The 72,089-nt window shown below is 35.0% G+C and overlaps 3 protein-coding genes across 4 annotated transcripts in view; 2 read left to right on the top strand and 1 right to left on the bottom strand.

Annotated features, from left to right (window-relative positions):
* Window positions 1-16,081: 16,081 nt before the first annotated feature.
* LOC110113310 lies at window positions 16,082-21,056 on the top strand. The gene is made up of 4 exons (XM_020845835.2): window positions 16,082-16,194; window positions 16,409-16,470; window positions 18,496-18,718; window positions 20,624-21,056. The coding sequence occupies exons 1-4, from the start codon at window positions 16,122-16,124 to the stop codon at window positions 20,686-20,688; spliced, it is 423 nt and encodes a 140-aa protein (XP_020701494.1). The 5' UTR covers window positions 16,082-16,121; the 3' UTR covers window positions 20,689-21,056.
* Window positions 21,057-22,706: 1,650 nt separating this feature from the next.
* On the bottom strand, window positions 22,707-41,991 carry LOC110113307 (protein SHORT ROOT IN SALT MEDIUM 1). Of its 2 annotated transcripts, none has more exons than XM_020845828.2 (23): window positions 41,854-41,991; window positions 41,379-41,486; window positions 41,003-41,206; window positions 40,152-40,454; window positions 40,004-40,030; window positions 39,830-39,894; window positions 38,893-39,564; window positions 38,746-38,791; window positions 38,050-38,142; window positions 37,893-37,948; window positions 37,654-37,753; window positions 35,233-35,447; window positions 35,049-35,112; window positions 30,801-30,977; window positions 30,685-30,712; window positions 29,293-30,584; window positions 29,124-29,198; window positions 28,949-29,023; window positions 28,525-28,869; window positions 23,836-24,048; window positions 23,278-23,319; window positions 23,136-23,198; window positions 22,707-23,034 (listed from the first exon to the last, which is right to left on the bottom strand). In XM_020845828.2, the coding sequence occupies exons 2-23, from the start codon at window positions 41,454-41,456 to the stop codon at window positions 22,945-22,947; spliced, it is 4,323 nt and encodes a 1,440-aa protein (XP_020701487.1). In that variant the 5' UTR covers window positions 41,457-41,486; window positions 41,854-41,991; the 3' UTR covers window positions 22,707-22,944. The 2 variants fall into 2 exon arrangements, with proteins under 2 accessions (XP_020701487.1, XP_028554266.1); XM_028698433.1 differs by lacking the exon at window positions 41,854-41,991 and adding an exon at window positions 41,657-41,782.
* A 21,231-nt stretch (window positions 41,992-63,222) lies between these two features.
* LOC110113306 (bifunctional 3-dehydroquinate dehydratase/shikimate dehydrogenase, chloroplastic-like) overlaps window positions 63,223-72,089 on the top strand; it is a 51,797-nt gene continuing 42,930 nt past the window's right edge. Inside the window, exon 1 of the mRNA XM_028698431.1 lies at window positions 63,223-63,504. Within this exon, the coding sequence (XP_028554264.1) occupies window positions 63,308-63,504 (197 nt within the window). The 5' untranslated portion in view covers window positions 63,223-63,307. The remainder of the gene's footprint in view (window positions 63,505-72,089) is intronic.

Below are 72,089 nucleotides of genomic sequence, written 5' to 3'. Positions count from 1 at the left end.
AACAAATAGAAAGGTGAAAAACATAGGGTGAGCATAGACACTATTCATAAAGAGATGTAATTAGATAAGAATTAATCTAACACAACTAAAATCTACAACTTTAAAATTCAACTCGAACATGAGGAAAGAATACATAAAAGGAAACAGTATTTGTAAGCAAAATAAATAATTAAGCAAGTGTAAATAGCCATTAAGATAAAGACATGCATGATGTCGTTTTGAGCTAAATATGAATGTGATGGTCATATGTCGTTTGACTTGAACCTATGCATGCTTGTAATTAACACATAAAACTCATGAGATCATATAACACGCTACAAATCACATAGCATGGTTACAAAATACTCAAAAGATACTCACAAAGTACTCAAAAAATACTCACAAAGTGCTCACAAAGTGCTCACAAAATACTAACAAGATACGCACAAAATGCATAGTAAATACGTGTGGGTCTCCGAAAGGATTCTGCTCATGGAGTTCGAATGCAAAGAGTACGACCACACTATCTTGTTGGACAAAACGATCGTAGACCTTTACACTTGACACAAGCAGGCCAATGGGAGGGCAGATGAGATTATACATACGATTAACCGTGGAGGATAGCAGATTTCTCCTACACAGCTCGATGGGTAATAATATGTATAACCTAATCAAAGTCATGAGATTTTTCCCATTCGATACGTCAGCTCGAATGGGGTTTATTTGATTGTGGGGATCGATTTCCTACGGGCGCAAGCCCCCGTAGTTAATTACATCTTAGACCTTGGTCTAAGAAGACTCTCGATTAAGGATGTTATATTATCTTCTCGAATGGGTTTAGCACAAGGGATTTCTAGGCTTTCATAATCAAAGGGGAAGAGAGGCCCAATATTTGGTTCAATCAATCACACGTGGTTCAGTCATCATCCAGTTGGCTCGAAGAAGTGGAAACTGAAGAAAAAGAGGAGAAAGCAAGCGTGAGAGAAAGAAGGAGGTGGCGTCATATGTGTGACGCAGATGGATATGATTTATAGCTTTCAAAAGAAAGAAAAGCTTACCCACCAATAAGGTGTATAGTGGTTCACTCGTACCACTCACCTTTAAACCCTAAATCTATAAAATATGTAGTGTCATACGCACGACACTAACATCTACGACCTAACTAATGTAGTCCTGGACTTATTCCTTGACTGAAAAAAGAAGCCAGCTAAAACCCCCTAATCGTATTAAATCTATGTTATCCAGTCCATATGAAAGATGGGTGGGTAGTTAGACATTGAAATTTGGGATCGATAGCTAGAGAAATTCCTAAGTGATCCTACAGTTATGAATGGTACTATGCATCTAAAACTAATGCAATTAAATTTTAGATTTTAATTCGTTACTAATGCAAATTATGCTAGTCAAAGTCTCCAAATCATGAATGTATGAAATTTTAAAAAGGCTTATAAAAAAAGTTTTTTAGAATGACTAAACTTCCCCAGGTCCGGCACTTCATCCTCATAGGCCAGATTATCCGGACTCTACCCGCAGGCGGTGAAGTTTGTCTAAAAGGAGAGAGAATGCATGTATGCAACCCCGGACGATTCCGGCTATTCCCTAGAATCGTTATATTTCTATGTGAGTTAATCTTAAATTTTTATTATATTATGAGTAGAAGAATTTTTATTCCTAAAAGAGCCTAGCGAATCAGGCACAAGCACATGCAAGAAAGAAACCTATGAAAAGCATGCTGGTTCTACTGCGCAATCAAAGTAAACAAAACACAATAGAAACAACAAAATCCCATAAAAAAGAGTGTCCATGGCAAGTTCCATACAATATTACATCATAGGATACATAAAAGTAATGGTGGCCGGGCTCCACCGACAACGACCCGGGAACGACACAAATCTTAAAATAAGGCATTTTTATCTTTGATCTTTGTCTTCCCTTGATTCGTCTTTGGATCATCTTCAGTCCTTCGGGCTCCTTGTAGTACGTCTTCCAAAAGACTGTCCAAATGAAAAAGGAAACTCCCTGTAAGAGTTTTCTTTTCTCTTTGGACCCCCTCTAAATTTAAAATGCCTTATTTTAATTATTTTCACAATATTTACAATCAAATACATTACATCAGAAAGAAAAGAAAATCTAGACTCTCCTGCAGGGGTTATCCTAAGCAGTTATAATAAAAACTCATCCAAGCAGTTATATATATATTAAATAAAAAATTGCTCAAAATAAATCACACTTGGCCATGCTCTAATCATTGGGGGCTAAGCAGCTGAAGCAAGTACCTAAAGCAGTTATATATTTTTTTTATTATTAATTTTAGCCCCCTTTAGCACTGTGTGAGCACGGCCACCTGCAGGAAGACAATATCAGTATAAAAAGAGCATGCCTAACATATGAGTATTCTAACGCTCACAACAACATTGCAGAAAAAAAGCTAAAAAACGTCACAGAAAAAGCATCACAGAAAAGCTAAAACAAGTAGTAAAGCAACCAGCACACAGGTCACATGCAGAGCGCCACAACACAGAGACAGAAAAGAAAAGCAACGGCCTAACGTAAGACTAGTAGTCGTGTCCTAGCAAACCAGTCTAAGTGTGTGTAGGCCGTGTGGTTTTGGTAGGTCCTGTATAGGGAAGTTTAGTCAGAGTTACTTGCATTTTTTTGTTTGTTGAAAGGGCAAGTGAGATTTTGGTTAAAGTTCAAATCTTAGTATTTTAAAATTGATTTTAAAATTTTATTTTTAGTATTTGATTAATTATCACCTTTGTTTCACACCGAGGCCGTGAGGTTTATTTCACCTTCCTTGGGGCTAACCTAATAGTCTTGTAGGCCTGAGTTACACAGTGATAATTACCTTTGTTAGGTTATTTTAATTAGTTATAAATTAGAAAAGAAAGATATATTGGGTGTTTTATTAAAAGAAGATTTGTTGATTGATTTTAAAGATTATTCTAAGGTTCGATATTTAGAAGTATTTTAATCCTAATGAATTTTAACTTAAGATTTGATCTCCTAATTAAATATACTTCTTTTAAATTTTAAATTGGTTAGGAGTTAATTATTAGATTAGTTGAAATTGATTTAAGTTTATGTTTTAAATTTATAATTTAATAATTATAAATGTTAATTATAAGTTGATTAAGAATTAAGTGTTTTAATATATTTTAAGAGTTAAATTAAGGTTGATTAGTTGATTATTAGTGGATTAAGAAAAAGAAAATAAATCTAAAAAAGCGTGTCACTAAGTTTTTGTTTTAATATTTCTATCCTATAGGGAGCATGCACCCTAAGTCTATGTTTTCTAAGACCCGGTCCTTAATTTTTATCCTTAGATGTCACTAAAGTTGTTGGACTAAAAGCAGTGTTGTTTTCTAACCCTAAAGACTTCTATACGTATGTTAAAAAGGTTTTAGGGATCTAATAAAATAAAAGCAATCCTAATTATAAATGAAGTTTCTACAAGGCCCTAAGGGTGGGAGGCGTGTAATCATCTAGGCCCCTAAAAGTTTTCTAAGTTTTTAAGAAAGCTTACAGCACCGGGGGCTATGACCCGGTGGTTCCGCCCGTAGCGCCCCTACCGGAATGAATAGGGGCGACTGATGCTCAGATCCAGTTGTCCTTGCTCCCTCTCCAAGTGCTCCAGTGCTCTTTATCCATTGCTTTCCAAAAGGTGCCTCGCAAAACATAGAAGAAATATGTATTAGAGCACATTTTATAAGCAAATAATAATATGAATAAGTGAAAATGCAATAAGAAAAAGAACGTACCTTTATTACTTGTGCATCCGGTGGGCCACTTTTGTTTTGGGTTTTCCTCATTTCGCAAGTGTTTAGTATCAAAGCACAAAAGAAGCGACAAAGAAAACTAAAGGTAAAGCAAAAGAAAACTAGATGCAAAAGAAAGAAAATGAATAAAAATCAAATATAAAATGAATGTAGGCATTGTTGTTTTGGACACACTTCTTTGAAGTCAAGTGCACCCTAAAGCAACATTTCAATGCCCTTTGTTATTCCCACAATCCAAATAAGGCACTTGATACAAACCCGAAATGACTACACAAACTATTCCCTACCAAACTCAAAGCAACAAGGGAAACTCAAGTTCCAAAAAAAAAATTGACCTAAAACAAAATATATTTCTATCCACTACACTCTTCCAACCTCATATCTTAAAAGCAAACATTAACAAAAGAGACACAATTTAGACAAGATATATCATTTCATCCCAAAAAAGAGAGGTCTAAAGAACTTACAAATACAAATCTACTCTACAAAACTTATTAAATCCAAATCTAACTTATGAAATTTTCTTTGGTTTTGTTTGAATTAAAAGCTACATGAAATTCTACAAAAATCATCTTTTTTTTTTTTTTTTTTTTGACACAAAACTCTACAAAAATGACCTACAATCAAGTGCCTTTTTTAAATTTGGTGTGGGGTAGAAAACCACAAAGCTTTCCAACAAGAAAGTTGTATAAAACCTCTCGTTGTAAAGCCTTCATCATAAAACATTCACAAAAATCCATCGCAAAACCTCTCGACACAAATCGACTCACAAAACTTTCATAAAGCTTTTCAACCATAAAACCATTCATAAATGTTCCCAAAGACATTTTATAAGATGACTAAGAATGCCCATCATTAAGAGAAAAGACATATAAATACTCTTAAGCATGCCACAAATCATTCCAAAATAAGATTAAGAAACCTTTCAATATAAACCAAACCATCTCGTATTCGAACAATTCGTTTTCAACAATTGAAATTGTCATAAAACAAAATAGCATCTGAATCTACAAGCAAGCAAACCCAACTTTGAAACTCATGAAAGCTCTCTAACACGTCCCTAAATATTACTTTACAAAAGGCCTATGAATAGTCACCGATGCTTTTTTTTTTTAAATCACAATGCACAACAACCTTTGCTAACAAAAAGTGTAGGAAAGTTATTCAAATTTTCTCATGTAGGAATATAGCATGCAACAAGGTATGAGAAAACCTTCAATTGAGACTCACAGCAATTTGGGACTTAAAATAACTAAAAAAAACTGCATATAGTTTGCTTCCAAAATAGTTTGGAAACTGAAAACAGTGAAAATCTGCATGTATTTCATTCCCACAATAATTCGGAAGCTCAAAATAGTGAAAAAAACTGCAACTAGCATTGTTCCCAAATGGTTTGGAACCTCAAAACAGTGAAAAAATTGCAGGTGATTCTTTCCCAAATCAATTTGAAAACCTTACATCCTATGCCATAAAACATGTGAACAAGCTCTCCTACTACAAGTCTATGAATTTCATTAAATATAAGGTCTCGATGCAATCACCATAACTTTCTAAACAAGCTCAAAAGTGAATTAAATATAAGGTAGTTTGCACAAGATATTCTATAGTCCATATCAGAGAAGACACATATGCATCTATATTATAGGGAGAGAACTAAAAGAACTTCAATTTCTTTTTTTTTTGGATTTTGTAAAGGACTCAAGCACAAAATGACTCAACCAATGCTCATAAAGTACAAAAGAAAAATCATATCCATATACATGATTAAGCGAAGACATATATCCAAGCTCATGATTCTCTTGAAGACATATGAATGATGGAATGCAAATATATTTCCTTAGTGCCCTCATTTGATCAAAGTTCATATATGTGAATCTCTAATGAGCATTACTACAAATACCTTGTGTGTGTGCTTTGACAATGAGTTAATCATAGCTTCTCATGATTTGTCACCACTTACTCCTAAAATTTCTAAAGCATGTGATATAAAGCAAATGTAAACTTACATGCTAATTATCCATCTCAAACAAAGCGAATCAACAAATTAGATAGAGGTATAGAACAACCAAAAATATGATGAAATCAACTACCATCATCACAAATCATTGTAGAACTTTGGCATAGTTAATGAATGCATTCCACAGCTAATAGTTAATGAATACATTCACATATACACCTTAAAACTTGCATAAACTTTGCATTGAAATGAGCCTCTACCAATTAACACAACCACAAGACCTTAGTTTAAAGTGAGAAGCAAATGGAGCTAAGGATGAAGAAGAAGGTTGAGAAGAAATAAGAGGAAGGAGAAGACAAAAATGGGAAGAAACAACAAGAAAAAGAAGAAGAAGAAGGAGAAGAAGTAAGGGAAAAGACTTACCTTGCAAGGGAGAGAAGTTTAGACCGGTCCAGGCGTTGATTGGGGCTCAAGAACGGAGGGCGTCGGGCTGGGGTTTCGCGAACGAGGAGAGGCCGGCGTCGAGCTGGGGTTTCGCGAACGGGGAGACCGGCGTCGAGCTGGGGTTTCGCAAACAGGGAGAGGGAGAAGGCTCGTCGGAGGGAGATCGGGCGGCTACCGTCGAGCTCGGTCCTGACTGGGGTCGGACGAGAGCGGGAGGCTCCCCGGTTTCGGTCTGAACAGAGGAGAGACGGAGGGAGGGGGGCTCATGGCGCCTGCGAACAGAGAACACCGAGAGAGGGAGAGCGAGCTGAGCGAACAAACAGAGATAGAGGGAGAGATCGGGCGTGAGAGAGTGAGAAGGAGAGAGTCTGGACCGAATGCCCAGCCGAGAGCCTTTGTTCTCTGGTAAATGTACGTTGATGCCGAGAAGAGAATCCCGCCTTAGTCCATCCGTCGTCGCAGTAGTTCAAACACGCGAATGGAGTCTGCTCTCTGAAGCAGATCGCTGCTTTGCCTGTGGAGGATCACAGAAATCATGCTGAAACCTCGAACAAACCGTTGATTCGATTAGAGCCATCCGATCTATTTCCTGATTTAGAAGATGAATTCAAAAATTATTTAAAAGGGCAGATGGATTTTAGTAGCATTATGTTGAGCTGAATCAAGTCAAAATTTTGCCAAGATCAGATCAAACTCGAGTCCAAATTCGACTCGATTCGAGTCAATTCGGGTTCGAGCTGGCACAACGAATTCGATCGCATGAAATTAAGTCCAAATAAAAATCAATTTTAATCGAAATAACGTACGACGCGACAAGAATGGGATGATCGAGTCTAATTGAACATAGTCGGGTCTAATCCGGCTCGAGTCGGGTCATTTCGAGCTCAAATTAAACTCGACAATGCTCAATTAAATTGATCGAAGTTGCTCGAGCATATTCGAGCCAAAATCGAGGTCAACAATACGCCCAAAATACACATAAGATATGCACAAAATACGGACAAAATACTCAATACTCATAAAAATACACAATGCTCACAGAATATGCACAAAATACTCAATACTCACAGAATATGCACAAAATATGTAATACTCATAAAATATGCATAAAATAAGCACAGAATACACAATACTCACAGAATATGCAAAAAATAAGCACAAAATATGCACAAAATACGCACATAATATGCAATACTCAAAGAATATGCACATAATACACACATAATACGCAATACTCACATAATACCCCCAGAATTCCCACAGCATATGCAATACCCACATAATATGCACAAAATATGGAAAGAAGATTATAGTGAAGATTCAAAATGTGAAGAAGGTTCTTGAGATAAATCTTACGAGGCGGCGTAGGCAAGATGCCTTCACCGTAGTTAGCAATAGACACGGATCGACCATCACCCACCGTTACTGTATTGGATCCTTGGTAGGGGCTAGCGATGGATAACCTGTCAAGTGCATTTGTCATATGGGGCGTTTCCCCTGAGTCCAAGAACCACTCATTTCCAGATGGATTAGAGGTTGCAGCGAGAGCCCTGTTGGGACGACTTTGGGGAATGTATTGAAGATTTGTTCTGTGCCAGCAGTCGGAGGCCGAGTGGCCTTTCTTGGTGCAAATCTGGCATACGACCGCAGCAGAGGAGGATAGTTTGGATTGGTTTTGGACAGTAGATGGAGCACGGCCATGATTCTTGCGGCCACAACCTCTTGATGCGTAGAGCGCAAGATTAGGATCGAAAGCGGTAGTGCTGCGCGACGCATCCATAGCAATATTAATTTCTTTGCTAAGGAGTAAAGCATACAGGTTATCAAGGCTTATAGGATTAATCATGGTGCGAATGGAAGTTTTGAAAGATTGGTAAGATGAGGGTAAGCCATTCAAGATGTAGAGAATTATATCTTTGGTGTCAACCACTGATCCAGCGGCAGCAATTTGGTCTACGATAGTTTTGATTTCGGTCAGATATTGAGTCATCATGGAGTTGCGCGTGGAGACATTGTGGAGCTCGTTCTTGAGTTGAATTACACAGGATCGATTTGTGGATTGAAATCGGATTTCAAGGGCATTCCAAATGGCTTTAGTGGAATCAAGATGGAGGATGTAAGGAAGAACGGGAGGAGAGATAGTCGAGCAGATGGCTGCAGCTAAATGTTGATCAGTGAGCAGCCATTGATGATATTCGCTGTTAGAAATAGTGAAACCATCTCTTTGCGTAGGAAGGCTAGGCGGAGGATTTGAGTTTGATTCAAGAAACTTTTCAAAGCTATTGGCACGAAAGAGTTTGATGATTTGAGATTTCCAAATGGAGTAATTATCGGTAGAGAGATGTGTGGGGCCTGTGGGTACCATATTTTTTAGATTAGAAACGAGAAATTTGAGTGAGGAAGAGATAAGAGGTTCTTCGGGAGCTGCATTGTCGGATCTGGCTTCATCTTGCAATGCTTCTGACGTCGTCATGGTTGGAGAGAAGGATAGGGATCAATCCCGCTCTGATACCACGAAGAATCACAGCACTCAAGCAAATCTTGAACAGGCTTTTCTGTTCTTGATGGAAGAAGACGAAGAGGTAAAACAGAACTAAAACAGTAACTTTCTTATTATCAGAAACAATGAGTACAGGCATTTAAATAGAGTTTAAGCCAGTTGAGTACACGTGTAAAGATACAATAGGATAACAAGAACCTGCCCTAAGGGCTACACGTGTAAATGAATAAATGTAATATTTATTTATGCTCTAATAAATTTGTCTGACGAAATTAGGCCCAAATCGTCATAAATTTGAGGCAAATTAAGCTCGGCAAAGCCTAATAAACTCGATTGAACACGCCCGACGGAAAAAAAATGATAAAAACAAGGTCAAAAGGAGCTTTTACATGATGCAATACAGCAATATTTCCTTTTCTTTACTCTCTAGCTAAGTTCTGCTTTCAAGTTTCTCCACTATGTTTAACCCTTAGTGCTAGCAACCAATTCAGAAACCAAGGCTTGGGAAGTCAGCTTTTCTGAAAAATTGTAAAAGAAGCTTTCGAAATTTAAAGGAAACTATTTCATCTTAAAACTCCTTCGAAAATCTTCATTGATTAACAATGTATGCTCGTCCAAACCAATAGAACTGGATTTCGAAGTGGGAAGACGATGCTAGCTCTAGGAGAATTAAAAAGACTTTAATTGTAAGAACTAATGCAGACAAAAAAATTGGAAAAAAAAGGTACCAATGAAACACTCGAAGATTTGCTATCAAAAGATTTGCTAAAAGAAACTTTTCTGAGAGTGAGGAGAAACTCTTGAAGTTTTCAGCTTACAGAATTTTGATTTGAGAGTTTAATCGACTGTGCAGTTGCAATTACAGTGGAAATGGAAAGTGAAGTTCTTAAATGGAAGTAGCTTCAAGTTTTAACCGCACAGCCCCGCTCGCCCCGCTCGCCGCACAGCCCCGCTCGCTGGACTTCGCGTGACCCTAAACCCTAAACGGGTCGGGTCGGGTTGACCCGAACCCGAAGCGGGTCGGGTTTGGGTTTCGAAAACCGACCCGTTTATAAAACCGGGTCGGGTTGACCCGAACCCGAATAAAGCCGGGTCAGTTACGGGTCGGGTTCGACCCATAACCCGAAATTGACAGGTCTAGTTTTAGGCTTCGTTTGCGACTATTTTCTTATTTATTCTTAAAACAACTTTATAGAAAAAAAAAATTAATTTTTTACTAAAAAATTGCTTTAAGAAGCAATTAGAAAATCTTTTCAAATGAAGCCTAAGAGTTATTTTCCAAGAAATGAAAACTAATTATTTGGAATGAAGAAATGGATTTCAAAATAGGCTTTGTGAAGAAACAGCTAGAGGTTTTTTGGAATGTTGTGGAAATATCTTTTGGTTTTATATTCAAATACACTTAAATTGAACCCTTTTGTAAATCTATGTAGCTATTGAAAATAGCTTGCAGGACTTAACAAACATAATTGACTAGGGTTATAATCAGCAAGGGAGGAGGCTATCTAGTTTGATGTCGGATGTCGGACTGCGGCTCGATTGATAAAGAGTAGTTGGCTGCAGATGTTATTTGAGGTGCGAGCTAGTACACGGGAGAAAGAGGCCAGCCTGAGAGACGGTGTGAGTCTAGAGATAGACACGGGATAAGTTCGGGAGCTAGGGCACGTTAGGGGAGGGACGCGATCCTAGAGACAGAAGCGGGATCAGTTTGGAGCTAGGGCATGGGAGGGGAGGCGAGGGAGATTATTTAATGCAGGAGGTTAGTAATTGAGGAACGTGGATATTATTATAAACCACGGTTTATACTTCTTCTAAAAATACTTTTTAGCAACGGTTATAAAATGTTGATGCCGCTAAAAATATAAATTTTTTTAGTAGTATGGGTATATTATGGATTGGATTTGGCGAGATTTCACATATATGTTCATAATTGACTAGTTTAAATTCGTCACTAATCAAATTTGAAATCTACTCATCAAAATTAATCGAAAAAGTACTTGTACTAAAGAATAAATAAGTTAAATTTTTTAATGAGTACTCAACTTGTGTATTAACAAATATTTTATATGTCTAAATGAACAAGCAATTCAATAAATTTAGTATTAATGTCTAAGTACTTAACTACAATTAAATAAGATAATAAATAAGTCATAGATAAACTTTCTTATAATCATATAATATAAATAAGTATCATAAGATTTTTCCAATGAAATAAAATAAGAATAATAAAGCAATTGCATTAAATTTATATAAACCTTTATATAAATTTTATCTAGTTGGCAAAAATTTCTTCTTGATAGTAAGTTGAGAGGGCAAGCATGAAAGATGTTAAGGATAATTTAGGTTTATTATGGAAGCAAATAATTAATTAGGATTTTGTACACTAATCAAAAAGCATTTAAACATGTTTAGCTATAATATTTAATTGAGATTTAGGATAAATAATCTATATCATGATCACAATTAGGAGTAGAAGCATTACTAATAAATCATTTAGGTTAGCAAATAATATAAGAAAATCATAGAATTTCTATTAAAATAAATCAATGAAAGTATCACAAGAATCTTTGACTCTTAGATTATTAAATCTCATAATCATGATCGATTGAATTAAGAAAAATTATTAGGAATTGGTATTGAACAGAAATGAGACTCACAAAGATTATTAAGCTCTGATATCAATTAATAGATAAAGGCACACCTCTTTTTTTTTTTTCAAATTCCAAAAACTATATACGCAAGTATGAGATTAAGGGTCTGACGGCTCCAGTTTTTTATAAATATGGTTGTAAACTTATTGCGGAGAAAATAACTTTATTGAAAGCTGAAGTAAAAAAGTAGTTTCCTAACATAAAATTTTATTAAAAGCAGCGAGAAATCATCACGATGCGTATAAACTTATACAAAGAGTTTTCAAGTATTTTTCATAATATAATTTATTACATTCAAGAATATTATGTGATGTAAGCTTGCAACCAATTAATTAAATCTTATGAGTGACACCACACAAGCCTTATTAAAATGTAATCTAAATGATTAAGTTATGCAAGTGAGCATATGTCAAATTGTCAATTAAGCACAATATAAAGAATTTTTCGTGCTTCATTTGGGACAGCTTTTTTACTGCTTTCTAAAACAAATTTTTAGTACAAAAATTTTTAATTCAAAAAAATATTATACTAAAAAACTACTTTAGAACGCAGTACACAAGTTATTCCAAACAAAGCCTCAACTTCACAAGCTTAATAGAAGCGTCCAAACACAATGTATGGTGATGACAAATGAGCATGCTACAAGTAAGAGTAATAGTAAATTGAGCCTAATAGAATATATTTACTACACATAGTAGCACAAGAGATCATATGAATTAGATAATCAACAAGCCTCAATACAATTCCAATCAATTTATTAAATAAAACAAAGTGCAAGAAAATAAAATTTTGTTTTATAGAGCAATTGAGATACAAAGAAAAATTTTTACATGATTTGGCCACCAAACCAAACCTAAAATATGTATAAGCCCTCCGCCGACAAAATTCTAACTATCCAGATTTTTCATCGCAAATCCAACTTTTTTCTCGCCTCTAGTTGGTGGTGAATACTTATGTCTTAAGTGCAACTTAGGCATCATTTGGGATAACTTTATTACTGATTTATAAAACTAATATAGAGAAAACAACTTTTTAAAGTTATGGAAAATAACTTTTTAGTATATATTTTTTAAAATTGATAAAAAAACAATAATCAAATAGAAATTATGATTCGATCTAAAAAGTAAAGCAGTAAGAAAGCTGTCTCAAATGAAATCTTAGGCTTCATTTGGGACAATTGGAAAGCTATCTAAACAAAGTCTTAGGCTTCATCATTTGAAACAGCGTTCTTACTACTTTCTACAGCAACTTTATAGTGCAAAATTTTATCAAAAGCAACGAAAACATACGTAATAGTCAAAAGCTATCACAAACAAAATCTTAGTCATCTAATTATCTCTATGGGCTAGGCTACCAACTCACTAAATATCAGAGAAATTTACCTAGTCAAATTTCTCTCGAAATGTGGCATAATGGCTATCATCTAAATTTATAAATCAATATTTACACATAAAATAGAAAGGTATAAAATAAAAACTACTCTTTCATAAAGCCTATGATATTGAATTAAAAATAATGTTACCAAAATAAACTTCTTATGGGCATGCTTGTGATTGATAAATACAACAATATTATATATCAAAATGAAAGTAAATAACTTAAAGAACTCAAGAAAATCAAATTAGAGTTAAATTCATGAACCTAAGATTAATTTCTATCAAATATAATTAACATTAAATTAAATTAATTAAGAAATTTATCATAATGGATAAAATATTTAGAACTAATTAAATATTCCAAAATATTAAATGCTTAATTAAGAAATATTATTGATATTCAAATTAAGCTTAATTTCCTAATTAGTTTATTGATAAAGCAATTAGCATACAAAGCCTAATTAAGGAAATTTAAGATATATAATGCAAAAGTAAGAATAAATTAAACTTGATACCAAACAAATGTGATCAATATCATAATTAATTGTCAACTAAGTATATAATTACAAATAACATATTAATTAAAAATTTATCATATACTAGAAAACTATTATTAAATAAAATAAAAAATACCCCCAAATAAAATCATGGAGGCCTTGAATCTTCACTTGAGTCTTCATTCTTGAACACTTTTAGCTCTCCTCCAAATGAATAATCCTCCTAGTTGGCCTAGTGAATTACCTCTTCATCTATTTGGTTACATGAAATAAATTAATATAAATACGCAAACACTTAGGGTCTTTTTGGGACGATTGTGAATTTTTGTAAATGTGGCTATAAAGATTTTGTGGGAAAAGTAACTTTTTTAAAAGTAGAATAGCTTGGATGGGGAATGAAAATAGCTTCTTAAGCCAAGCCACCAAAGACCTTCTAGAAACATAAAAAAGCCAACCAAAAAAAAAAAAAAAATTCGCATATGGCTCTCACTCTTCTTCTTTTTTATACATTGATCATAATATTACATGAAGAACTTACAACAATATGAAAAAAATTAGCTTTCAAAATGGATATTAAGGCTACATTTGGGATTACTTTCTTACTACTTCTTAAAGCTGCTTTCTAGTACAAAAATTAAAATTTAGCTTGGATGTAATTAATATGATATAATCAAATGACTCATATTGAATTTGGTGGGAAGGACATTAGTCACTTGGATGTTCCTACGTTCTTCATTAGGAAGTTTGTGTAACAACTTTAATACTCGTATTCTTATTAGAGGATTATTCATACATATTTTGATGACATTGATGGCCCCGTCAGTGCTAACTCGTGCTTTTACTCAATGAATAAAATCAACATAGAAGCAAACAACTTCTCTTATCAATGAGTAGTAAAAAGCTCTAGGATGAAAACCTCCAAAAAAAAAACAAAGACAACTTATAGTAAATCCGAAAAAGATATGTGGAATCCTTGATAATTCTCTAGTAAGTTGTGATCATTGACACATGTTGGGTAGGCAATATTATCTGGGCAAAGGTGATCATGTGATGATGTCAGGCAACAATTATTAGTTGTGATCAACGACACATGTTGAATGTTGGGTTTAGCTCTATTGTTCTTCAGTTTTTTAATCACTCTCCAGCTTCAAGTTTAGGTCCCAACACCCTTCATATGAAGAATATGGTCTATTTATCATTTTAATCCTCCAACTAATATTATTAAGTTTCCAAAAATGCTTTAAATAATTAATTTGGGACATTTTTTTAGTTGAATCAGAACAAGTTTGGTGTCCTTAGATCTATCTCATCGGCATTCAGTTCAACTATAAGTCTGTTAAAATTAGAGTTTAGATGATCCCAAATTTAATTTAAAGTTTCTCATTTAAATATTGCATCGAGATTCATTCCAAATTAAGTGAATTTTCTAATGACGTACCATAAGTAGATGTTTCAACATTGGACTAAGGGTCAAATGCTTAATCACAAGAGCCTACTTAACAACTACTTTTAGTAGAAATTAAGCAATGTGTGGTACTTCAAAGACCAGATTATCAAGCAACAGGACCTTAAAAGAGACATAAAAATCTTTAAAATCCAAATGTACAATCTAAGTGTAATTTACCTCTTAAAGACACTCTTTCCAATCAATTAAACTAATAAACAATAGATCATCTTAATGGGTTCAGCTCTCCTAACATTCATATAGATAGGCCAAAACTCTACCCAGAATATGATAAGGAGAGCCTCTCTTTTCAAACTATTTCCTGTAACAGTGTGGGAAACAATAAGAAATAGAGAGAAAAAGAGCTCATGTGTCAACCAAGGACTTAATTAAGCAAGTCTGGTGTGGTAGTTGTCATAAAGAGTCAAGATAGAAGAGCTCTACAACCACACTAAACCTTACACCTAATCCCCTTATCTTATGCTTTCAACTACACATTAATTAATTAATTGACCAAGTAATTGTGTTCCATACAAAACTACATATATGAGAGATTTCAAATTTTTCACTGTGATATAGAAATTTAACACTTTTGAACTCCAATTAATCATAATGTGATTTAACTTTATCCATTTATCTCAACAAAAGGCTATTATGTGCTCATTTTCCATATCTTGCAGACAAATTTATTCAAGATAAAGTGTACTCTAATGTTAATGTATCACTGCAGAAAGGGTGATTTTCCGGCAACAATTAGGTTTTTCAGTGATTTCCAGACATATTTTTTACTGTCGGTAAAAACTGCATAGAAAATTGAAACCAGTGGTTTATTTCCGGCGGCAATCTTTATCGGCTGATCTAGCCGCTGGAAATTACCAGTGCGTACATCGCAGGAGAACATTTACCGTCACTTTTTTCGGCGGTCAGACCGCGGAAATTACCGGCGGTTTATGCTGTATTCTAGCGGCATATATAAAATATTGTCCCATATCGACATTTCCGACATGTAATATCAAGTTCGAATTTCAAGAACATGAAATCTTCCATTGGATGAAGGTAGCTTCCAAACATAGTAAACCTTTTTAATTATAAAGACTCACCAAAATTCTCTAGTGCTTGAAAAAAAGCTTCCAAGATATAAAAAGTTGGTGATTGTTGTACACCAAACTGGGCAACTAAAACCTATGAAAATAACAACCATAACTATCTCGCTACCTTTATTTCAACAGCCAAATGCCTCAAGATACAATCTTCTCCACGTTACTTCAGAATAAGAGAGTTTCTATGTTTCTTTTTACTTAAACTTCTTCTCTTTCTACTGAAAATGATTTGTTTTCAGTGTAATTGGTTGGCATTTCGCTATCAGCTTCAAACTACTTATAACTACTGAGCTCTTCACTATAAATTCAAGCTGCTTCTACGAAGAGATAGAGTGTTAACTTCTAACAGAAGAGCTTAATTTAGAAGGACTTTTGAAGTTATTTTATTAGTATAATGGATCTTTATCTCTCTCCCAAGCACTTGCTTGTCATTTGTCTGCTCTCATTAGCAACCTTCTGCTGCAAAGGTCTGTTGTAATCTTCTTCTGCAACTTTTTTTTAGCCTCGTCTTGTTGCTTTTGGATAAAAAACTTGTTTTGTGTTTGATAATGAGTTCATCTCAGTTAGTCTGGTTGATATATGAGAGCTTTAATGGGAATTTTTGGAGGGCTTAATTACTTAAAATTGAATTAGTTACTTAACGTTTTTTTCTTAAGAAGCTTGTGATGTGTAATGATGCAGCTCAACAGGCAGATTCAGTCCAGATTGTTGCCAGAGCTGCACTTTGTTTCGACAATCAGACTGTTAGTAACATAACTCTCTCTCTCTCTCTCTCTCTCTCTCTCTCTCTCTCTCTCTCTCTCTCTCTCTCACGAGAAATTATTATGTGCAGATACTGGGGCGTTCTGAGGTAAATCAGAACTTGTCACATCACCCAGTATACAGCAATGGTACACAGCAAACGGATGACGTTGCGTGTTCTGATTCACCTCTAGACGGCATCCATATCCACATAGAATAATTTCACCTCTCACACACACAGAAATATATACTATTGTGCATAGGGGTGTCAATTCGGGTCAACGGGTCGGGTTCAGGTCGAACCCAGAATTGACCCGGCACTATTCGGGTCAACCAGAACCTGACACGTTTTTAAAAACGGGTCAGGTTTCTAGACCCAAACCCGACCCGATTCGAGTCCGGGTCAACCCGACCCGACACTAATGACCCAAAGTTGACCTGAAATTGCTAGTTTTTCGGGTCAAAATTTGGTCAATCTTTGATTTTCAGGTAAAAAACGGGTCAATCTCGGGTTTTCGGGTCAAATAGGAGTTTTCGTGTCAATTTCGGGTCATTTTCGGGTTGCTGGGTCAACCCAAACCCAACCCGATTTTTAAAACGGTTTGATTTCTTGAACCCGAACCCGACCGGTTTCGGGTTCGGGTTGACCCTAACCCGGATTTTTCCGGGTTGTGTCAAAAATTGACACCCCTAATTGTACATAAACAAATTATAAAATAAAGAAAAAAAATTAGAGACTAATCAGATTGAAATTCAAACCAACTCAAGATCTAATCAAATAATACCAGCAAGAACAAATTTCAAACAAACATTTAAGTATCTAAGCTGTTTTATAATAGGGATTAAATCAATTAGAAAATTTAAAGTAAGATCATCAGCATCTCTCTATAGATAAAGAATATAAGAAACTAGGGGGGTCCACCAAACACATAATTTGAAATGGAACTGATTAAAAATAATCGGGTTCAGGTATGACCTGATTAATTTTAAGTCAAATTTGTTTGATTCAAAACCTAAAACTGACTAAAAATTGATATGATTATCATCAAATTGAAGTTAAACAAATTGAGTTCAAGTTAAACCCATCGTATTTAGGTTAAAAAGCAGGTATTCTAATTAAACAAGCATGTTGATTCAAAAAAAATTACATAATTCATATAATAAATAGGTTAAACAGGTTAGATTCATGATTAGGACGGTTCTCGGCTCAAATATTTTCACCCTATAAACAAATACATCAGATTTGGATCAAGTATATTCGGGTCAGACCAATCTCAAATTAAATTAAAACACCCTCCGACACCCCCATATAAAATGGTGAAAACTTACTAAATTAATCATAACGAAAAAAAAAAGTACCAAGCCGAATTTTAATGATGTTAGACTTCAAATTTTTACAATCAGCTAAGGGTGTCAATAATTACTTGACTCATTGACCCGTTTAATAAATGGGTTGCGTTTAGTTCGATTTTTCCAACCCGTTTATTAAATGAGTCGATTTCAAATTGGCCCGCAAATCGATTTTTGATCCGAAAATAACCCATTTAATTTTTTTTTAAACATATGAGTAAAATCTTCTTATTTTTTTATCAAATATATATTAATAATTAATAAGTTTTACAAAAATTAAAACTAAAGCTGTTTAACGGGTCATTCGGGTTATTAGCTTCTCGGGTCGTCGTTCTAACCCGTTTATCAAATGGTTAGATTCGAATACATGATTCAGGTTTACTAAATTCAGGTCGTATCAGAATCTGATCCATTAACCCACTTTAACACCCCCTACATCTAACATTTTATCACATTCAAACGTCATAACAACACATCATTCAAATTCACACAATCAAAAACTAATGATGATAGTTGCTATGAAATACAACCCTAAACCCTAAACATCAAACATGCAATTAGAAAAGCAAAAAAAAAAAACATAATAAAATGAACACCCACCAATTCTTGTTATGATCATCATCATTAACATACAAATAACATACTGACATACAAACACCAAAAAAACTTCATTGCAGGTGACAAATGGTTGCATGAGATGGATGAGGCGCATTTCCAATAGAACTGCAACAACAAATCGCTTCTGCAACACCCCCTGCTTTGGCCAAATGATGTTGATGCTTAACTGTGTGGATGGAATATTAACCAATTTCCAGTTCTACAGTCCAGGGCTGATGCAGGGAGTTCAATCTATTTTCCAGATGTCTTGTGGAGGAAGAACTAGCAATAATATTAATACCAGTAAGTATTATGCACTGCTAATTTGGAGCAGAAATTACAGCATTATCTAGCAAGGATACAGCTTTTTGATTGCTTTTAAAACGGCTTTTTAGTTCGAAAACTTGTAGTTTAAGAATTTTTTTTACTGAAAAGCTGGTTTAGAAAGCAATGACAAAGCTATGACAAATGAAACCTAAGTAATAGTAGTAGTTAAAACTGCTCATGATAGCGAGAATCTTATGTGCGCTGATTTCGATGTTAATATATTAATTCATGTTTGGCCTCATGCCCTAGCCCCAATTCCTGTCGCCATTGTTAGGTCCTGCAAGAGCTCGAGCGCATAGTCCTGCTGCTTTGCTGATGGCCAATGAGAAGCCGGCCCATAGTTTTAGACTTCGTTTGGGACGGCTTTATTACTGATTCTTAAAATAGTTTTTTAGCTAAAAATTATTAATTTTTGCATACACACAAAACTGCGGCCTTATGATGACCCGGTTAGAAAAGTAGATGTATTAGATTTGGCTTATGTTAAGAAAGGTAGAGGTAGACCTAAAAAGACTTGGTTAGAAAATATTACAAATAACCTTTCTTTATTAGATTTAGATGAGAATTTGATTCTTAATAGAGAACAATCGAGAAAAAGGATTCATGTAGCTGACTCCACATAGTGGGATAAAGGCATGCTGTTGTATTAAAAAAATGCTTTGAGAAGTAAGAAAGCCGCCCCAAACGAAACCCAAGTCACCATAATATATTTTTCTTTATTTTTTTATTTTATTTAAATGAGATATTTTATTTTTAATTTATTTAAATTGGAAAATATTTAAATGAGTGTTGTTATACTCCAACAAAGGTAAAAAATATTTTTAAAAAAAAAATATTAAGGGGGTTCACTAATCATTTGCTTAAGCGGATTACTTAAAATGAGGAGAGTGTCATGTGATTTTGCTTGGTTAAAAGATAATATTGTTTGAAATTAAATATAGGGTTTTTGGAGGAGTTTGGTGTTTCTCTATTAAAAAAATAATTATCATATTATATGCTGTTTAAAAAAAAATTATCATATTATAATATCAATATTTTTTTTAAAAAATTGGATATGATATATAAATATTTTTAATTTTGAAATAATTGCTTGAATAAATATTTAATTATCGCATCTTGATTTTAATTATTTTGAATATAATTCAATATGTTTAATTTAATTTACTAATCTTTATTATTTTAATTCAAATAATACTATAATTTTATTTTTATAAGTTTTATTAGAATAATTAAACGTTAATCAGTCCAATTATATAATAAGAAGGCACCTGCCCTTAATTATCTTCCTAATACTTGATTATTTGGCAACTATACAGTTTTATTAATGTTTCCATAAGTTTGATTAGCCCTTAATTATTATATTAAATACTAATCACCCTAATTTAATCTTGTCCATCTTGAGCTAGAGTTAACATTCTAGTAAATATAAATTTCATTAATAGTTCTTACTAGAAAAGTATTATACTCTGATAAAAAGGATGATTAACATCCTAATCATTAACTAATTACTATCACTTGACTTAATTAGCACTTACAAAATAATTAACTCATATTACGCAATCACCATTTGCATAATTAAGAATAATTAACAAAAATAAACTCCCTAATTATCTCAATTAATTTTAACAAATTTGCCAGGCAATATGACTCTAATTCTCTTACTTCAAACCAAGAATCTAAACGAGTCGAGCCGAGCTCAAGCTCGCCTCGCTAGCCAACTTGCGAGTTCAAATTCCGACAAGCTCCAAGGACGAGCTCAAACTCGACTTGTCACAACGAAAGCAACCTCGCGAGCCAGCTCGTGAGGTTGCAATCAAATAATTTTCAGAATTTACTAAACTTAAAAGTTGAAAACTTTACTAAAGCCAGATTTATCTATAGGTACATCTGGAAACATGGTGGCTGAGACAATTGAAGCTGAAGCCAATCAGATATTTAAGCCATAGCGCCTAAGTTCTTTGCTGTTGTAGCTGCTCTAATTCTTTACAGAAATTCTGGGTTTTGTCATAAAACTGAAGAGAGATGAGCTAATTCTCTCTATATGTAGTTTCTGTAATAGTCCTATTTTATGTAAGAATCTTACTTATTTATTTTTTGAAATCTCTCATTGTTGCTTTGTTGAATTTGGTTATTGGGCATGGCTTGGATTAGCCATATAATGTAATGGCTGCCATTTATTATATATAAAATGTTAATTATCTGCAACTTTTGGGGTTTATAATGGCATAAACATAGTTCAGTTGTGTACGTTATTTAAAAAATGTTGATCTGCAGATGTTTTTAAGGGGAGAATAATGGGTCACTGGAGTTCACAAAACATATGACTCAATTAGGAGTTTAAATGAGTTAAGTTGAGCTCAAGTTATGTCAACTTAGAGCTTGGCTCATCGGTCAAATCTGAGCTCGAATCTTATTCGAGCTTGAAAGGCAAGCTCAGCGCGTTGCAACGGAATTGAGCTGCGAGCTCATGAAATGGCTGCAAGTTACGATGTTGATTTAACACCGATTTGTTAAACCCGGAAAGAAAAAGAAGCCGTTTTGTTTTTATGAGGGGGGCAAGACTAGGGGTGCAAAGCAGTCAAGTCGAGCTCGAATTAGGGGGTGCTCCAGCTCAACTCGCGAGTCCAATATTGAGCTCGACTCGTGACAGTGTAACGAGCTCATTTAGCCACTCAATTTCCTATTTTTCCAATTTCACGCCTGGATTTTCAGGTTTCCCGCTCAGTTTTTTTTTCCGATTTTTTTTTCCCACTGTTTCCTCAAACTCAAACTCGAGCACGAGCTGAGTCTCATCAAGCTCAAACGATCAAACTTAACTCATGAGCTCGATAAACTGTGCTCGCGAGCCCGCTCAACTCACACCTCTAGCCTAGACCGATAGTAGCTTGTTTCTTCTTGGAAAATAGAACAGTGTAGACATTTCATTTTTTTTTATTAATATAAGGGGCAGCTTTTAGTTTTTGAGGCTATAGTGGCTTCTAGTAGCAGCTTTTATTTAAAAAACAAAAACAAACAAAAGGCTTAGCTGATTATCAAGGAAAGAAAGAAAAATCTTAATAGCTACATTACTTACAAGTCAATTTTCATACTCACGAGCTAAACCTCATCGAGCTCAAATTCCATGCATGAGCTCGTTATCAAATCGAGCTCGAGCCAACTCATGAGTCATCATGACTCGACCCCACGACACAAGTGGGCTGAAATGTTACTAGAAAACTCATCTTATTGAGCATGAATTTTAAAGCAATTTTGATTTTGATAATATCAAGAGAATCATGATCTAAAATACTAACTTATGCATACATTTAGTCAAAATAAAGATCATAGTGAGATGAATCCAACAAATCTAAAATCACTTAATTTTGAATTCTTGACATTTAAATACCTAAAAAAAGCAATTAAAAGGAGTTTTTTTATAGTGTGACATGGTTATGACAAAACTGGTGTGAATGACCTTAAAAAGAAATATAACTAAGCTTGGGAGGCCGATTCGAGGTGAGAACATTAAGACAAAGGCTTCATTTGGGATAATTTTTTTTAACTTTTTAAAATAAATTTATGTTATACTTAGAACATATTTTGCCAAGCAGTAAAAAAATCATCCAAAACAAAACCAAAATTAAAAAAAGTCATCAACAAAACCCCACATCACACAAGACCACCGCTCTATCAAAGAGATTATTCTGTGCGGAGTCCGAACGAGAAGAACCGTCCAAACTGTGAGTGTATACACTGTACAAACAATATTTACACTGATTTAATGCACACTATATACATAATGTGTACACTCACATATCCGAACAATTCTTCTAAACAATAAGCAAATGATTGTTCCCCAAATATCCGAAGTTCCTCAAAAAAGTCTTATTAAAGATGCAAACAGAAATACAGTGTGTCTTCCTAAACAATAAGCAAATGATTGTTCAATATGCTTTGCCAGTTTAACCTCTCACAGCTGAACCCCTTAGGCAAATAAAGCAGTAATTGCATAGATGAATCATGCGTTTGAACACATCATAATAATAAGAATGAAATAAATGTTTAGCCCTAAAATGTGTTTCAAGCAGTTTTTATGGCAGATTGTAGACTTCTATGTGCCAAAACATTATCATTATGTAGTAAATTCTGAAGAGAAAATATGCAAAGATGTGAGAATATCTAATAACAAGAGACTTCTTTTGTAGAACTAATCCTTACACGGTTCATAGATCCCTAATCCTCACAAGCTTCTTATAGAAAATCCGGTCATCTCTAGCAGAACTGCTTTCATACAGGGCACTCTGTACCAACTCCTGTAGTTCAACAGAAAATTAATGGAGTTATGGGCAAACAATGAGCCTGGTTTAACTAATTTCTGAAGAAAGTGAGTAGGAGATGGAGGCAATAATCTAACCTTGACGTCTCGGTGAGAAAGAAACTTGCCAAGGTCATGAAGTAAGCATCTCAAATCATCCATCTACAAACAGATCCAGCATTAACAAGCCAAGTAAAAATATATATTAAATAATAAACTAAGAAAGATTGAGATACAGTACCTTGATGTACCCAACTTTGTTATAATCGAAGAATCTGAAAGCCTGTTTCAAACAAAAATAATAAAAATAAATAAATAAAAATAAAAACTAGCAACACAATACAACAACAACAATAACATCAAGCCTTTATCCTACTACATGGGGTCGGCTACATGAATCTTTTTTCGTCATTGTGTCCTGTTAAAATTCAATTTCTCATTTAAATCTAATAAAGAAAGGTCATTTTTAATATTTTCTAACCAAGTCTTTTTAGGTCTACCTCTACCTTTCTTAACATAAGACAAATCTAAAATCTCTACTTTTCTAACCGGATCATTGGAAGGCCTCCATTTAATGTGACCAAACCATCTAAGGCGACTCTCTAATCTTATCTTCCACTGAAGCTACTCCAACCTCTTCACATATATGGTCATTTCGTATCCTATCTCTAAGGGTAAAGCCACTCATCCACCTAAGCATCCTCATCTCTGCAACACTTAACTTAGTAAAAACCAGCAACACGATATAAAATGCAAATCCTGTATCCAGGAATGAACATGCAGGACAAAAATATTTTACCTGTAGAAGTTCCTTGTCAACAACCTCATCCACCAAATCAGACTTTTCGGATGAAGGCTTTTTCTCATCCTTGCTCCCATTGCTGCTTTGTTCTTCCTTGGATTCAGTTTCTTTGGCGTTCTTTCGGCTAGAATCTTCCTTGCCTTGGTCATCCTTAGTTGGAACCTCAGATTTTGATTTGTTGTCAACTTCTTCAATCAAAACCTCCTCCACCTTCAAGAAATTTTGCAAATCTTGTCATTTCAAAAGATTGATTAGGTTTCACGGAGATGCGGATTCATAATCTCATACATTCTTGTAAACCAATGCAGATGACTAATAAAAAAATCAAATTAGCATTTCTAGAACTGAAAATGGATGGTGTGAAGCAGATTCAAGCTAAAACCTAATACAGTTTATATTCCGCATAATTTTTTTAGTTTTATATAGGAAATAGGAAATATACCAGGACAAGTGCACAGTCTTAGGCTTCGTTTGAGACTGCTTTTTGACTGTTTTTTAAAACTGCTTTTTAGTATAAAATTTTAAATTTTTGTATTAGAAAGTTGCTTTAAAAAGCAATAAGAAAGTAGTCCCAAACGAAACATTAACCTGATCTATCATGCATAAAAATACGCAACCTAAAGCCCCAGGGTAATTCTCTCTAACATAATATATTTCTATCGGTCTCATACTATTACTCCATACAAGAATCAAGTGTGGCAGCTAGATGACTTATTCCCACGGCTGGCCTAAAGGCATCCCCCCCCCCCCCCCCCACCAAATTCCTCTGTATAAATATTCAGTTTTATATATGAAATATATCTGGAATCGTACACATTATTATCAGATGGGTACAAGTCCAACGATTATCTATTATACATGCAAATACCCAACATCAAACCCTAGAAAGCACTCTATTCTCATTTTCTATTCCTATCCATCTAATTTAGTAAAGAATTGCAAGTTAAAACTCATTGTCCCCACGCAGTTGGTACAGCCAACACAAGTAATCCCAGTTATCCCAACCTTTTCTGCATAAAATCTTTTGCCAAAATAACATCACTATTGGGTGATCCAATACATGTGATTCCCACTCCACATAGACAGCCACCTCTTGGCTATCTTTTCCCTTTAATTGCTAAGGCCATTGTCCCTACTATTGGCTCCCTCGCTCTCTCTTACCCAAACATCTTATTGCAAACACCTTTTATGCATGATTTGATATAGGGAGGGTTTGTTTAGTAATTGGTATCTATTTGTTTTTTTTTCTTTTATTTTTGGATCATATTTGTTTTTTTTTTCATATTTGTATGCTTTTAATAGATGAGATTGTTTAGGGTTAGGGTTATCTGGATATTTGCTGAATTTTAGAGAGTTACTAAAGTTTGCTTGGGCTCTAGCCGCCAGGCGCCAGCTAAAGATTGGGAGAAACAGATCCTCCTCTCCAACTGAGAATCCACTATATCTAGTTCGTTTTATTTCATATTTTATCAATAAAAAGGACTATTTCTGATTATTTCTTCAAAATTCTTATCTAATCTGTCAACAAGGGGAATTCTTATGCCTATGAGTGTTTCATATCAATTTAGTATCAGAGCAGTGTTTAAGGCAATTTTGGGGCTGTTTGGGCCGATTCCAACAGCAATTTTTCTCCTTCAAACCGCTGTTTTTGATGTTTTTGGGGTGGAAATAACGATTTTTTAGTCCAACAAAAATCCAAGGACCTATGGTGGGCAGAAAGATGGAAGTATTGGAATGGGAGATCGAACAAATGAAATCTGAAATTTCAGATCTCCAAGCTCATGTTTCAGATTAAAAAAGTGAAATCTCAATCTCCATGAGAAGATCGACATAAAATTTTCGATCCATGAGGACATGTTGAAGAAATTACTTGAGGGACAAATCAAAACATCGCCATTGGAGGGGAGGGAAGCTGCCGACAGCAATGGAGGGGAGGGAAGCTGCCGACAACAAAGGAAGTGAGAACAATCCTAAGCCAATCTGACAAATGGAAGATCAAGAGATGGAGATTTTGGATGAAGCAAAAAAATGCCTCCCCTAGAGCCTATTCCTAGGGAGGAGTTAGGTAGAGGGTATGAAGAGAGGCGCGAGGGGATTGGGCATGGTGGAGGGGTGTTAATTTGAAAGGAGAGTGGCTGAGGCTGAATTTGAAAAGTGAGGACTTGATTATGATCGAAGGAGTCGAATTTGAAAGAAAGGTTGAATTTGAAGGCAAGGGCTTGATTATGATCGAAGAGGTGTTCAATTTGAAAGGAGATGTGCTGAATATGATAGAAGGGGTGTTGAATTTGATGGGAGAAGGTGGGCTTGTGATGAAAGGTTTGGGTGCGAGTGTAGAATGGATGATTGGCACAATTGGAGGGAACTATGCCCTTGAGTAATGGGAAACTTTGGAGGAAGCAAGGGTGACGGAGGAGATTTGAGAGAGAAAAATGAAGATGCATATTTTTTAGGGAGATGATGCACATGGGTGGATCTACAAGGTGGAGAAATGCTTTACTATCAATCTATTGACATAGGAGGAGAGATTGACGGCAACCAGGATGTGCTTGGAGAGGAAAGCGTTGGTATCATACCAGTGGAGGGATACCAGGCGACCCATACAAACTTATAGGGAGTTTTAAGGATTTCTTATTGGAATGTTTCTGAACCAGTCGAAGAGGGGACTTCTATGAGCAGTTCTTCGTCCGGATGCAAAAGGGGACAGTGGTGGAATACCATGAACAGTTTGAGCACCTATCTAGCAAACTGGACCAACTCCCAGAGATTGTACTAAAAGGGAACTTTATGAAATGGCTTAAACCAGATATTCAAAGAGAAATTGAGTGATGAGGTCTCGTAATTTGGGAGGGATATGGATCTAGCTTGGTTGAGGAACTGAGGCACCTAGATAGAGAGACGGAAGGCACATGCAGGATGACCACCACCTTTTTGGCACCCAAGGAGCCAACACCGAATACTCTTCGGGAGACCCAACGGAGAATTGTAGGTGAAAGACTTGGAGACAACTTCAAGAAGCTCACAGAAACAGAGTTATAAGAGAAAAGGGCTAAGGGATCTGTTTCAGATGTGAGGAGAGATATACACCAAGGCACAAATATAAGGACCGAGCTCTTCAAGTTCTCACCATTTTTTATAATGAGGAAGTTGAAGAATGAGACAACTTTCCACCTAGCAGACAATGTGGGTCTTTGGAAAGGGGTATTGGTAGACCAAAACCGGCCCAAGGAGGGCCGCCGGAACCAGACCTAGTGATAGTTTACTCTAAACGGCCAAGCCAGGAGCCAACCACCTTGTGGGGCCCATTGCTTGAAGAGGAAGGGGGAAATTTAGGCATGGTTGAATTAAAGAGGGGGTGGAGGCTAATTTTGTGGGCCCATTGCTTGTTTTGGAAGGGTTGTTTTAGGCATGATTTGATTTAGGGAAGGGTTGTTTAATAATTGGGATCATATTTGTATGCTTTAAATATATGTGATTGTTTAGGCTATCTGGATATTTGCTGAATTTTAGAGAGTTCTTAGGGTTTGCTTTGGCTCTAGCCACCGGCTAGAGATTGGAAGAGACAAATCCTCCTCTCCAATTGAGGATCCATTATATCATGTTCATTTTCTTTCATCTTTTATCAATAAGTATGTTTATTTATGGATATTTCTTTCAAATTATTTTCTAATTTGTTTTTGCCAGTGCTAAAGTTCGAATTCCAATTCAGCAAGGTAAATTCTTGTGCCTACAAGCATTTCCTATCAACACCATCTTTATGGATGCCGCCAATACCACCTCAAGGTAACTCTCACATCTCTATCAAGCATTTCCTATCAATGCAAGATTCATTCTCCTAACAAAACATGCAACGGACTTTCATTGGATTTAAAAAACTAACAAACCCTCGGGCACGTAAGCAAAACTGCTCTTTAAGCTCCCTTACCCTTAACACTATTTATAGGCCAACCATTTCAGTCCATCCTATACTCAATCATAAATCCAAAGGGTCAAACAGAGACCAAACATCGATCAACACAGACAGACCAAACATGATCAGCACATATTGGAACCTGAGTGGTTACAAAATCCAAATACAAGTTGGATAGAAGATATCAAGAGCCAAACCCAACCATCAGTCTGGCCTGAGAAATGAAACAAATGGAAACAAAAGACGGCATATGATGCGGAAAAATTAAGACCATAAATACAGGTAATGGAACTATAGCAAGTTAGGAAACAAATTGACTCTGAGGAGATTGCTCAGAAGATGATTGAAGGACCGCCATAGAAAAAGGACATAAAGACAACCCAAAAAGTGATTTCAGGAATATCAGATGAGGGGATAGAGTATAATCAGAATTTTTATGACATCATTATCTGAAATAAAATTTAAAATAATCAAAGACCAAGCACATTGCCACAACCCAAATTTATGATTTAAAAGAGTCCCAAAGACTTAAAATACTAAATGACTTATGTAAATATCAAGCCCAAATGAGATCCTCTCTAGGGAACGGCAAAAAAATCTTTTGATCAGCACAGTAAATATTGCACGATGCTTTGAGTTTTAGCACTCAGTTGCTTCATCATTCACACCAAATCAAGGTGATAAATATTTAAAAATAAAACAAATTTCAAAACTGGCTTGCAAAGACATTGAAAAGAACTCAAATAAGAGTGAATGACAAATAAGTAATCACTTGCCTCCAGAACTGCATCACTTGCAGTTGCAGCTTCCTCCACTTCCTCATACTCTTCATACATTTCTTCCAGATCCTCCTCTTCATCCAATTCATCAACATCTGACTTCTTCTCCTGATCAGATTTATCTACTTCAGTTGCTTCTTCATTCCTAGAATTGTTTTCATCATGATACTGATCTGTATGATCCTGTGCTCCAAGCTTGAGAGGCTCCTTTTCAGCATGGGACTTATCATTGATCTTTTGACGTTTACCTGAGGCTAACTTTGCTTCAATTTCTTTTTCATTTTTTTCTTCACGTAGTCTTTTGCGTTGTTTATGCTTAATAACAAACCTTTTCCGTAGTTTCTAGCATACAAAAACAACCACAAAATCACCACTAATTCATGCATGCAAAAATAAAACTTAATGCAAAATTATATTCTACCTCAAGAAATGATAGAATGCGGCATCCCATTTGGTACTGAAGCATTTCATTGAATGACTCGGCAAAAAGTGACAGCTGCAGAATAACATAATCAAGGGATATCCGAATGAAAATTACAAGAGCAATCAAATTCATTTACAAGGATTTATGTGAAAAAGATAATGTAAAAAAGAACCTCAAAAGTTGATTCTTCAGTGTCCTTGTCATTGTACTCCAGCAGTCCAGCCAATGAAAGGGACAGTGAACGAACCTGTATTAATAAAATCCAAATTAGTTTGACATTTCCTAGACTAAGCACTAGGACAAGTACAAAAAATTCAAAGTTAAAACATAATTTAACATACTTTCGATCCCTTAGTCCTCTTGGTCTTTAGAAACAATCCTGGTTGTTTAGGAGGTTCGTCAGGCTTCACTTTTTCCTTTGTTTCTTTAGATGATTTGTTCCTAGTATCATGCTTGGCATCTTTTTCCTTTGCGTTTTTATTCCTCTTCTCTTTATCATGTCTTGATCCCTCCCCTTTATCATGCCTTGATCCCTCCCCTTTATCATGTCTTGATCCCTCCCCTTTGGCATTGCGTGCATCTTTTTCAGAATCTTTGAGCTTTGGGGCCTCCAGTTCGCTGTTAGTTGAAACATGTTTTTCAGTTTTGGAAACTTTATCCATTCGAAGCACCTTTTTATCATCAGTGGCCTCATTAGTTTTCTTTTCATCTTTTAGCTTACTTTCAGCAAGACTTGATTCGGACAGGTCATGCTCTTCCTTTACTATTTGCAGATCTTCCTCTTTGATGTTTTTTAGCACAGAAGTTTTACTTTCTGCTTGCACGTCTTTTGCAAGGTCAGCTTCAGATTTGACTTCAGTGGGTACAACTTTTTTCTTTATTACCCTTCTAATAATTCTTTTCTTACCAGCTACCTTGGCGACAGAAGTCTGCTGAGCAGTATCCACTGTCAATCCTTTATCATTTTTAGCTTTTTCTTCCTGAGATTTTATATCTTGTTCCGTACTCTTCTCTGTAACATTATTATCTTCCACTTGAGAAGATTTTCCTACAGCAACCTTTCTAACAACTCTTTTTCTAACAAAAGTCTTAACTTTTTCAGGTTCAGCTATACTATCGTTTATTAGAGCAATGTTTTCTTGGCCAGTTTGTTTGTTTTCAATGTCTTTTTGAGCCTTGTCATCCTGTTTGGCAACAGTCTCATCAATAGCTGAAGTTTCTTTCTTATCAACAGTCTTCCCTTTAACAACCTTCCTGATAATTTTCTTCTTTGCTGGCTTCTTAACTTCAACTTTTGGATCAGAGGAAGCCAGATCCAAGGCTTTCTTATCATCAGTTCTATCATCGCCAACCATTGCTTCATCATTCTTCTCAGTGGAAGTTTCAGCTAATTCAGGTAATTTTCGTTTCTGTTCACTTGAATTTTTGAAATCATCACCCTCATCTTTAGTTTCCTCAACTTTGCTTATCTTCTCAACTTTAATTGTCCTGTCATCAACTTGGCTAATCTTGTCATCTTTACTTGACCTGTCATCAACTTTGCTAATCTTGTCATCTTTACTTGACCCGTCATCAACTTTTCCAGTTTTCATGGTAGTGGCAGTCTTCTTAGACTTGCTAGAACCATGATCACCTAAAGATTCCACGATATTATCTTCCTCAAAAATTAAAACTCAACAGAAAGAGTTAACACAGCAATAATTAAATTGGTGGAAAGCCAATAAAAACTCTACCTTGTATGGACTCCTTTTCACTTGATTTCTGTATTAGCAGAGAAACAGAAGCTCCAATTATATGATACCATGAATAACAAAGTTATTAGAAAAGTTTAAAGAATATGTTTTAGAACCTTTTCTTTCTTTGAAGCTAGTTCCTTCTCCCTCTCCACAATCTCCTTTCGGTAAGCAAGCCACGTAGATCGCCAGGAATCTAATGAAGGTAGGCATTCCAACAGGTCCGGAACAAATAAAACAGTGATTTCTTTAAAACTAGACAACCCATCATTACCAATCCTGTTGTAGTGTATCTGTCAATGATTTAAAATTAGGAAACAAAAAACATACCCAGTACAATTAAACGTAAGGCTAGTTTCAAAATCAGGATGGAACTCCTTTATTGTTGGTGTCTAATAATATGAGTTAGAGTTATCAGCCACAAAATTGATCAAAAGAAGCTCAAAAAAAATGTAGTGAATCATGAAAATTGTCAATGATGCAAACTAGAATAAAACCTTTTCCGAATGATAAATTATTATTTATTCAATTAAAATGGAGTCATACTTGAGGCATACATACTTTTACCAATATTTTTCATCTTATAATGCAGATGAACCATACTGAGTTACTGACCAAGAAAAACTGAAAAAGTACTAAAGAATTCTGTATACAAGTGAAATCAGTTTTCAAATTCTTTTTTATTTTATTTTATTTGTACTGACAAGGTTTTATCATTTGGACTTCGATAAACTTAACATATTGAAAATCACCTCTATATAATAATCTATTGAAGCTTGAACACCTTGTTTAAGAAATGTAACAAGTTTCACAATATATATTTACCTAAAGGTTGGTATGTTGTCCATAGCTTTGACACTTTTGTTCACCAATATTAGTTTCTGCTCATTTAACTTTAAACACATTAAGCTTTGTCCACCAAATGTATTATGGCCACATTTTTCATCTTCTATATTCTAGTTAAACTGCGCAAGTGCCCACAATTTTAATTTACATAAAAAATATATCAGAATCCTAATTCCCAATTTAAGATAAAGTCATGCGTTCTAATGCGTGAATTAGCTATGATTTTAGAGAAAATCTAAGGCATTAGTACGCCAATTAAATTCCCATGCAGTAATAACAAAGAATTATAAAGCAACAATCTCATGGAAAAAAAAACTTCCTCAAACAAAAAAGACTAAACAACAATAACAACATCAATTCTTTATTCCATTAAATGGAGTCGGCTGCATAAATCCCTTTTCCTCATTGTGTCATGTTAAGAGTCAAATTCTTATTTATATCTAATAAAAATATATCATTTCAAAGATTTTCTAACCAAGTCTTTTTAGGTCTACATTTACCTTTCTTAACATAAGCCTAATCGAATACATTAACTCTCATGACTGCAACACCAAAAGGCCGACGTCTAATGCGTCCAAAACATCTAAGGCGACTCTCTCTACTCTTATCTGCCACTAGAGCCACTACAACATTTTCACATATATACTCGTTTTGCATTTTGTCTCTAAGAGTGAAGCCACTCATCCACCTTAGAATCCCCATCTCTGCTACACTAAACTTAATTTTATACTTCTCTTTTAATGGTCAACATTATGCGCCATAAAGTATTGCAAATCTCACCACTATCTTATAGAATTTTCCCTCAAGTTAAAGGGATACTTTTCTATCACACAACAAGCCCTATACATTCCTCCACCTAAACCATCCAATTTGAATTCTAATAATAATACCCCCATCTATTTCACCATCATTTTGGACAATATACCCAAGATATCTAAAACATATGCTCTTATTTATGACTTGATCGTCCAAAGTCACAATCCCCCCATTAGATCTATTAGCAATAAAATTACAATTTATGTATTCGATTTTGGATCTACTCAAACGAAAACCTTTAGACTCTGAGGTTGATCTCCATAATTCAAGTTTTCCTTCAACTCTCTCTCTAGTCTTATCAACAAGAAGAAAATCATCAGCAAAAAGCATACACCAGGGCACATCCTCTTGCAAATATTTTGTAAGAACATCCAAGACTAAAGCAAAAAATATGGGCATAAAGATTATCCTTGGTTAATCCAACTGAAATAAGAAAATACTTGGTCAAACGATCATGTGTTTGAACATAAGTAATAGCTCTTGCATACATATCCTTAATGAATTAAAATATAAGCATTAACTCATTTATTTCCTAGAAATCTCCAAGCACTTCTCTAGAAAATTTATCATATTCTTTCTCTAAATCAATAAATATCATATATACACCCTCCTTCTTCTCACTATACTTCTCCATCAACCCTCTCAATAAATGTATATCTTTCATAGTAGACCTACCCGGCATGAATCCAATTTGATTTTAAGAAACATTAGTATCACAACATAACTTATGCTCAATAACTCTCTCATGTAGTTTTAATATAACACATTGACTTAATTCCTCTATAATTCGCAAACACTTGTGCATCACTTTTATTAATAAAAATAGGAATCACACTCCTCCAATAATCTGACATCTTTTTAGTCTTTAAAATAATATTTAAAAGTTTTGTTGTAAGCCAAGAAATTCCTTCATCTCCTATATTAGAATATCATTAAGTACAACGGCTTTTCCATGCTCCATTTTCTTTAATGCCTCTCTAACTTCAGTTTTACTAATACAACGATAAAAAGTAAAATCTCTATTTTTATTTGAAGTGCTAAGGTCACTAAAATCAATCATATTCTCACAATCTTCATTGAAAAGCTCATCAAAACATCTCCTCCATTTTTGTTAAATATGCTCTTCTAAAGCATTTTTTAAACTTCATATTTAATGCACTTCACTTGAATTAAATCCTTAATTCTCCTCTCTTTGCTTGACTATCTTATACATATATTTTCGCCCTCCTTAGAATCTAATATATTATACGAATCATTAAAAACTAAATTATTGTATTAATTTCTTAGACTCCTCGCAGACCTCTTTAAATATTTCCCAATTTTCTGAATTTTATATCCTCATCTTTCGCCCTCTTTATATATCTAACCAAAGTGGATTATGATGGAACATATATTCAAGGAAACACTTAATAAGCAATGGTTTGTTTACAACTCCCATCATAAATTAACTCTATTTTGAGAAGATTTATTCCAAATTACACCTTTTTCCACATTTTCTTTAGACTGAAATAAATACATTTCAGGTACTATTACATGTTTTAAGTTTACGTTGCCCATATATCATAAAACTTGAAAAATAATTTTCAAGAAGCATACAGTTTGTTACTTTGGAACTAATTATAGCTTAGTTAAGAAGCTAAGGCCTTCTTGATATGATTTTAGTTCACGGTTTGATTAAGCCAACAACCTTTTTCCATTTTCAAAATTAAACTTAAACTCAAAACTACAATAGAGGACATATTATCATGCCATCATCTTGATTAGAAAGTAATTAAAAATCTTTAAACTTCATCAGTCGTGATTTATTGACAATTAAACATTCAGTGCTCTCTGCAAAGAGAATATACCATGCATTCTCATACTTCTGTAATTTTAGTTAATAATAAGCTTATTTGTCAAATGCTGAAAAATTAAAATGGTTTTTCATTAAATGAACAGTTTAATGACTTCGAAGCTGAGATTAGCTTATCTTGGATGATGAAATATCCTTGATTCGAATCTAGTATATAGTTTCAATTAGTTTTTCATTAATTTATGTTACAAGTTTTATGACACGCCATGTTTGTTTTCAACTACAAAATAACTCAGTCAAATTTTAAGTAAAACTCTTCTTTTCTCTTAAAGTATAAAATCTTCAGCTTTAGGCCACGATAGTATTTTTAAATAGCTTATGAATGTTCCTACACAAGTAACAATTAAGAATTAAAAAAAAGAGTTCGTTGGCAATTCAATGCTTTGACACTAATGCATTGGTTTGCTAGAAAAGTTGACTGCGTCGTTCTGCACACCTCTTTAACAAAAAAACCAAATAACTTGCTAATTTGAAGACCAAAGGGCAGATAATAGCGTCTCAAGATCCTTACCATTGGAGAACAATATTAAGCGCAAAAACCTAAATAAAGATTGTATAAACATCATGATCCTAACGATAAGTGATACAATGTTAGAAATAAAAATTAAAAGAGAATAAAAAGGTGATTGAATTCAATAGAACTGTGCAAAGTTTCAAAAGAAAGAAGTCTATCCTAAGCTCTGATAATAAATGAGTTTTTAATACTATGAAATGGCAAAAAAAAAAAATTACCCAAAAGAGAAATACAGCACCAAGACATTTAGCAAATAAAATTAAGATTAGGCAACATGCAAGAACTACATGATCATTTACTAGCACACAAAAAAAGGGAAAAAGAAAAGAGGAGAACCTCAAGGAAAGGGTTCCAGTGTTGACAGTTCTGTAAATCAAGTTGAGTTATATCCTTAACATATCTGCAAAGATATAGCCTACTATTTAGTTGAACAGGCAAACAGCTGCAACTAAAAACGAATTGAAACAGTAAAAGGTTTTTTTTTTTTTTTTTTCATTACAGGAATATAAGTTTTAATCACCTCTTAGCTGTTTGGATCAGCGAAGAACCATCAATTGATGGCTCGGCACCATCCAATGTCTCTTTCCACTGGCCTCCAATAGCCATAAATGAATGTTCCTTCTTTAGAATAGCAAACCTCAAGAAGTTGTTTAAGTGAATTAGCCTGTCATCAGAACTTTTATCAGAGCACAACTCGTCCAGAGTATCACTGTTGACCCCACTCATCAGGATAACCTGCCGAAGGAATTCAAACATATATACAAAAGATTTCACATAAGATATTATAACAGCTTATAATCAGATATTTGACAGGTTTAATCAAGCTGATAATTAAATTAAGGCTATTGAATCTAACACAAGCAAACCCGGAAAAAGTGCAATTTCATCATTACCGCAAAATGAAATGTCATTCATGTTAATCCGGAAAGAACCTATATACTGCCTTAGGTGTCATTAGCTCAAGTAAAAGCCTAAGTTGGATCAGGTAAGTAAATATAACCACCCCACTGATTGTTTATATGGTATATTTAATTACACAAATAGCATGCAATATGCTTTAAAGTAAGAAAATATATTATGACTTTCATCCTCATTATTCAATTTTTATTCAAAAAAGATAGTAAAATCAATAGTCTCCCATCACTCTTCAACTTCAATGTCCTCCAATATGTCCTTTTCAGCAATAGGTTTAATCTTCTCTTTTTTCAAGGCAAGGGACCCAAGTAAATTCTTTCATATGAATATCCTTAACACGATTTCTTTGTTGATTTTCTCATGCTGAGCAAAACTTTCTGCTTTCCATCAACAGAGATGCTTTCTCATCGATTTTAAAAGAGTTTCACATGTATGCCATTCACTGTTTTTCATTGTAAGCATGGCATGCCACAGTTATCATCCCATTTGTAATGTTTGTTTAAGTTAAACATTTGTAAACTGTTTCAGTGAAATTCTTTTTAGTTAATAAATGGAATACGTAGAATAAACTATTAATTTGCAAACACAATCCACAAGTGAGAGGTATAATCCACAGCTTGTGTTTCCCTTGCTCTTCATGCTAAAGGGGAGCAAATCACTGTTAACCCATTAATCTTCTTATAATATTTCTTCGTAATTTTCGCATGCAAGGGTTTTCTTATCAATTTTTAGAGTTCTTTGGAGAATCTCAACAATAACATCAAGCCTTTGTTCCACTATGTGGGGTCGGCTACATTAATCATTTTTCTCGATTGTGAACTTCGGAGAATGACAATAATATTTTTTATGTTGGCAAGTAGAATGAAAATGGTTCTAGAGAAGTGATTATATTCTCAGAATTATGAAGAACAAATTTTAATTTATGCAAACAAACTCTTTTCAAATCCTTACCAAGACCTGCTAATTTGCATTAGTAGGAGCTCTATGCACCAAGTTGCTATAATTATCTTGTTAGTTTTCATGTGTTTGAGTTGAGCCTTTGTAAATTATTTCAATGAAATATTCTCTTTGTTAGCAAATGGAAGATTATGGAAATATATTGTCAATTCGCAAACACATGTACGAAAACTTCTTTGGTGAATGTTAGTTCTTAGAAATTTTGCAATTTGTGACTTTATTAACTTGCAATGAGTGATACGTGCTTTGGTATAAGCCTAATTGTTAATGTATTGCATTAACTAAAATTAGATAAAAAGGATCATTTAATAAAAGATATTTTACATTCACCAGCAGAGTAACAACCATAGTAATATTCAATTCCCCGTCCAATATAGCCTCTTATGTCATAATTAATATTAATGTAAATATGTTATTTAACTCCACAACAAGAACAATTGAGGCTTCATTTGTCCGAGCTTCCACTGGTGTGATATGCTATGGATGATAGTTAACCATCATCACATTATCATCATTAGACTTATCCAAACTATTTGGGGTCAGCATTATGAATCTTCATTTCTCAATTATTATTATTGAGTATTATAAATAATGTGGCAACAAAAAAGAATTTAGATTGCCCCTGACCTGTAGATTATAAGAACCCTTTGGTGAACATTGCAGAAGCACTTTGCACACTTAAAAAAAAACAACAAGCAGGAAGAGTAGTATTGCCCGGCAAACAACCACATTAAAATTTCCTATTTCCCATAATTATCAGTTGGCAATGATTTGTTGATAATAGATACATCTTTCAAATTGGCAAACCAACTGTGAAGACTTTAAGAGCAGTACACATGCTTAAAAATTCATAACAAAAATTTACAGATAAATATGACCAAGGATGTTTATGAGGATTCATAGAAAATCAAGCTAATAAAAATCATCTGGAGCTTATTTACAAAGGACAATGAATTACGCACAAGACAGAGAAGAAGAACGTGGTTTATTACATCCTGCTCAAAATAAGAGATGATATAAAACAAAAATTAACAAACAAGGGACTTCAGAATTTTCAAATTGAACTTACCTTTGCATTCCAAACTATATTTGTGCTTTTAGATGAGTCTTCCACAGGAGCCAACCCCAGCTCCTCGCTTTTGTTATCTTCAATAAAATCATGCTCAAAGCTGCCAACTCATAGAAGAACAAGTTGAATAAAGTAGCAACAAAGCAGCCAGAGGAATGTTGGTGCAGTAATCAAATTTGTTGTACGAACTATATAGGCTTAAAATTTAAATGAAAGATGGCACTTCTTAAGCTAAGTACCTGACAGGAGTATGCAGTGAAAGATGTAGATTCTCATTTGGCCATTTCAAAACAACCTAATTGTATATAAAAACAGTGAATGATAACATAGCTAATATGTGATCACAAGAAAGTATGAGGAAGCTGTGATCAAAAGATTCAAGGAAACAAAGCAGACCTTTGTAAATTCAGGAGATACTGATAACCTAGGATATCTCTTATTTATGGACAGATAATCCCTTTCAGCTTCAAGCAAGGAAAATGGAAAGACCTGCAAAAGAACACTCTCAAATCATTCATCAAAAGTTGACGGACCATTTCAGTGCCTATCATTTTATTCTCCTGATTTAAATAAATGAATTTGATGGTTTGATGCAGAAAGAAATTTCTTGCCAACTTGCAAAGTAAGGATTACCATACATAACACCGCAAATTAAATATGTATGTTCAAGTAAAAGGGGAAAAACCATGTAACAAGTAAAATATCAAATCCACTAATTTTTTTTCCATGAGAACTTAATGTAATGTTGCAGAATATAATTAGCAAGATGAATGCTTGTGTTACAAACAAGATGAGATCATGTATAAGGAAAACCAGCGGTAGAAAAGGCCTCAAAGCAAATAAAAGATGAGATGGCATTCATTAGCAACATCAATAGAGTAAACTGTTAATTTCAAGATACAAAGCTGGTCACAACAAAAAGAAAGGACATGCAGAAAATTTGAGTCAAAGGAAAACCTCCACAGAGAAGCCAAATGGAATATGAAGAAATGGAGGATCCAGAAGTCAAGAAAGCAGGATGTATCAAGATCTCCCAGGTTTAAAAATATTCCCAAAAAAGTATTTCATGAAACTCAAAAATCCTGTTTTTACCTTGCAAACATATTCTCTCTTTTTTTCTTTAACAGGTGAGCGATGCCTTCATCATAGAAGAGGAAATAGTTAGTTTTGAAAGCTGCACTACAAAAGCAGCAACCTACAGGTAGCTACCTCCAGTTACAAAGAAGTAATTAAGTCCACCTATGCGCAGCTTCCCGACGTGGCGTGACTCGACGAGGTGAACTTCGACGTGGTGAAGAGCGACGAGGTGAGATATGGCGCGACCTCTCATCCCTTTTTGCAGAAGAAGCTCGGCGATCTTTAGAAGCTCTAGGTGGTGTTCTCTCCCGCCTTGAATCCAATCCACGCCTATGATCTCGTTCTCTTTCCCTGTCACGGCGATCTCTTTCTCGTTCTCTATCTCTTTCACGTTCACGATCCCTTTCACGTTCCTTCTCTCGTTCCCTCTCCCGCAACATATCTCTAAGTCGCTCCTCTTCACGTATATCAAGTTCTCGACGAAATGCATCTCTATCATCCTTCCGTTCAGCTCCAAGATTTAGACGATCACGTGAAATAATGCTCCCTTGGTAGTCAGATACAGCAGAACCATGAAGGCCTTTACCTGACATATAATCACGCCCTGGGGGTAAACTCACGCCATAAGTAGCATTTGACCCTTGAGCATAGATGAGATCATCAATATTCCGCCTTGGAGCTCCTAAAATTGAAGTTGAATGTGGTGCACCATACTGAGAACTGCCAAGAATGGGTAAAACATGTGGATCTACATCCATTCTTCCACCATATGAACTAAATTCTTGAGAACCAGGATGAATAGGTGCAGCTCTTGCTGCAAGATATTCAGCTTGTCTGCCAGAAATGTATATTATTGTCATGGAACTGAGAAATGTGCATGTCTATTTATTAAGAGAAAAAGAAATTAACCCTTAGTTGCATTACTAGAAAGAACATGTTAAAATAACATCACAACAAAAGAAAATGCATAGAAATATTGGCCAGAAATAGGAAGAACCACATCATAGACTGCATCAAGCAGCTATCAGCCATATATTATTTCCTTTCTCTCCTCTAAACTGAGTAGGTTTACTAAGAGATGAACAGAAAATTTGTATACCTCACATCAAGGCCAGGATGCAGTGACTGAGCCTTCATAATTTGTTGCTGTCGTAGCAATGATGCCTAAAAAAATAAAAACTGGATCATCAACGCTTTACATGATAAAAAATAATAATAATAAGCATAAACTTTTTTCATAGCATCCTTCCCGTTTTTATGTGACAAAGCTTACCTGCTCCATATGATCATGTATATCAGTCTGCATCAGTTAATAAGAAAGGAGTTATTAGTAAGAGGATTAAAAAAAATAGCCCCTACTGCAAGGAATAATAAAACAGAAGAAATTAGCAGGAAAAGTATAAAGGTTTAAGACAAGAAACCTGATGCTGATGGCTGAGCGAAGCAGAATCAGTATATCGTCTAGCTTGATCACTCTGCAAATCCCTTCCAGTATAGGCACCTTCTCCATAAGCTCTCCTGTCAATTGCATATTCAGGATTTTTTGCTCCAGGAAACTGATCTCCCCTCTGGGCATATCCACGATTAGAGGCTGAAAGATAGTCATCACTAAAGCCTGAGCCAAGAGCTCCTGCTGAATATTTGGATGACTCTGCTAATGGAGAAGGATAAGCTGCCCGACCTTTAAGGCTTGAAGAAACCGCTCCTTTGCTGCTCGCTCCAACCTAAAATGATAAGTTTGGTAACATTAGTTCACATGCTTCTGAAAGCAATAATATACCGAGGTTTACTCATGTTAATATAACACATAGATGCAAATAAGCACAAGTAAAAGATGTGCCGTCAACAATCTGGAACTAACAGATAAAGCGATATTCCAAAGGAAACTTGTAAATTACATTAGCCAAGCATTACGAAGGGATACTTCAGCTACAAAAGAAATAGCAAAAGACACACAACACAGAACAATTAGCAAACAATTCAAATTCAAACACCAAGAACAAGCAACAGGAAAGAACATTTGCAACAAAAAAAAAAGAAAAAATATGTCATTTCTATTATGTTAGTTGCAAAATTCTACGAGGCACCAGATGAGCACACAAGGGTGGAATGAATCCAGAGTAATTTACATCGGAAAGATGAAATATGATTGTATGAAAGATTTATATGATTAAAAACACGTATTGCACTACAGTTAAAAAGGGCTGGCAATGGAAGACAGGGCATTATGTTACTTGTTAACGAAAAAAGTGGATGTCTCCTAAACTACAACCTGTTGTCCACTGCTCAATGCAGCCGAGCCATAGACAGAAGCATAAGGCCCTCCATATTGAGCTGCTTGTGTAGGATGGCTCCGATATCCGGTTGCATCTGTTTCTTGGGACATACCCATCATTGAAGCCTGGCGAGATGCCAGGGTATGTTGATTTCCCAGTTCAGGACCAGCAGCAGGATTACCGGAGAAACCAGTTCCAGGCTGAAAAGCAAAAGCAGAAAATGTCCAAAATGAAGGAAACTTATTCTTTCTATTTATTCTTGATGAGGTAACAAAACAATTACAACACCAGATCGGGTAAAATTAAAAATCAAAACAGAAAAAAAAATGATAGAGATGAAAACCGACAGAACTTGAAAGTAAAACAACTTACAAGTTGACCATAAGCCTGTTGTGCAGCAAAATTTTGCTGCCCAGTAAATCCACCACCACCACCCTTTGACGGGTACATTTCCTATTTCTTAAGCAAAATCAAACAAACCTGCACTCACAAACAATCTTATTTTCAAGATTTTAAAAAAATGAACTAATTTATCAAACAATCAATGAAAAACACAATCCCGTCAATTAAAAACTGCAAATTTGAGAGAACGTGCAAAGTGTTTCAAAAAGCAAACTGGGGTTTCAACAAGTCTATGACAGAAGACCTACAAAAAAGAGGAAAAAAACTCTAGCAGATCTCGAATTCTCCAACCGACAAAATAAAGGAAGCCATCGTATCGCACAGTCACTTGTCCCAAATAAAACCCTAAATGACCTGAACACAAGCTCTACAATCTACCAAACAAAGAGAGCCTCAAAAAAACACGATGGCTATTGAAAACGGAAAGAGGAAGCCAGGAATTTACCTTAAAGAGAACACCAAAATGTAACAATGGATGTCACGAAACGAAGAGAAGGGGATCAGGACAACAACGGATGAGATGACGCGGTGGAAAGAGATATATTGTGCGGGTTTTTAGTGAGCGCAGATGGGCAATTTATAAAGCTAGGGTTTGTGAAACCACTCTGGATCTACGAGATCTGACGGTTCCCGAATCGTTCTTCTGCAGGAGATTAGCGATCCGACGGATTAGATAATTATGATTCATGCAAGGCAAATACCGTCTATGTTTTTTATATATATAGAAAATTCATTAATATATAATTTATTTAAAATATAAATATTTAAATGTGATAGAAAGCCAAAAGTGTTATATAAATAAATATAAAAATTTTAACATTAAATATGTGAATACATCAGAATTATATAGTAAGCATATATATTTCTTTTATTGAAGAAATGTATATATATAGCACTCTAAATTCATCATTTACATATTTTACATTAAATTTTATTATTTACATATTTACCATCCTCTTTTAACTTTGCTAATAAATAAATCTTAGACCATGACAAAGCAAAAGATAATATGGATGAGGAGATGTACTCATGGGCGGAGGGAGGGGGGAGGGCAACGGTGGGCAAATGCTCCCCAATAAAAAAAAATTGCTTACGAGAAGAGTAAAAAGTTGATAGTTGCACATTATAGTAACTCTTGTAAAAAATTGTCAGCTTTTATTTTATTTAGTACAGGCTTTTTACATTTCAAGTATTCAATCCACTTTCTACTCATACCATGCAATACTTAAAGCTGTAGAGCGAGAAAGACTAATGGGGTAAAATATTGAAAGGGAGGGAGCAATGACTTTCCATTGTGGAAAGAATGATGAAAAGAGATTTTGACGTAGAGTTACAGGGCTATTTGATTAATTATTTAAATATTTAACTATTTAAATATGATTTTATTAAAATGTTTATAGTTAACTAACTATTTTATTATCTAATATTAATGATTAAATATTAAATCCACCCAATTATGTAATTACTTTTGCACTGCTAATGATTTAATTAATTACTGTGAAGGGTTTTGCTTTTTCTCGCTTTTTTTGTGCAACGGAAATGCTGCAGCCGCGCACTCATGACAGTGTACCCAACTAAATCAATACTATGTATATTCGGCTCCTCTTTTCACTTTCATACTAAAGCTAAAACTGAAAGCCCAAAGGGACTTAAGGTCATTGTTTCAGTGGCTTAATAGAGCAGCAATTTTGCCAATGAGAAATCCTGCTCTAATTTGTGTAATTCTTCCATTTAAAGCTATATAATAATCCCAAAAAGCCACCAACATTTTTTTTCTGGACACATGAAAAGCATCAATGGTTCATTTTCCCCTTTACTTCTCTCTCGTGACTCACGAGTCATGCTATCGATAACGGCTTTTGTTAAGCCCCCTGAACAAAATTTCTGGCTTCGTCATTGGATGTACCAGTACTGCACCAGATCCCATCAGAATTCTACAGTTAAGCTTGTTTGGGCGAAAGTGGTACTAGGATGGGTGACATCCTGAAGAGCTTTCATGTTGCACCCCTTTTTGAACCAGCCTTCACTTTTGTAACGCATTAAAAAAATAGGGATAAGTAGATAAAAATTGGATCTCATTGGAGAAGGACTTCAACAATAATCTCAACCCTTCCTTGCTATGATAGAGCTTCCATTGCCTCTGATTTAAATCATTTGGGTTGCTTGTGGTTCTGGTCCACCTTTTTTACTTTTTATTAAACATGATGAGTTCGAGTTGATCGATTCTGGCCAAATCTGAACCCGACTATTTAACCCATTTTGATACCCTTGCTAATGGATTCAAAACGTATGCAATCCAAGTTTGAACATGCATAGAATTATATATAGATAATGAAACTTTGGCAACAGTCGAGAACAACTCCAGCAACAGTCAGGAAGAAAACTCTGGCAACAGTCTAGAAAAAACTCTGGCGATGGTCGAAAAGAAACTTCGGCGACAAAAGGGTCAAAATCCCTAACTCAAACCCAAATCAGTTCAAGTTCGGGTTGGGTCAAAATCCCTAATCCAAATCCTTAACTCCTCTCTCACGACTCATGAGTCACGATCTTGATAACGGCTTTCGTTAAGCCCCGGATCCCATCGGAATTCTACAGTCAAGCGTGTTTGGGCAAGAATGGTACTAGGATGGGTGACATCTTGAAAAGTTCTCATGTTGCACCCCTTTTTTAACCAGCCTTCTCTTTTGTAACGCATTAAAAAAATAGGGATAAGTAGATGAAAATAGGATCTCATTGGAGAAGGACTTCAATAATAGTCTCAACCCTTCCTTGCTAGGATAGAGCTTTCATTGCCTCCGATTTAAATCATTTGAGTTGCTTATGGTTCGGGTCCACCTTTTTGACTTTTTATTAAACAGGCTGAGTTCGAGTTGATTGATTCGGGCAAAATTTGAACCCGACTCTTTAACACAGTTTGATACCCTTGCTAATGGATTCAAAACTTATGCAATCCAAGTTTGAACATGCATATAATTATATATATATAATGAAACTTTGGCGACAATCGGGAACAACTCCGACAACTGTCAAGAAGAAAACTTCGACGACGTTCGAGAAAAAATTCCAGCGATGGACGGAAAGAAACTTCGACGACAAACAGGTCAAAATCTCTTACCCAAACCCGACTCTGTTTGGGTTCGAGTCGGGTCAAATATTGACATCCCTAGATTGAGGTGGCTATTATGCCGCCTCACATATAAAATTTTTTAATTCATTTTTTTATTTTTTTGAAATTATTTTCTTTTTTAAAATAGAAGTAATTAATTAGGTGCTTTTAAATTTCCAAAAAAAAAAATTAAAAACTTTAAAAATATTTATAGAAAAAGTATTGAATGTCCTTTTAAATTCCCCTTTTATATATATTAAATGAAAATAAGTACTTTTTGTCTCTTAAAATTCAAAAAATTATAATTTTTTATTATAAAAAGTTATAGAGAAACTTTTCATCTTCCCCCTAATGCAACTATAAATACCCCCATTGGGTTCTATGAATTAAGTCAGCATAAGAACGAACGGTCTCTCGCATCAATGAACAGTAAAATGGTCCACGACATAGTCCTCCAAGAAAAATACCTCGCTTTAGTTCAAAATTTTATTTTAACATCTAAAAATAGTGTTTTAGTTCAATTAAAGCTTCAGAATATTGCTATATACTAGTATTTTGGTTAATTTTTAAGAATGTGATTTTTTGCTCAACAAAGTTTTATGTCATGTATCGTTAGGATATTTTCAAATTTCTAAATTAAACTCAATTGTATTGTATTTACTGCAATAAAATTTAAATGAATTTAGATCTATGATTGAGTAATAGTTGATCGTTATTATTGTTATGTAATATGATAATAATGTGTGTATGGAAAAAATAAGCCAATACTGATTGACCCGTTGGTTGAAGATTATTGACCTGTACAGGATGGTGGGCTGACAGTTTTCATTTAAATATAATGATCTAATGATATATGATACAAGTATAGAATAATTGAGAGTTATAAGTATTTATTTTTGTGCCGATGAGAAAAGATTGATGACTCTGTTTAGTAAGCCAACGATTGTCGACCACCAATTACTGAATATTGAAAAACATTGTGGTAGCCATAACTTCTTACTTATTTAGTGTGACTATTAAAATATGTGTTATTGAGATATTATTTATATTATTGTATAAATTCATTGTAAATGCACCTATTTAATGTTACTGCATTATTTTACTGCTCCAGCCACTATGTTATTATTGTTACATATATAGATAATAATATTGTTTGATACTATTAATTCACTATATTAATATTGAGCATGCGACAAACTAAGCACATGATATATTAAGTATACAATTACGATACTGATTCAGAATAATTGGTTAGCATGTATACATCATTATATGAGTTTACTGGATTGATATGATTTCGATAATCTTTACTAATATTTTGATTTATCGATTTATACGATTTCTCTACTAATTGATAGTACTGATACGATGATTACTTTAGTGATTCAGCGTCAATATCGATTTATTGATTTCTCAATCGTACTATTTTATTGGCTTATATATCGTACTATTTACTGCTTTACATATGTTACTACTACTACATATGTGTTTTACTTTTTCTACACTGATTTAATGATTATATAAATGTCACTATTATGATTTGATTGCTAACATACATATTACACCTTTATTGTCCTTTAAGTTCAGTTATAGCTTTTGGTGATTTGTCGGACTTCTTAACTCATTATATGTGGTTTAAATATTTCAGATCAAGAAAGATGATCATAAGTGTAAGGCTAGTCATTACTATTCAAGTTTACTGTTAGCTTGTTTCTTTCTATCAATAGATATTCTTTTATATTCAGGGCAAAATAGATATGTTATGGTTGTATAGATCTCAAGTAGTGTATGTGATTTTTAGGAAAGGATTACATATGCATATATTGATATTTTGATCTATGATTTTATTTTCACTGATGTTTATATTAATTTAAAAAAACCAGGAAGCCTTGATTACAACAACAACAACAACATCAAGCCTTTATCCCACTACATGGGGTCGGCTACATGAATCCTTTTTCTCCACTGTGTCATATTAAAAGTCAAATTCTCGTTTAAATCTAATAAAGAAAGGTCATTCTTAATATTTTCTAACCAAGTCTTTTTAGGTCTACCCCTACCTTTCTTAACATAAGTCAAATCTAATACCTCTACTCTCCTAACCGGGTCATCAGAAGGACGTCGTTTTATGTGACCAAACCATCTAAGGTGACTCTCTCTAATCTTATCTTTTACTGGAGCTACACCAACCTTTTCACGTATATGCTCATTTCGTAACCTATCTCTAAGGGTAAAGCCACTCATCCACCTGAGCATCCTCATCTTTGCCACATTTAACTTTGTATTATGCTTCTCCTTTAATGGCCAACATTCGGCACCATAAAGCATTGCAGGCCTCACTACCATCTTATAGAATTTTCCCTTAAGTTTGAGGGGTACATTTCTATCACATAACAAGCCCGATGCATTCCTCCACTTCAACCATCCAACTTGAATTCTGCTGATAATATCCCCATCTATTTCACCATCACTCTGAACAACAGATCCAAGATATCAAAACGTGTACTCTTATTAATGACTTGATCGCCCAAAGACAATTGATCATCCATTTCACATGTGTTCACCATTTTTCAACCAAACGAAATAATCACAATCCTCCTCTTTATGAAGTATTGAGGGCATCTCAAAAGTTTTCATCCACCATTTTTTTATAATATATATCCTCAAAATTATTCTTCAATCATTTTTTTTAATAATATGTGAATAAGACACATTGTAAATTACATCAAAAAATAACTTAACAATCTCCCATAAAGCTCTTTGATGGGGATGATTGATTTGAGCTCATTTATGGCAATAATACCACACCTGCGGTTAACAAGAAGTTTCTATGTTGCAGCAAAAATTTGTTAAGTGTTTATGATATGTAAATGCTCTATGATTTCCAATTATTGTATTAATAAATCAGAAAAATTATGTTGTTGCAGCAATGATTTGTTAAGTGTTTATGATATGTAAATGCTCTATGATTTTCAATTATTGTATTAATCAATAGAAAAAAATTTAAAAAAGACGAGATTTTTATAAAGAAATTATTTATGATTCAATTTCTTTAACCCAACTTGTTGGACTCATCATCTTGACTCTATTTAAGTTAATGTGGATATGTGTTAGTTGGCTTAAGACCATTAAATCAATGTCAAACTTTCATAGCTCTCGAATATTGGACTATGACCAATAATCAATATTATATTATAGCCATTGTACACTTCCTACAATATGTTTTCTTCCATGTTTTCCAAAGTAGTGAAAGGTATTAATTTTTTGTACTCAATAACTGAAATGAGCTGAAATGAGTAGTGGCTCTAAGAACAACACACAAAAGGCGCACTGAATTAAAATATTCATATTTTTATATTAAAATACGTCCTTCTTTAAGTTAGTAAATTTGTTTATGAAGTGAAGCGATGACAAAATAAAGTGCATAAAAAATAATTAATTTTTATATTAATTTATTTATATTATATACATTCCCAGTTATATTTTAAGAAAATTAAACAAAGAAAAGGAAAACCAAAGGAAGCATTATAGTTCTTTCAGTGAGGTACCACTAATGATCCATGCTATAAATTCTTGATCAATGTTTACATCATGACTTATAACACATCACAAATGAAAAAACAAATCTGAGAAGAGAGAGTATTGATTACCAACAATGAAATAATAGGCAATCCATCCACCTCTCTCTGATCTAAGAACATGTCTACCTTTGAGATCAATAGAACCATCCATACTGAAAATTGGACTCCCAATCTTCTAGCCATTAGCTTCTTCCATTTCTCTTAGTTGGATTTCTTCTTTCGCATAAATCTTGATATTTAAATAAAGAGAAAGAGCACAAACAACATGTCATCAGTCATCATTGCTTCTTATCAAATATTAATAATCATGACTTTATTAATTAATAGAGCAAAAAATGATTTGTCTATAAAAACATGAACCAATTTCAAATTTCAGACTTTAATAATGGCTTGTTTATATAATTCATATATTGATAAAGATTGCACTACTAAAAGAAATAAAAGAGGTCGGCAAAATTAAGCATTCTTTGACATTAATTTGATACAAGCTTAAGTAAAAAAGTAGAATACCATATATTCAAAGACAAAAATATAACACATCGTGCTATCTATATAATGATCTTATGCTTTACAATATTATGATGGTTAATTTTCCAAAGGGACGATAGAACAAATGTTTATCATCTCTGAAAATGAGATCCAACCAATGAAGAGATTCATTTAGCAAAAATATTACCTTGACTTCCCAAAGATTCATACACTCCTCCCAAAAGTAATAATTTGTCTTAATTTTCTTATTGATAACCTTTGATGTGAAGCATGCATGAAATAATGCAAAAAAATAAACAAATACTTGGCTTTCATTAAATATGGTTAAATTTAATCATACTAAAACTAAATTCAAACGACATGCAATTTCACAATTCTCTTTATTAACAGCTAGCTTTCCAGATATTACAATTTCTATGGATTCAATTTATTTGCCATTAAGTCTAATCCTTCAAGATATTTTCATGAGTACAACATCTTTCATGTATATTTTATAAACTCTTTCATTTATATAGCATATCTCGAGCTGATGAAGAAAGGAACTCTGCCATTAACTTATCATCCCAATACTTAGTTGCCAGGAGAAATAAATAATAGAACTTTAAACAAAGCAGCATGCATATATAGAAAAGGTTCTTGATGAGATAAATGAGAAACTATAGATCAATGGCTATATTCCAAAGTTTTTTGGAGGCCTATCACAGGATGAAGGTTTCATTTCGTAATGTTTTAGTGTGCAAGACATCAGGGGCAGAATCATCCCTAATTTTTAGGAGGGGCAAAATTATGAGGCATATATGCGGGGGTTTCCGGGGGCAGCGCCCCCGAAACAAATTTTGGTTTGAAGGATATTTTTGGAATTTAATGATGAATTCTCGTTACTATTTGATGGGGGCAATTACCTAAAGATCGTAGTATTTTAAAATTTTTAGGGGGACAATTGCCTAAAAGCCCTTGTAATAAAGACTAAAAAATGAATGAAGATAGATAAAATTACCCCCCCTGACCACAAGGTGGTTCTGCCCCTACAAGACATGGCCTTTTAATAGTTGTACGTACTACCATTACATTATATATGAAAGGGGCTAAAGTTTCTTTTTCAAATCTTAATCATTAATTTTACTCTTCTAACCTAATGCAAAATATTATCCTTTCAATTTATAATTAATCTAATATTAATTAATAATTTTGAAGTATCAAAGTTAAATCTCACTATCAAGGCATCAACGCACCTTCTCTTCACCGTTTCATATATATTAAAAGTCAATTTCAAATAAATTAATTGAGTTTAGACAACTTTTCTTTGTGATAATTACATCGGCTTTCTATTCGTGTCAATCATATGATGAAATTAGAATGATATAGTTAAAATAATTTGCAACTCTAAATATTTTTTTCACAAATATTTTTGATTTAATAGTGTAACAACCAATATCTAAACCACTGAATAATTATGCTAATTATTATATTGAACAATATAATGTCATATGTTTTAGGAGTAGAGGTAAGAAGAAAGAAAATAGTATTAATTTCTTAGTAAGTTATGTCTTAGGCAAGCTACAATGCAATCATTAAACAATCAAAATAAATACATGAGATGGATTATGATTATGCTGAAGTTTATGATAAGCTCAGCACTAAACTATCGGCAAAATCACATCTTTTTTCATATAATCTATATTCTTATTTTTCTTTCATAAAATTTATTGTAGAGAAATATTTAAAGTCAAATCTCTATCAAACATAATTTTCTTGAAGGAAATTTTATTTAATTATAACATAAATAATTAAAAATTTCCTCATCAAAATCTTGATGAAAATCTGAAAATGACTATTAAATTAGTCAATAAAGGAGAAAATGAAGAACTATGCGATGAAAATTAAGCCATTATAGTTTTGTAAAAGTAATAATATCAATTTTTATAAGTATTTAAACAGATCGACATGTCAACTTCATGAGTAAGATAGGATTGAATTCAAAAGTTGTCAACTTCTATATCGTCTGCTTCATTTTCTAACAAAATTCTATCAAAAATGCACAAAATTTTTAAAAATCATACAATGATATAAAAAACTGAATGTATAAGAAATCATATAATGATACACAATTTCCTAAAAAAAAATTATGATACTGTGTATAAAATAAATAAATATAATTGGCTTTTAGTAATTAAAATGGTAAGCCATTATCTCTTGCATTTTTACTCTTGCAAAGGTATAATTAATAGATAAATACATAGAGGGCAATCATGCCTTAATCCATTTGAAAAAAGAAAATAAGCAGATTGCTTCTATCAATTCATAATAAAAAATAAAACTCTTGCAAAGCTATAAATAATAGATAAACAGAGAAAGAGCAATCATGCCTTAATCCATTTGAAGAAAGAAAATATATAGATTTCTTCTATGTATTAATCATAAAAACTCTTGCAAAGCTATAATTAATAGATAAATAGAGAGAAGCCAGGCAATCACGCCTCAATCCATTTGAAGAAAGAAAAAAAAAAAAACAGATTGCTTATATCCATTCATAATAATAGAAAATGATATAGAGAAGAAGTGAAGAATCCATTTGAAGAAAGAAAATAAGCATATTGCTTTTATCTATTCATAATAGCTGAAAACGATATAGAGAAGAAGAAGTGAAGAAAGGAAAAATAGAGAACAAACATGGGAAAAGAATGAAGAATAAAATAAAGAAGTAGTAGACAAAGAAATGGAGAGGAGTATGAAGAAGAAAATAAGGAGGAAGACAAATAATCAAGGAAGAAGAGGAAGAAGTAAGAAGAATAAATGTGGTAGCAGTTACTAGTATGTGAGAGAGGGATCGTGCACCTAGGGCAACAAGTAGACAACGATGGACTTTAGTTCGCAAGAGAATAGGGGAGGTGGAGGGTGTCTTATGTCTGGGGCATGCAAATGAGATGGAGAGAACGCGGGAGAGTGAAAGTAGAGCTTCAATTATGTTCACCTTATTTTTGTATGAGGTCATCAGGGCCTATCCAAACTCCTACATATTAATTTGATGATTGATAATCATCCAATTGTCAACCATTTAGAGTTCATTTTAAATCTCAATTCAAACCTCAATCTAAACTTCGATCCAAACCATAATCCAAACTTCAATCCATACCTCAAAACATACTTCAATTTGATCCTTAACCTATACTCTAATTAATCTTTGATCAATCTTCAAACAAACCTTTATCAAACCCCAGTCATATTCAATCAATTTCAAACCCTTCAATTAATACCAATCTTCATTCCCTTGTAACTATAGCTTTGAACTTTAGCTAGGTGATTCAGTGCATTGCCTAGTTCAATACTTTGATACCTAGTGATCACTACCTCGTTTCCCCTACCTAATCACCAACAATCATCTAGTTAATTGTTGTTGATATGGTTATTTCAAACTTAATCAATGAAATCCATAATTCAAATAAAATCTAGATTTCCAGAGTAAATTTCAAATTTAAAGGCATATATCCTGAAAGCCTTTTTGAGTGATTTTTCAATCTCTTCAAAATCCAATCAAATGACCTATGATTCATAATTTGTTAATTGCATATTGATTATGCATGTCCCTAGGATCTGCCCTTCAAATTTGAACTCAATATGAGGCCTCTAACCTAAAAAACTAAATTAATTTTCAAATCCTATAAAACCTTTAAATATTTATAACTATGCCACCGGATTCTCCATCTTGTAGAGTTTGGCCTTGAGACCTTCCCTAAGACCTTTTATTATGTTCATAGCTTTTGTTATGACATATTGAGCACAAAACTGTATTTAGGTGGACTCGATTTGACCCTTAGTTGATTAGGGGTCAAGATAACCAAAATGCCCCTTAAGGGTAAAATTGAAGTTTCCTTCCAACTTTAACTTGGCATAGTCAAATCAAACCCTAAAACATCTTCTAATTCATAATTAAGACCATTAGGAGTGCATTGGACTCAAATCTAGTCCTGGTTGATCAAATAGCCCCTTAATGGTCCAAATGGTTATTTTGACCCTAATGATCATTCTAATCTATGAGACTATATCCATTGGTTTCCATTTATCAAATCAAACTTGTTGGGCCCAAATCAAATCCTGGTCTGAGCTTTTTTTTATCAAGTCAATCAGGGTTCATCAGACCATTTATTAAGCTCCACATACATTGAATTGAACTTAAAAAACATCCAAACCTTATCAAAATCCCTTGACCGCTCTTCCTAGTGAATTGGAGTTGACTAGTCACCCTGACCCACTCATCAGTTGACTTGGTCAACCATACCCATGTCTAGTCAAACCAAGTTAACATATGGTTAAATCATTGTATGCAATTAATTTAAACTATCCAACTCCTCTACATTACTCAATTGCATGCTTTGAACATACCAAAATTCACCATGGTTTAACCATCATTAAATTAATTTAGTCAACTCATCATACTTGACCAAACCAAGTCAAATTAGACCCGCTTCTTGCATATATTTAAATTAAACCCATTGAACCCTCACAACCACTCCAATACATAATTCAAGTATCACCAAGCCTACCTTAAGTAAAGCTCTAGCTAGTTTGACCAAGTCAACTTACAAAAAAAATTGGTTAAACCTCTCTATTTATGCACTATTCCATGGGTCTAACCACTAAGACGCTTTGCAACCCATCCCAATGGCACCAAGTCATCACTTTGTTGCCACCTCACTAATGGTTGACTGTTTGACCATTCAAACAATCAACAAAGCACCTTTAATATGCTTAAGTGGTCAAATCACTTAGCACAAGCCCACTCCCTCCATTCCAAGCCCTTTAACATGTGCTAGAACCTTCCTAATCACATCTTAAGCCCGCCTAAAACCTTGTTTCAAGCCCAAATATCCTATAATCATTTCACATGCGTACAAGAGGACAAAACCTCCTTTATATGTCATTGTCCTCTTGTCCTTTGATTCCCTACCTCTCTAACCATTTGGGATAGATGGCAAGCATCAAGGGAACATGCAAAAGAAACTCTATCCATTGAATCCATCTAAGGTTTTTGAATTTACAAAAATGAGCCCTAATAGCTCTCATTCTTGATATTGCATTCTCTCACTCCACTCTATATCCCAAAGCCTGACTCAAGTTTCGTTGGAGCTCCCATTAATCCCCTCTCCACTTCCCAAGTTGAAACCAGCATATCAAACCTCACTGGTGATGGGATTCCGGTCACACTGACCCCAAGTCCATCCAAACTCAAGAGCACTCAATCCACAACTTTTCAGACCGCATTTCCTTGAAGGAAAACTTACGAGGACAATTTACAAGCTCAATCGATTAAAAAATGCTCGAATCCAATGGTTAGATTAAGGCAATTTTGAATCCCTAGGTTTGAACACGTAGGATAATTTAGCTTTATGTTAAGATCTTTTTAAGCCGTTAAAATGCCTCCACATGATTTATGTTAATGTTCTTGATCTATGTTTAAAAATTAAAGTAATTGATAGCGTGTTCGAGGAGAAAAATGAGTTTTTGATTCTAGGGTTTGTTTTATAATCTATTTAAGATGTATGAAATATCAACCACTTATCTCTTGATCAACAACTGAGATTTCATCTTTATACACTTTAGTCCAATAGTGCGGAAGCTTCCAACGATTGGATCCTTCGTCCGACTGAATCTCATCCTTCGATTCAAAACCACACTAGATCCAACAGTCAATATGGGCTATTGATGTGGTTAAGTCAAAATCGTATTGCTTAAACCCACGTCGCTGCCATCTAATGATTAGTAATTATTGTCCGCCTCAGTTTCATTAATTACTAATGATTGTCAGCATCACAATTTTTAATAATTAATGCGCTGCCGATGAATGATTACTCGTTGTTTAGAATTAGACTGAAGCCGACGTGTGTCCCCCGCCACCGCCGACACCGTCAGCTTAATTTAAAAGGTTTTTAAGTAATTTTAAACTCATCTAATCAACAAAAAAAATAAAAAAAAATCATTAAATTTTTTATTTTTAATAAAAAAATTAAGTATTTTATATCATTTCACTCAAATTTTCATGAACTTTCATATAAAATTAAAAACTATTTTAAAATATTTTATATATTTTAAATATAAATTATTTGGATTTTAATTAATATTCAATTAAATATAAATCCAAATGATTTCAAAATTTGGGAAAATTATTTTAAGTCATTTCTGATCTCTCGTAAATTTACCAAAATTATTTGAATTATATTTTAATATTATTTTAAATTCATAAAATTCAAAGTTAATGTTTTAATATCTAATTTTGTAAAATTAGTTTTAATTATTTATTTTAAATCATTTTAATGCATTTGAATAATTTCTAAAATTTTAAATAGAGCTTAACTTCATTGAATGGATTTAATGATGAATAATCAATGAGAAATTTCTTTTTTAATTTTTCATTGATTAATTTTCCAATTATTTAAGTTATGTCTTAGTTTTAATTCTTAGGATTGCACATGCACTTAGTCTAGGGCTCTTTATTGCTATGATGTGTGCACTTTGATTGTATTAAAGGGTTAGTAGATTATTGATTTTAACCCATCAATTCAAGAAAATTTTAAATGAAACAAACTCTAAGGCATTAGACTTCATTTATGACCTAGTATTTATTAAAAATGTCAAACCTCTAGAAATCAATCAAAGTTAAAAAAGTCAACTTGAAAAAGTCAACTGTTCAATCAAATTTAGTTCAAATTTAAACTCAAACTTAAAAAATTCATAACTTAATCTAAAAAAATCCAATTCCAACAAACTTACTTTCTAATTACTCATCTTAAGTATAATATTTATGATAATGATTAAAATTTTAGAATTTAATATAATGTGAAAAGTTAAAATTTGACCCCTTAATTTAATATATAAAATAATTCTAGAAAGTCCTAAAATTCAATAATTAACTTTAAATTCTAAAAAACATTTAAACCCAACCTTTAAAACCAGTAATCAATCAATCTTATTAAAATTATAAACCCTCTTAATTTTAACCAATTAAATAATTAACTTATAATGATTAATATTATGTAATCCAGACCTACGAGGTTATTAACTTAGCTCCGATGAAGGTGAAATAAACTTCAAGACCCTAATGTAAATAAAAATAGTAATCACTCAATTCTTTAAATATGTCTTAAAATCAATTCTAAAATATTAAGATTTAAACTTGAATAAAAATCCCCTTAGGCCTTCAACAAATAAAAATAATAGACAACTTCAATAAATTACCTAGTATAGGACATGTCCAAGACCCACAACCTCACATATACACTTTAGATTGTTTGATAGGACAACATACTCTAGTGTTAGGCTAAGTCGGTGTTTACTTTTTACTGTTGTGTGCTAAATTATCATAAATTTCACTATATGTTGGTTGCTATAATTGAGTGATGTGATATTTTATTTACATGAAGCAATTTGTGAATTGATGTGATGGGTATAAGATTACCCCTATGTTAGGAATAATTAGGATGGTCACATAATCTTCTGCAATTGTTCATGCTCATACAAGACTATAAAATCAAAGGGGGGCAAAATTAAGATTTAATTAACGAATTTTCTGCATGTGCTAAGCATGATAAGCACCCTTAAAATTAAAGGAGCTTGACCAAGCGTTGTTGTGATTTAAATTTAATCAATTCAATATATATAACTGATTGAGATGCTGATATTGATAGTAATTGCTTAGGATAACAATGCATGTATTTTAGAGTCTTTTAATTTTTGAGATTAAATGTAATTTAATTCAAGTCAAGTGTTATAAAAAGTTGACTTCTTGAGATGAGATGTCAAATATCCAACTTAAAATCCAAGAGGAGATAATATCTCTTAGAAGAGAGTTCTCTTTCATTTGGAGATTCAAATTAGGATGAGTTTAATATCCAAAGATAAAATAAAAACTCCTCTTTGGGGAGAGTTTCTTTTCATTCAGACATGACCAGACTCAATGAATCCAAGGAGCTTGCAGAAGGATGAAGGAGTGAAGATAGAGAGGAATCCCACTCTAAAAATCACTTATATCAGACTTAAGGGTAGAATTTGGGCTGTTGTCAGTGGCACCTGATTACTTTTAATTTCTACAGATCCTAAATTATAATATTAGGTGACACTTATCACATGAACATTAAATTAGATCAATTAATTTAATTGATTTATTTATATTGACAATACAATATAAATGATATATTTTTCTAGCTTTTTTATAGCATGTTGATTTTTATTTTAGTCTCGAAGCAATCAAAGGCTTATTAGAGCACGTTAAAACTATTTCTGCTCAAAATTAATTAAAATTATTAAGCTCATCAATAAACTTTAATGACTTAAGAAGTAAGCTCGTGTTCAAATAAATTATAACAATTGTGATATGTTATTGACCTCCATAAGCTTCTTTGGTGTGCTTTTCTTGAGCTAGAGTATTAAAAAAATAAAAATAATAATCCTTAGCTCATTAAAAAAAAAATCAAAATTAGAGAATAGAGAGGAAGGGAGCTAAAGAGCTGAAAAATTTATAACATGTCTTATATTATATTAAATTCTGTACGGGAAGACCTCTGTTGTCTCGACTTGCGGGGAAGTATTATTATTATCTGATATAATCAGATAATGTCAAAATATAAGTATATTAATAATCTCCTGAATTTAATATATTGCAGCCCATGCATACTTTAATATATTATGCATATCATAAGACTTATTTATATATGTGGATAAAAAAAGCAAGAGATCACATAATAGCCCGATCAACAATCATCAGAAGATTGAAGGAAGTCCCGGGGTTGATACGGTCCCCCGAAGCCATTGGTTGTCGAGCTTATCCGACCGAGGGATCGCAGGCACTACTCTTCCAATCTCCTCGCCGTTGATTCATTCCGGCCGAGTCGAGCCAAAGGGCAAATGCCCTCTCCAACCTCCCGGCATCGGGGAGGGGACGCCGGAAGGCTGCCGAATTTTTTAGGGGACAAAATATTTTTAAAATTAAAATAAATTATTTAAATTAGCATGTCGCGCATATTAGAAGACTTGAAGATTTTTTTTTTGGATTGATTCGCTTTCCCATACTAAATTATTTAAATTAGCATGTCGCGCATATTAGAAGACTTGAAGATTTTTTTTTTGGATTGATTCGCTCTCCCATACTCCTCGCCGTTGATTTGATCCGGCCAAGTCGAGCACTCCCTTACCTCCCGGCATTGGGGAGGAGACGCCGGAAGGCTGCCGGATTTTTGAGGGGACAAAATATTTTTAAAATTAAAACAAATTGTTTAAATTAGCATGTCGCGCATATTAGAAGACTTGAAGATTTTTTTTTTTTGGGGATTGATTCGCTCTCCCATACTCCTCGCCGTTGATTTGATCCGGCCGAGTCGAGCACTCCCTTACCTCTCGACATCGGGGAGGGGACGCCGGAAGGCTGCCGAAATTTACTCGAATCTTTTCGACTTAGCAAAATTTTTGGGAAATTCAAAACAAAGCTCATATGTTAATTCAATACCTTATTAAAAAAAAATTGTCTATTTAACTTACTGAAAATATGATCAATTAGATTCTTTTGATTAGTTCAAAAATCTGATGAAACAATTGATTTGAAGCTGGAGTTAAAACAAAACATAATATATTCAATAACTCAATTTGAGATTGATTTAAATTTAAAATCTTTTATCAAGTCAAGTAAAGAATTTTAATTGAACTATAGCTAATTTAGCTGATCAAAGGGTGGGAAATAGTCAATATAATCAGATTTCTGTTGCCAATCAACCACAACATTTGAAGCCCGAACACCTAATCTATGACTTTGAAAAGATGAAAATGCTGTCACAAGCTTCTGTTTGCCTTTTAAAGTGTAATCTCTCCATATCCGAATATTACCTTCACCTGCATACAAGTTGACATAATTTTAAAGCCAAATACAATAAAGATGCATGCTCAACAGTTACCAATCACACAGTTATTAAGAATAGTAGAAAAAAACATGAAACCTACTTGAAACAACCAGAAGCAGGCTATAATCAAGATCATTCACAAGGCATAGCTTTGAAACTCCTCTATCTGATGAATTATGGTTGTCGAATCTGTTTAATTGTGTTGCTTCTTCTTAGCTCCACACTCTAGAAAGGTCATAGTGATGATTAACAAAAGCCAACACAATATGATAAATAAAAAAAATGGCACCACTAGAGATAAAATTACTCAAACATTTACTAAATATAGTTGATCCTGAAGAACAATTTTAAGCTCTATCTACTTTTTTCTCTCCTGAAGATGAACATGAAATGAAAGATGCCAATGTTGTGTGCTCAACACCTAAGGAGTTACATAAATGGATTAAAATAAAACTGGATCCCTACTATCTGAACAAGGAGAAAACTGACTTGATAGAAGCTCGACAAATGAGTGATCTCACAGTAAATCAAAGGCTCTTTATTTTAAAAGAGACGATAGAGTAGGAATAATAATAATAAAAAAAGAGCACAAAAATAACCAAATAAAATACATGCTACTATAGCAAAAAAAAAAAAAAATAAAAAAAAAAAACTAGATGTACAAAACAAATAACTAAGTACACTACTGAAAGTGAGGGTAGGAAAACAAACTACTACAAGTAGATGTAAAAAAAAACTAAAAGTTAGTGTCAAAACTAACAAACGAATCTACAAACTCCATATATGAGCATCTTAGCCTATAGGGCTAAGTTGTAAGACCCGTTATTTGGGCTACTTCTAAGTGAAGCAGTAAGACCCGTGTGTTAGGGAAGTTCTAAAAGAACGACCTTATAACCCAAAACTAAAATCCCTTCGGGCCACTTAGCTTATATGGCTAGGTCGTAAGACCCATCACTAGGTAACTTCTAAGGAAGCCATAAGACATACCCAACCAAAAATTCTTTGGGCCACCTCTAAAAGAGGCAATAAGTCCCATTATTAGGGCAACTTCTAAGGAAGTTATAAGCCTCTGCCCAAATCAAATCACATGGGCAACTCCTAATTGGACCCGTAAGCCCCAAACTAAATAAATTAACGGGCAGCTTCTAAGGAAGACATAAGCTCCAACCTAAACTAAATTAAATTAAACTAAAATTCACACATCTCCACTTCAGTCTACTCGGGATTCCTGAGAGGAGGCAACCCATGACTGTTAATCAGATTTCTTGGACACTATAATCAATGATTGTTAGTGTTGGTAGACTGAACCCACGGTAATGCCCGGGATGACGGAACCATGGGATCTTGATCGGGTGTACTTTCATTCCCACATAACTAAATTTAAATCTCTATTGAACATTTACACACTCCTTGCATGAAGCTAAGTGTATTTCATCCTTAATCGAGAGTGCTTTTCTAATGCGTTAGGAGGGGTAATTAACTATGTATATACATATATATACGTGCTTTTTCATGAAGTAATATTTTCTTGTATAATAGAAATCAGGTTGACTCTAATCCCTGCAAGTTTTATTGTAGGTTGCTGAAATGTCTCCTGTGAAAAGCATGATGACTATCAAGCTTGGGGAAGGATCGCGCGTATAGTTCCCCCAAACTGTGATAGACACTGGTCGAGTTGGTGCCACACTGCAATTCAGAACTGTTTCCGAAGTGTTCGAGTTCCTTCCTGGTGAAACTGCACCAACCAGGGAGATGATGACTAAGAATGTTGTTGCACCAAGACCTTATGTATTTTCGAGGCTGTCGGTTGCATCTACTACAGCCCCTCTGGCCAAGAAAAAAGTTTTCAGGCCAAGGCCAAAACAAATCACTAATAATTCTATCGGCCAGAATGTGAATAGATCTATTGTTCACTATGAGAAGCCCAACAATAAGGCTTTCAATATCAACAACAAGGTGCCCCTGTTGGCCAAAAGAAAGGCTCTCGAGCCTAAGATGAAATATATTATCATTAATACGGCCAATCTGAAGAGGAATGAGGCTGAAGTTCCTGAGAAAACTATTTTTGTTCCTAGGAGGCATGATGCTGAAGCCTCTAGCTCTGGTTTTAAGCTGTTGAGAAAGGCTGGAAGAAAAGCTAATGCTCGGCTTAGAGCTAATGGATGGGTCAATATTCCCACTCCAAATTATGAGCCACTGCCTCAACCAAAGGCAAACATACCCATTCGTAATGGTTTCAAGCCATTAAGATGGGTTAAACGTAACAAAAGTCAATGTTATGCAATCTTTTTAAAACTAGATCATATTCAAATTTATATATTCATCGAGTTAATTAACATGCATTATATTAGAAATAAATTTAAAAGAGTCAAAAATTTTAATTGCATTTTACTTTCAAGCATCAAATCACCCTGCATGTGTTAAAAGGACAATTATGATATGCTCTAGATGTCAACCAAGATTCTTCAAATTTAATTAAACAACATTTATACCACTCTTTCATAAAAGAGACCAAACTCATAAATATTAAGCGCTGAGGGGGTTAGTCGGCTCCCCGATCTAAGCTAGGATAAGTCCACATTTTCATTGCATTAGTTAGGTTCTAGTTATTATTGTTCAGTGTCTAATTTAGATTTATGATCCGGGGCATACCCGAAATCATAAGTCCCCAACTTCTGATAATATTATCCTAATATTTTAATTAATTGATCAGCTCAAATTAAAATTTCTTTTCAAAAGAAAATTTAAAGCCTAACACATAGGGTAGAACATGGCATATTTGAATTAGTTCAGTATCCTAAAATGCTTCCTACTTATCGTCTGTTGACCTCCAGAAACAGGTGTTCCAATTTGATCCAATCCTAGTTGAAACTCAAACATCATTCCTTTAATATCAATCCTTGATAATCCTCCAAATAAATTTTGTGTCATTATTTTAATCGAGAGTATTCGTTGGAAATTCAAAGTTTCCTATGATATATTTAACTACGAGGGCTTATGCTAGTAGGAGATTTAAGAACCTAGATTGATTTTCAAAAAATAATCTTCTTTGTGAAAATCAAAATCAATGACGATCATTATCGTCATATTCAAAGGGTTGATGGTAAAAGGTATCTTCTTTCCTTACGAAGATATATCATTTTATTATCATAACTTTGATTATAAAATTAATGATCATTTATCTAAATAATTATCGTTGAATTCTAGATTGATCATCATTTTTGGGTCATATTTAATTCTTTCTTGAATTTGACTATCATAATTACCCAAATAAACAACTTCAGTAGGGTAATGGGAGCCTACATCGAGTCAAAACCCATGAACGTCTTAGGACACTTCCTAGTGAGCCTATATAGGTAAGGAACCCAATAACTCAAACTCGTGGTTAACCATTGATCAAACCTTAAGTTGCCTATAACTATAAAATACCCCTAAACCTTAGGCAACCCATGAGCCGATGACTTTGTTAGAAATCTAATGCCATTCATGAAATCAACATATAATACACACTAGCTAAAAGAATGTTCAATTGTACCAATTCTGACCCGGTCCATTAAGTTTGTGTATTAAAGCATTTACATTATTTTTTTGCATGTATGCGAGTGTTTTATGAATATGTAAATGCACAAAATCTATTATAAAGCGAGTCCCACGGGTTTGTATGTATGAACAAAAAATCTAAAAATTTTCTCTATAGGCGACGTCATGCTCTATGTTAAAAGCATTTCAAAACTATTGTATAGAGCGTTGTGGTGCCAAGGAAAAATTATATAAAAACATCAAAAATCATATTTGTCAAATTTCTCCCTCTAAGTGAGACAGTCGACCTAGAGAGAGATTTTAGAGAGCGAAAGTCTATTCGGTTGACTTCTATCCTTTTTTAACTGTCGGTCTAGTTTAATAAGTTGTCCAGATTAAGGTAGGATGTATTTTTCCTGTCTTATTTTTCAAAAATAAAGAAATAGGGATATTTTTTTATTAATATTGTAGTTTTGTAGCATAGAAATGAGGATATTTTTATATCCATGAAACTTTCACTATGTAATTTTTTGTATGTTGTAGATATGATCATTATAAATATTTTAATATTTTTGTTGAACATTTTCACCTCGTAAATAAGAAAGTTCAATATTGTTTACAAATTAAAAAATAATTTTGATCTCAAAAAATAAAATTGTAGAATATTTAAATCTTCAAAACAACATTCTATATGATCCCTAGTAATTTGGTAAAATTTTAAAAACCTAAAATTTTGCTTAGTGGTTCAAATTTTTTGGCCATCCATAGAACACTTTGTAAATTTATATAATTTGCTTTACTTATATTTATTTTATTACAATGCAACTATATATGCACTTATTTGCTTGAAATGAGTGATTTCGTGAAATTTTGAATTTGGAGGAAGTTCATTTGCACTGAATGCATGTGGGATCATAAGAACCTAAATTTTTAAATGCATTTGGGATCATAGTACATATTTTTAATATGCTAATACATGGAGTTATGAGGGCCTGTATTTGATATCTATTTTTTATGGCATATATAAATTATGAGAAAAATCTTTTACTTTGTACTATGATATAAGAAGTAATTATTTATTTACCTTTCTTATAATTTTTACTTAACTTCTATTATCTACAAGTCTTATTCTAACTAGTACGATAAATTATTGGTAGCTGCTTTTAAAGTTCAATAAAGGCATAATGAGCTGATTATTATTGCTTTGTCCACTTCATATGCAAGTCATTTCCAAAACGCTTCTCTGTTCCTTCGAACGATTGATCTGAGAGAGAGAGAGAGAGAGAGAGAGAGAGAGAGAGAGAGAGAGAGAGAGAGAGCGACATGGCCGGAGTGAGTCTGGTGTGCGTGCCGTTGGTGGCAAAATCGGTTGAGCAGATGCTGAGTGAGATGGCGACGGCGAAGGTCCGCGGCGCCGACGTCGTCGAGATTCGCCTCGACCACCTTGCAAGCTTTGAGCCCCGCCGAGACCTAGATCTTTTGCTTAGAAACCGTCCACTCCCGGCCCTCGTCACCTACAGGTCCATCTCCTCTCTCACTCAGGAACATTCAATGCTTAGATCTTCAACGTACACTTTTTTTTTTTTTGTCTTGGGAATCTTTTACAATGGAGTAACTCTTGGTTCCCTCTTCTACAGTAGAGGTGGATCTAGAATTAGAGAAACCTGGAGTGTTGCTTGTGGAATCACATTAGTGGCGAGGGGAGCAGAATTAAACTGTCATAAAAAGTATGAAAGAGAATATTAGAACTAAATGTGAAGAAATATATAGATATTTTAGGACAAATTAGAACAAAAGAGTTTTTTAGAGAGGCAAAAAAAAATTTTAGGAGCAAAATATATTTTTTACTCTCTTATAATTTTTTTTTAAATATTTACTCTTATAAAAATTTTTTTGAGGGGTTGCCCCCCTAAGAACGGGCAAATTATTGCATCAGGTCACCTGATAGGGATCTCTCTCTGTCTATAGTAAAAGCGCAAGTACTATAGCTGCTGCTACAGTACCTGCGCTTTACTGTAGACAGAGAACGGATCTCTCTGTCAGGTGACCGGATGCAATAATTTGCCCTAAGAACCAAGTGGCTCCGCCCCAGGTGGGGAGTGGCCATATTGAGTCAGTCATGTTCTTGGAAAAATGACTTTCTTGATCCTAAGCGATGAAATGTGGAGAACATAGATTTAAAGACTACATAAACTCTGGGGCTAACTTTCAGTTTACTTCATGACGCATGGGAAGTTGGCTGTAAAAGCTAACGTACGTGACCACCCTGAAATAATACAACGAGCTCATAGGAGTTGGTACCGCATGATGCCCCATGTGAAGTCGGTTGTAAAAGCTAATGCGACGGTTGTGGGGTTCACATGAGGACTAGAGGGCCTCGAAACCCTGAGAATCGTGGGATGCAGAAAATAGTGATCTTGAGAATAAGAGTTGAGAACCTGCGGTTGTATCGAGTCATGGAAGACCCATAATTGAGAGCGCTAATGTGGTCTAGAAGAGCTGAATCTTGAAAGGCTTTGAGAAACCTTTTCAACACCAAACATCTATTGTAGCTACAACTATTAGTAGTTCCAACAAATCACAATCTAGGAATTGGTTATAGATCCTCAAATGAACAGCCTAGGATGATGGATCTAAATGATTATCTTATTGTCACAAATATTTCATCCAATTGACAACCATCTCTCAAGACTAGCTGCTCAACATACAATAAGTGGTACTAACTGCTAGACATCTCCATAGGGCTTAGTAGTTGAGCACGTTGCCCACACTACTACAAGATTGGAGCCAGTAAGGGAAGTTAGCAGCATCAAAATTATCATGTAGAAGCATTTAAATGTTCAATAGAGGAAAGGATTTTAATACTCAGAGGAATCCAAGATCCGAAACCCTAAACCCTAAACCCTAAATTGGTACCAACTCTTTTAATACTCATAAAAATCCCATGTGACATCATATTGGGCGCTAGGGGTGTCAAAAATTGACCCGACCCGAACCTGACCCGGAAAAGTCTGGGTTCGGGTCAACCTGTTTGTGAAATGGGTCGGGTTTGGGTTGACCCGAAAACCCGTGGATCAACCCGAATTGATCCGGTTAGCCACGTCCGCGTTTATTCGCGAGTCAAATTGCACAGTCACGTCATGCCAACTGTCTTGATTCTTGCGTAGGGCCGGTTGCGTCATGCCAGTCGAGTCGAATCGTCACTTCCGTCTTCCGCTACACCGCTGCGGACTTATCCGGCTCTCTGCGACTCTGCCAGTCTGCACTCCGCCTTTCCGACTAGTCACAGTCGGGCGTCAGCCTCACCGCCGTCGGCCTACGATCAACCAGCGTTTGGTCCATTTGGTCGACGTCGACCCCGCCGGCCTCTGTGCATCGTTTCCGACACTGCCTCGCTTGCCCTTGTGCTGCCTAGTCAAACGGGTTAACAGATCGAGTGGGGTCAACCCAGCAACCTGTACGGGTTGGGTCCGGGTTTAATTTCCTGATTCGTTTATCTAAACGGGTCGGGTTCGGGTTGACCCGTTTACGTCCGGGTCAAGTCGAGTTCGACCCGAATGGACACCCCTATTGGGCACTTTTTAACAAACTTATAAGCCATAGCTTCAAGAGAGAGAGAAGAGGGGTAGTATGAATCTTAACATAAGAAGCTTAAAAGCTTCTTTTGTATTCATTAAGATGAGTACATTGCAGTGGAGGGAGACAATGCTTCTCTCTTGAGGACTGCCATTCCTTTCTTCTCTTTTCTCCCTTGTTTTGTGATTGCTTAGCTCTCTATTCATGATCTACACTCAAAGTATCTCCTTAACCTAAAATATATTGTAACTCACAAGCATCATATTTTTTTATATTAATATTTGATGCTCTCTTTCATTTAGATCAAGGCCACGGGAAAGAAAATATTGAGCTTAGACTACGAAGAAGCTTGAAATGATTCCAAGAGAAGATCCTCAAGGAGGTGGTAGGAGAGGGAACAATGCATGCTACCCATGCCTAATTTGTGGTGATGCAGTATTTTCAACCTTAATTTTTCCTCCGTGGCCAAGCTGGCTCGTTGCCATTGACTTCTTAGGTAGAGGGAGTTTTATGGTGACCTTCACCTTCAGCTTAACTTGCACTTTTACCTCTTTTGGGGAGTGGGGGGAAATAGCTTGAGCTAGCATCGAACAAGAGGTCCTAGAGAGCATTCCTTGAAACATTAGTGGATATTCAATTAACATGGATTGTGGCATTAATATCGACTTTCATGCCTGAGATAATGGAAGAACCATTGATGATGAAGTTCAAGGCTTCATAATTAGATTCCTACCATGATATGATTGATCTAGGGGACCTTCTTGATGGATTTGAAGTCATGATGGCCTATTGGCCTTGTATGTAGTATGTAATGCTATTAGGTACAATTTGTTGCTAACCACCCTAATGTAGAAACACAGAGATTGAGTTCCGATAAAGCTGATGATCGGAGAAGACAAGAGGAAACAGTAAAAGGAAAATATACTTTATTCTCACGTATCTTGTCTTGTACAATAGCTCTAGTATTTATAGACATTGTAATTAGCTGGCTATATGTAAAGCAATATACTTGGCAATACATTTATATCAGGTTTTATTTGGTTTCTCTAATAACCCCCCACAAACTGAAGGGTCTTGTATGACGTTCAGTTTGAGGCGTAGCTCATGAAACCTGGGCGTGGAGAGTGGTTTCGTCAATATATCGGCGATTTGGTCTTTTGTACTGATCGGTAAGATGCGAATTGTCCCGTGCTGAATGTGATCAGGAACGAATCTATGATCAATCTCGATGTGTTTCGTTCGGGCGTGGAATACGGGATTATTCGCCAAAGCAATTGCCGATGTGTTATCACATTATAGATCAGTGGGGTTGTCCTGAGAGATGCCGAAATCTGCTAGAATGCGACGGATCCATATGACGTCGGCCGCAAGGGCTGCTAAGGAGCGATATTCGGACTCGGTAGACGAGCGAGCAACTGTTGTCTGCTTCTTGACCGTCCATGAGATCAATGTGTGATCGAGATAAGAGCAATATCCAGAGGTGGATTTTTTGGATATGGGGTCGCTAGCCCAATCTGCATCAGAGTATGCCGATAACCGTAAGTTAGATTTTAGAATTGGAATATCGTAATTTAGCGTACCTTGGATATATCGGAGCAATCTTTTTAGAAGATAGGTATGGTTAGGCTGAGGTTGATGCATATGCTGGGACAGTAAATTAACTCTGAAGGAGATGTTGGGTCGGGTTAATGTCAAGTATTGTAGTGATCCAGTGATGCGACGGTACATGGCTGGGTCGTCAAGCACGAGATCGGAGTTAAATACTTGCGGTAGTTTATTGCAGGTTGGGTTGGAGAGAGGTTTGCAGGCGGCTAATTGAGCTGTTTGAAGTATAGACTCGTACAGCTTTTGGGAGAGGAAGTTGCTATCCGGAGTCCGGGTTATGTTAATATTGAGAAACGAATTTACATGTCCCAGAATTTTCATTTTGAACTTGTGTTGCATCTGAGTGATGATCTTACTAAGAGCAGATTGATCATTTCCCGTTAGAAGAATATCATCCACATAAATAAGTAAAAACAATTTTATGTTGCCTTTGGTAAAGACAAGTAGAGAAGGATCCGAGGTACTATGATTGAACCCGAGAGAGACTAAAAAAGAGGTTAGCGTGCTATACCATTGGCGCGGTGCTTGTTTGAGGCCGTAAATAGCTTTGTGAAGTAGGCAAACGTGTTCTGGATGGGTAGCATCCTCGAATCCTTTTGGTTGACTCATGTACATGGTTTTTGAGAGCGATCCATGAAGGAAAGCGTTTGATACATCAAGTTGATGTATAGGCCAGTCGTTGTGTAATGCCACGGTGAGAAGAATACGAATGGTGGGAAGTTCTCCACCGGGCTGAAGGTTTCAGTATAGTCCATTCCATATTCCTGATGGTTTCCCTACGCAATTAATCTCGCCTTGTGCTTGGCTATCGAGCCATCAGAGTGAAACTTGAGTCGATAGGTCCATTTACATCCCAGAACGGAAGAGTTCGGCGGTTGTGGGACAAGGCTCCATGTGCCTTGTGTTTGTAAGGCAATGAACTCGTCAGCCATAGCACGACGCCATTCGGGAAATTTGTTTGCTTCGGTATATGTAGAGGGAGCTAAAGGTTCATCTGTTGGACACGTGGAATGAAGCAGGTTTAGTCGTTTGGTAGGTTTAAGTGAACCCGTTTTACCTCTGGTGACCATAGGATGAGTTGGTGGCTGAATTGCCGGTTGATTCTGCAATGAGGGCAGATTGGAGGAAGAAGTACGAGTGGACGGTGGTGCTGGACTAGTTGGGTGAATTGAGGAGGCTGGAGGCTGGACTACTTTGTGGATAGTAGATGACTGATGCCTGTGTACCGAGACTGGAGTGAGAAATATAGGTGATATTGAGTCTTGTGGAGCTGCCGGAGTGGTCTTCGGATCTGCAAATGGAAAAACTGATTCGTCAAACATTACATGACGAGAGAAAGAGATTTTGTTGCTGTTGATGTGAAGGCATTTGTATCCCTTGTATACTTCCGAGTAGCCAAAGAAAACACAGGTTTGTGATTTGGGTAGAAGTTTATGGCGGTGTGGAGGTGGGGTTAAGGGAAAACAGGCGCAACCGAAGGTTCTAAGCATGTTGTAGTCTGGATTAGTTCGGTATAACATTTCATGAGGGGATATGTTGTTTGTAGCAGAGTTTGGCAATTTATTAATCAAGTAAACCGAGGTTAGAATGGCGTCAGGTCAATATGTGAGCGGGATGGAAGCCGTGTGTAGTAGAGTCCGTGCCATTTCAACAATATGCTTGTGCTTGCGTTCGGACACACCATTTTGTTCAGGTGTATACGGACATGAGATACGATGTTTAATGCCATTGCTGCGGAGGAATTGAGTGAATTGAATGTTGATGTACTCGCCGCCGCCGTCCGATTGAAGCGTTTTGATTTTGGAGGACAGTGCTTGTTCTATATACGTTTTGAATGTAATAAAAACAGCAGTAACTTCTGTTTTATGGCGCAAAGGAAAAATCCATGTATACCGGGAGTAATCATCAATGAAAATAACGTAGTACAAGTAGCCTGTATGAGACGACATGGGAGCAGGACCCCACACATTGGAATGAATAAGAGCTAAAGCAGTATGTTCTCTACTAGTTGACATTTCAAATGGAAGTTTATGTCCCTTGTTCATATGACAAGAGTGACAGACATCATTTTGTTTATTTATACTTAATTGCGGATTACAATTTGCAATACGAGCAAGAATATTCTTGTTTGGATGTCCCAGACGGGCATGCCAGACCGTGTCTCTCTGCTTGGTAGCATGGAATGCTCGGTGAGGGGAGTTGGCCGCCGACATACAGATAGGATAGAGCCCGTTCTTGCAAGGGCCCTTAAGCAAAATGCGATGATTCGTCAAGTCCTTCAAGACAAAACCATTAGGATTGAAGATAATAGAAATATTGTTATCATGTGTTAGTTGAGAGATAGATAACAGATTATAATGTAATGCCGGCGTATGAAATATATGAGACATAGTGAGCTTACGAGAGGGAGTCGGTAGCAAGCCTTTGCCGGAGTGAGCTATGCTAACGGAGCTCCCGTCGCCGATAGTAATATTGTCAGAGCCTTGATAAGGATTTGAAACCGAAAGATTTTCGAGAGATTTTGTCATTTGCGACGAAGCACCTGAATCAAGATACCATTCATTGGATGCTGGATTGGTATCGGCTGCTAGAGCTTTGGTGGGTTGCTTCGCTGGTGTCGGCACATACTGGGCATTGAGTGTATGCCAGTAATCCAACGCCGTGTGCCCACATTTAAAGCAAATCTGGCATATGATTTTCGGCTGTGTTGACGCAGTTCTTGATTCGCCAGAGCGACTTTTACCTCGACGTCCTCGACCCCTGGAGGAGAACAGGGCGGTGTCCTGTGCATTTGACATAGCAAATCTTGCCGCATCAGATGCAATGTGGATTTCCTCACTTATAAGTAGTGAGTACAGTTGATCAAGCGTAAAAGATTGTGCCATGGTTCGAATGGTTGTTTTGAACGATTGATAAGCCAGAGGTAGTCCGTTGAGAATGTGATGAATAACATCTTCAGTTTCAAGCTGAGAACCTGCTGCGGCAATTTGATCAACGATGGATTTTATTTTCGTTAAGATACTGGATCATTATAGAGTTCTTGAGAGTGGTGTGGTAGAGTTCATTCTTAAGTTGAATGACCTTAGACCTATTTGTAGATTGAAATCTGGTTTGAAGAACGGTCCAGATTGCTGATGTGGATTCAAGATCAAGAATATAAGGCAATATTGATGCATAGATAGTAGAGCATATGGCCGCCGCAAGGTTCTGATCATTAAGAAGCCATTGCGTATAGCTCAGATTGGGGCTAGAAGATCCGGTAGAGGTGATGAGGAATTTTTCAGGGATCGGAGATGCCTGATCAAGATATGAATCGTAGCTGTTAGCGGGACAGATCTTGAGGATCTGAGATCTCCAAAGTGGGTAGTTGTTCGGAGAAAATGGGTTTTGCACAATGTTCTTGAGATGAGAGAGGATGAACTTGAGGGATGAAGAAAGAACCGGGTTTGTTGGAGGAGTGGCTTCTTGAAGATCGTCATTGGGAGAGGTGGTGGAAGACGCCATTGGTCGCCAGAATCATCAAGCCTCGTCTGATACCATGTAGAAACACAGAGATTGAGTTCCGATCAAGCTGATGATCGGAGAAAAGAAGAGGAAACAGTAAAAGGAAAATATATTTTATTCTCACGTATCTTGTCTTGTACAATAGCTCTAGTATTTATAGACATTGTAATTAGTTGGCTATATGTAAAGCAATATACTTGGCAATACATTTATATCAGGTTTTATTTGGTTTCTCTAATAAGGGACTGTTTGGTATCGGATTTACAGCGGGATTTAAGTCGGATTTATGCTAAATCCACCCAAACAGTTTTTGTGCGCACGCTAAATTCCGTCCGGGATTTGTTAAATCCGGGATTTATGAATTTACGGCGGAATTTAGTAAATCGGAGGGGTAGCCGGATTTAACGGGATTTATTCGAAGAAGCGCGCGAAAGGGAGAAAGTTTCCTTCACAGCCAACGAGCTCCAGTTCTTGCTTCCAATCAAAATGTCGCGGGTCCATCTGCCGACCTCATCTCCTTCTCTGGCTTCGGCGGCGGAAAGACGAACAAGAAGGTAGTGGCGTAATCGCCGGCGGCAAAGAAGAATGGCGTTCGTTGCTCGTGGAGACGATGCGATCGGATGAAGAGGAGGTGGGGTTGGAGTTTGAGAAGCGTGGAGGTTGATTATGGGTCTGCAAATGGCATGGCAGCAGTGCGTTTCTGAGAGACGGAGGCCGCCGCTGGGACTCAAAAACCTCGGCAACACTTGTTACCTCAATAGCGTCCTCCAGTGCTTAACCTACACTCCTCCCCTCGCTCAATCTGCCTCTCTTCCGAGCACTCTTCTCTCTGTACCATATCTCCTCTTCCTCCAGTGATCCATTTCTTCTTCTTCTTTTTTTTTTTTTCGCTCGTTCGCTGAAACTGGACGGCCACCTTGACGGCTTGACGCCCCTTCGAAGATCCAGAAATGCCTAAACGTCTTTTCAGAGCATTTCCAATGGCGCAGGCAAGAGGACGCACATGAATTTCTTCGATATGTCATTGATGCCTGCCATAATACCTGCCTTAGGATACTCAAAAGGCATTCTACCGCTTGCAATGGAGAAGGATGAGGTGTCGGGAACGAGTACTATCATGAATCAAATCTTTGGGGGTTCGCTGCTCAGTCAATTGAAGTGCCTTTCTTGCAAAGGTGAGTCAAATAAGTCCGATGAGATCATGGATGTAAGTTTAAATCCCTAACTGCCATAAATTCTGAAATATGTTATCAAACAATTCCTTAGGATTTAACAAGATTTAACATTTGGCATACCAAACAGTTTTCAAGATTTAACACATTTCGGATTTATTAAAGCCGGATTTACAGGATTTACTAAATCCCACTAAAGTTAAATCCCACTTGTTGCCAAACAGCCCCTAAAGGACATGACACTGTAA

The sequence above is a fragment of the Dendrobium catenatum genome, unplaced genomic scaffold (assembly GCF_001605985.2).
Source record: "Dendrobium catenatum unplaced genomic scaffold, ASM160598v2 fragScaff_scaffold_1086, whole genome shotgun sequence".
In the NCBI taxonomy this organism is placed as follows: domain Eukaryota; kingdom Viridiplantae; phylum Streptophyta; class Magnoliopsida; order Asparagales; family Orchidaceae; genus Dendrobium; species Dendrobium catenatum.
The sequence above is the reverse complement of the archived record's forward strand: the minus strand, read 5'-3'. Positions and strand labels throughout refer to the sequence as shown.

Excerpts from the sequence above, each read along its gene's own strand:
- LOC110113310 (XM_020845835.2), top strand. The coding sequence starts at position 16,122 with ATGGATCTTTATCTCTCTCCCAAGCACTTGCTTGTCATTTGTCTGCTC. Across the intron at positions 16,195-16,408 it reads AGCAACCTTCTGCTGCAAAG|CTCAACAGGCAGATTCAGTC; the intron begins GTCTGTTGTAAT and ends GTAATGATGCAG. Across the intron at positions 18,719-20,623 it reads TAGCAATAATATTAATACCA|GTACATCTGGAAACATGGTG; the intron begins GTAAGTATTATG and ends ATTTATCTATAG.
- LOC110113307 (XM_020845828.2), bottom strand. The coding sequence starts at position 41,456 with ATGTACCCGTCAAAGGGTGGTGGTGGTGGATTTACTGGGCAGCAAAAT. Across the intron at positions 39,895-40,003 it reads TACATGATCATATGGAGCAG|GCATCATTGCTACGACAGCA; the intron begins GTAAGCTTTGTC and ends TTATTTTTTTAG. Across the intron at positions 37,949-38,049 it reads TATCTCCTGAATTTACAAAG|GTTGTTTTGAAATGGCCAAA; the intron begins GTCTGCTTTGTT and ends ATATACAATTAG.